Source organism: Raphanus sativus, chromosome 4 (genome assembly GCF_000801105.2).
Source record: "Raphanus sativus cultivar WK10039 chromosome 4, ASM80110v3, whole genome shotgun sequence".
Taxonomy (NCBI): domain Eukaryota; kingdom Viridiplantae; phylum Streptophyta; class Magnoliopsida; order Brassicales; family Brassicaceae; genus Raphanus; species Raphanus sativus.
The window spans coordinates 29,768,034-29,840,122 of record NC_079514.1 but is presented as its reverse complement, the minus strand read 5'-3'; the positions used below and the strand labels follow the sequence as shown (position 1 = coordinate 29,840,122).

The window sequence follows — 72,089 nt, the reverse complement described above, 5'->3', positions numbered from 1 at the left end:
AGCAGAAGATCAGATGTTTCTTCACGAGCCAGCATTCTCAGGAACTGCTCTGGAAACAGCGTAGATAAGTTCTCCGAGAAGCTTCAGGCGCTTAAGAGTCTTCTTCCTCCGTCAGAGACGAACAAAACGGACCACAATCATCACGTGGAGAAGAAACCAAATAGTGGAGATACGGAACAGCTGTTTCAAGAAACGGCGGATTACATCGTCAGGCTTAGGAACCAAGTCGTCGTGTTGCAAAAGCTAATCGAGATATATGGATCATCACCAGCCTCTGATCAGACGGAAGACTTTGTTTTATAATGTTCATATTTTTAAATTATGATTTTGTTTTTTGAAACTTTAAGCTTTTTACTTTTATGTATTACGTACTTTAAACCTATATGGGTTTACGTAGTTTTATGTATAATGGTCTTATATATATTTGTTATTCGACATACTAATCAAAGCGAGTTGTTTGGCATGAGCGACACGATATGTAGTTTGTTTGATTGTTAATGTTAGATACCACCTACCAGCAACAACAATCAAAGTATGTTTGTTTTGTTGTTCCTGAAACGATTACTTTTTGCCGAAAGATTTCCGCAATTAACGATAAATTTTTGATGTTATAAATTAACTGCTTGGTCTATTTTTGAAAGTCTCGATCGGTTGAAGCAAATTACCAAAAGTTGCATAACGAACATGTTTTAATTACTGATTACTAGCAACAAAAAATCGAACATGATTTTAGGGAAAAAACAATTATAAAAGTGAGAAAAGGATATTAGCTAGATTGTGTTTGATAATGTGACAGAAATTGCAAATTACTAAATGTTAAAATAAATAAATGTCGATGACATGTGTAATGAGTTTCCTCATAAGACTAATTAGGAATCAGATTTTCTTGTTCTGTAAGCTTTTAGCTTATTAAGCTATAAATTTTATAACATGCTTCTAGCACATTATTCCTCGTCTGTCCTTTTCTGTTCTTAAATTTGATTTTTGTAAAGCCTTTCTTTTATAGATTATGTTTAGCAAAAAAAAAACTAGAAGTAAAAAATAACAAAATATACTCCATAGAAGTATTATTGAACTATAGAACTAAAGATAGAAAGTGAACATAAAAGTGAAGGAGGAAGAGAGATAGGAAGATCGGTCTATATGTATATATGTGCTGTCAGTTGTCCCATTCGGACGTCACAAACAATTACAAATAATTAAAACACATCCAATGTTTTTAAACCAGACCCGAACAGGCAAACCATCGTAAGAACTTCTCAAGATATCGGAGAGAGAAAGTAGAGGTAGAATATCCTCTCAAGCGTCCTCTCGTGGGCTATAGGTTTTATCCAGCGGTCTAAAGGGTGTTAAGCATCGAGCAGTGAACTTTGTTAGTTAAAACACGTTTTTAGAAGCAAATTGTCAACCTTTCTTTGGTATTAGCGTCTACTTTGCTTCTTTTTTTCAAAACTCTTAGCTGTTTATCCAACTGTTCTTCATTTATTAAGAACAAGTTGGTGAAGGTGGGTAAGAAGTTATTGAGAAAGTGAGAAGCTTTAAGCATTAAATCATGTCGTTGGCCATGGATAAAGCACTGATGGCTTTGTCATTGGAGGAAGAAGACACTCCATTCGCAATGCCAGAGTTACCAGAGTTCAGTTCAGCAGAGGAAAACAAGCTCAGTCTGATTGGTAGGATTCTCAACCCTCATTGTCAAAAGATGCCGGGTCTGATAATGAGAATGCCGAGGAAGTGGGAGAAGGAAGGGCGAGTGAGAGGAATAGCCTTATCTCAGGAAAGGTTTCAGTTCATTTTTCAGAATGAACACGACCTGTTAGATGTGTTAGAAAGGGGTGCACACATTCAATGAGTGGGTGATAGTAGTGGAAAGGTGGGTGGAAAACCCACCAGGAGACTATCTGCATTATGTACTGATTTGGGTTCAAATAAGCAACATTCCGGTCAACTGCTACACTACTGAAGCACTTACAGCTCTTGGAGACCTTGTGGGGAAGACGGTGGTGGTAGCTTATGACCCATCCAAGCCGATAACACAAGACTTCATCAGAGTTCAGGTGAAGTTCAACGTAGCAAATCCTCTCAGAAGGTCAAAGACGATCACAATCAAAGGAAAGCCAACAGATATTTTCTTTCATTATGAGAGAGTTCAAAAACGGTGTTTTCACTGTCAAAGGCTCAATCATGAGAAGGACTACTGTCCTTTGGTGATTAAACAGAGACAAGAGGATTCTAGGCTGAGAAGAGAAAAGATGACAGAAAGCTTGAAGAAGAAGCAAACTACCATACCAGAAGAAGACATACTGTTTGGTATCATTGATGAGTCTTTGATGGGGACAGACCCGGTGACTGGAAGAAGCAAGATTGCAAATGATGTACTTGAGGAGATGAGGAAGTACTTGAAGGCTGATACTGGAGGTAGTCATGCGACTAAAGTGGATAGAATTCAACAATCTCTAAGGGAGGTGTCGAAAAACCCTATGTCTCAAAGATCAATCCTGAGATTGGAAGCTCCTCCGGTGATCACGACTGATCTTAACATGGGTAAAGGACTGGTTTTCGACTACATTGACAACTCCGAAGGTGCAAGAGCTTTGAGTACACACATCACCTCTGGGAAACTCCTAGCGGACTCCTCTAAAGCGTACTCCATTGCATCGTTGCGTTCTGATCCTGTGCAGAGATGTTTGCTTGAGGAGAAAGGCTCTGCTGAAAGCTTTAATGATCGTCTCTCTGACTTTCCTACGGTATTCAGGGCTGGCTCTTTTGCTCCCTGTTCTTCCGGGATAGTAAAGAGAAGGCCAGTTATCAGAAGAAGACCTCCTAAAGCAGTGAGAGAACAAAGGAAAAGAGAAGCTACAAGGAGAGATGAAGGCGTTGAGAAAGGCAGAAGGGAAGGAAAACATATAGTTGGAAGTAAGAAGAGGAAGTGTTCAGATGAGAAGGAAGAAAAGTCATCCACATCAACTAAGGCAGTGTGCCTAAAGGTGGTCCCAAAAGAGGGACTGCCGAATGTCCAATGAGCTTTATGAGTTGGAATTGTCAAAGCTTGGGGCGGCCTCAAGGTTTGACAATTCAGAGACTGCGGGAGATGCGTCAACACCATTTCCCGGAGATTTTATTTTTAATGGAAACAAAAAAATGTAGGAATGTAGTAGTGGATCTTCAAGTTTGGTTGGGCTATGAGCAAGTTCACACTGTGAATCCAGTTGGATACAGTGGGGGACTAGCTGTTTTGTGGAAGAATAATGTACAAGTTTGCGTTAAGAGTTCAGACAAGAATATTATTGATCTTTTTGTGAAGTTTGGTGATCATGCCTTTTACTTAACCTGCATCTATGGTGAATCAGCAACAGACGGGAAAAGTGTGGTTTAGGAGAGGTTAAGTAGACTTGGCATAGGAAGAATGGAACCTTGGTGCATTGTTGGAGATTTCAATGAAATTTTAAGCAATGAGGAGAAGTCAGGAGGACCAATGAGACCGGAAGGATCCTTCAAATGCTTTGCGGACATGTTAGCAGTGTGTAACATGAAAGAACTACCTAGCAAAGGAGATAGGTTCACATGGGGAGGGATGAGGTGGAAGAAATGGGTTCAATGCTGTCTTGACAGATGCTTTGGTAACAAAGCTTGGCATGATACCTTTCCAGGATCTAATCAATCCTTTTTGGCGAAGAGAGGCTCCGACCACAGACTAGTATGGGTGAATCTTTGTGCTAATCCTGAGATACATAAGGGTCAGTTCAGATTTGATAAGAGATTGCTACACCACCCTGATGCGAAACGAGAAGTAGAAGGAGCTTGGCAAAGTCTAAAGCAAAACTCATCTGTGGCAGTCAGAATAAGGAAATGCAGGGAAATTATGAGTGCTTGGAAGCGCAAGAGGAGGTTTAATGCGAAGGACAAAATCAATAAACTTCATGAGCGTCTAGAGTGGTTTCAGTCTAGATCGTACCCTTGTTGGTTCATCATCAACTCAATTAAAAAAGAATTGATGCAAGCATACAAAGAGGAGGAGATGTTTTGGAGACAAAAAAGCAGGGAGAAATGGTTAAGACTAGGTGATAGGAACTCTAAGTTCTTTCATCTCTCTGTCAAAGCCAACAGAAACCGATTATACCTACTGAGACTCAAAGATAAAATGGGACAAGATCAGTGGTCGGATGCAGCAAAGGCAGAGGTGGCGGTTGAATACTTCACTGAGTTATTCACTACTTCTAATCCTGCTTTGTATCAACCAGTCTTTCAGAGTATGATTGTGAAGGTGACTCCTTCTATGAACAAATGCTTGACAGCGAAGATCACTAGAGAAGAAGTGAAAGAGGCAATCTTCTCTATCAAAGCAGACAGTGCTCCAGGACCTGACGGTATGACCGGGGAATTTTTCCAAAAGTTTTGGCCAACAATTGGAGACGAGGTTACAAAGGAAGTGCAGGAAGTTTTTGTGACAGGAAAACTCCTGGCTGACTGGAATTTCACATATTTGTGTTTGCTTCCTAAAATCCCAAATCCTGAAAACATGACAGATCTTAGACCCATAAGTCTATGCTCTGTTTTGTATAAAACAGTATCCACGATTTTAGTGAAGCGGCTACAGCCTTTTCTCAGCCAAATTGTCTCAGTCAACCAATCTGCATTCATATCGGACAGACTAATACAAGACAACGTCATCATCGCACAGGAAGCTGTACATGCTCTCAAAACTCATAAGGTGATCGCTACTGACAGTATGGTGATCAAGACCGACATGTCGAAGGCCTATGATCGAGTGGAGTGGAGCTATTTGGAGGAGTTACTCAGAGCTCTAGGATTCGATGAGCAATGGGTTCGCTGGATCATGATGTGTGTCTCCTCTGTCTTTCGCAGTACTAATGAATGATCAACCGTATGGTCTCATTTCACCTAGCAAAGGTATAAGACAAGGGGATCCATTATCACCCTTTCTCTTTGTACTCTGCACGGAAGGCTTGTCACATCTTCTGAACGTTGCAGAGAGAAATGGGTTATTGAAAGGCATGAGTTTCGATGTTTCCGGTCCATCCATACATCACTTGTTCTTCGCAGACGACAGTCTGTTCCTCTGTCAAGCTACAGCAGATCAGTGTCGAAATCTAAAACGGATTTTGGACTTCTATAGTCAAGCGACGGGACAGTGTATCAACTATCAAAAATCGGCGATCACTTTTGGAAACTTGGTCCTAAATGAGGCTAAAAAAGAAATACAGAGCATAATGGGCATCTTCAATGAGGGAGGAACAAGTAGATATTTGGGATTACCGGAGAGCTTTGCCGGTTCGAAAATTAGTAAGTTCTCTTATCTCAAAGAGAAAACGCAAGCCAGACTCGAGAGTTGGTATCTTCGAAAACTGTCTCAAGGTGGGAAAGAGATACTTCTGAAAACTACGGCCTCTGCTCTTCCGGTTTTCCCTATGTCATGTTTTAGATTTCCAAAGGCTGTACTCAAGAGTCTTTCTAGTATGATGGCTAATTCCTGGTGGAGTTCTCAGTCGCATGTGAAGAAGATCCACTGGGTCTCGTGGGACAAGATGTGCCTTCCAAAGGTGCTTGGAGGAATGGGTTTTAAGGACCTTGGGTGCTTTAATCAGGCGTTGTTAGCAAAGCAAGGGTGGAAACTCATTAATCAACCTGAGAGTTTGATGGCTAGGTTCATTAAAAGTAGGTACTATCCTCACTCAGACTTCTTGCAAGCTTCGATGGGGAATCGTCCTTCCTATGTGTGGAGAAGCATCTTATTTGGTAGAGAGATCTTACAAAAAGGATTGAAATGGCAGATTGGAAATGGACTCAATACAAGGGTATGGATTGATAAGTGGCTTCACGATCCTGAGGTTGGAATGAGAACTCCTTGGATAAAAAACAATACGTTTGATGTCAACTTGAAAGTGAGTGATCTCATTGACGGCACCACATGTAAATGGAATGTACAAGCTTTACAGGAAATCTTTGTGCCTGGAGATGTGTTGTTGATCAAGGAAACACAACCGGTAGTGTCAAGGAATGATTCCTTCACTTGGAGGCTGAACAGAAATGGTCTTATATCGGTTCAGTCAGCCTATTGTTTGGCCAGAGAAAGGAAGATAGAGGAACATCACAAAGAAGACATTGCACTACCGTCAGTCAACCCGGTGAAAGACAGAGTTTGGAAGATACAGACGATCCCTAAGATCAGAGTATTCTTATGGAAGGTTCTAAGCGAAGCGATCCCTGTCGCTGATCTGTTAGAAAGAAGAGGAATGAAAGTGGATGGTAGATGTCAACTATGTGGATTAGATGGGGAGACAACGCAACATGTACTCTTCCAATGCGCTGCGGCCAGACATGTTTGGGCTTTGTCAGGCATCCTCCAAGCAGAGTTTGATCTCCAGGAAGGTCATCTATTTTCTAACATTAATTATCTGCTGAATGTTAAGTCTCATCCAAGAGGTGACTGGAAGGAGAACAGAGCTTGGCCTTGGATTATCTGGTTTCTGTGGAAGAGTAGGAATGACTTCATATTTAATGGAGTGAGATGGACTCCAAAAGAAATCTTGGCAAATGCAAAAGAGGAAGCCGATGACTGGTTCTTAGCGCATGAGGTAGACAGAGAAGTGGCACTAGAAGTAACAGACAATCAAGTGCAAAGGAAAAAACGTTGGGTGCCTCCGGCTGAAGGGTGGTTGATTTGTAACATTTCCTTCGAATGGGACAAAAATATGAAGCTTCTGGGAGGAGCATGGGTGGTTCGGAATCATCGGGGAGTTGTACTTACCCATAGTAAGAGAGCTTTTTCAGAGGTTGACTCTTTGGAAGATGCGAGACTTACGACGTTGTTATGGGCTTTGGAGAGCATGACGAGTATGAGATATGAACGGATTATTTTTGCGGGGGATTTTAAAGAGCTGTTCCTTGCATTCCAAAAACCTCATCAATGGCCAGCGCTCAGGTTTCAGGCGGACGAAATGAGGAACTTTCTCTCAAGGATGAATGACTTTCAGCTAAAGCAAGTATCAATGAAGGAAAACAGAGGAGCGGCGTTCATTGCGCAAAGTGTGACGAGACAAAACAGAAGCCAATCCTATGTGGCGTGTGGTCACCCTTCTTGGCTATTTGAGCTCTTTGTAAATGAAAGCCGGTTCCTCTAAGCTTTCTCCATTTTAAAGGTGTAGTCCCTTAGTTTTCTTGTGTTTTTTAGGTGCTTGATCATTTGTGAGATCAAGGGTAGGAGTAGTTGAATGGTGGGAGCTTGTATGTTTTAGTTTGTACTCTTTCTTGTTTAACAAGTCAATGAAATCCTTTAGATGGAAAAAAAAAAAACCAGACCCGAACAGTGAACCAAACTATTTCTTAGAGTACTGAATTACTATGTCGACAGCAGCAAACCATGTGTTGATGATTTGATATATATGGAACTGTAAAAATTAGAAATTTGATATATAATAAAATATATACAAAATTAAAATTCTAGATATTTAAATAAATAAACCAAAAACAAAAAATCAAAAGGATTCTAATAATACGTCAATAAAAAAGCAAACTGAAAAATAAACAAATGATTATATTTTCTCGCAAAGATTGACGTATACAAATCGTTGATGCTTAATTTTTTTTATTCTTTTGTATGCATCTTTTTAATTATTAATCTAGATCAAAAATTAGTTTGATTTAAAATTTGTATTGCTAAATTAAACAAAATTGGAACATCACATCCAATATATCTTCTATTATTCATCTATACATTCATGAATATATGCTAAGATACTCAAAATATAACAATTTAAGTCAAATATATTAAATATCGGGTTAGCAATCGGTTCAACCAATAGGCGAATCCCAAGTTTTAACGGTTTTGGTTATTGGATTTTAAATAATGAGTTTTTTAAAACTCAAATCAAATTATATATTGGGTAATTAAGTTTGTCGGTTCGACCGCGGATCCGAGTCGGATTTTAAAACACTGCATACATGTGTGATTGTAAAACACTTTTAGGCTTTCAATGTTTACAAGGCACACTGGACTGCAGTTAAGAATAACAAAATCACTACATATTCATATGTATTTATATGTTTTGTTATTGTTAGAATAGCAATGCATGTGATCCGGATGTTACTAATCAAACCTTTAAAGTAAAATAATGGAGTGGGAAAAATATTTCTCTGGGTTGCGCTAGAATAAAACCAATAAAAATATACATAAGTTGAGACAAAGTAATTGTTTTTGTATTTTTGTGAATTTATAGAATACAAACCTTTTCTCCATCTTTATAGAGTAAAAATTTACTCCAATTTATTTATTCTCTTAATTTCTATTCAAATCATTTACTTCAAATTTTATTAGAACCTAATTGCCAAGTAACCAGAAAATGGAAATTAGATCTGTTGAAAAAAGTAGAGAGAGAGCTATGAAGAAAGTAGGAAAATGAGATGGTTTGGATAGTTAATGAATTTTTTTTTTGTTACAGCTTTTAAGGCCTTGATTGGTACAGCCGATGAAGAAGCAGTACTAGTATGCTGTACAAGCAGTATGCTGTAGAAGCTGTATGCTCTTATTAAAACTTTTAATAAAATGATTGGTAGAGCAGTAGCAGTATACAATTTTAAGTTTTTTATAAAAGTTAGTTTATAATATAATTATTTTGAAATTATATATATTAAATTATATATATATATACATATATATATTAATAATATATATATTAATAATATATTTGTTATTAAAAATAATGAATCTTAATTAATAACATAAATTAAATTTTAAATGTGAAATATTATTATTTTAGAATGTATTTTTTTAAAAATAAATAAATTTATTTTTGGATATAAAATAATTTTCAATATTATTAAATAAAATAAATAAAACATAAATTTATTTTTGGATATAAAATAATTTGAATATATTAAAAGAATAAATAAATTATCATTATATATATATATCTTTTTATTTATATATTAATATATAAAAGAGATAGAAATTTTATCGAAATTTTATTTTTAAAAAAATAAAATTTACAATTAAAATATTTATTTTAAAAATAATATTTTGCATTTAAAATATAATATAATTTATATAATTAAATTATATTTTTAATGTGAAATACTATTTAAAAAAATATTTATATTGTAAATTTATTTTAGAAATCAAATTTTTATTTTCTGGATATAAAAATAATTTTATGAAATATTAAATCAAATAAATGAACTAATTATATTTATTTCTTTAATTTATAAATTGTAAATTTCAAATGCTCTTCCAAAAGTTTCATATGAGAACATTTGCTAGAGAGCATTTAGAGAACATTAGCATTTAGTAAATGCTTTTCTAAATGCTTTTCAAACAAATGTTGATTGGATAATGTGTAGCATAATGCTAATGCTAATGCTCTACCAATCAAGGCCTAAGCCTAATTTCTCATTTTATTACACTTACTTATTACTCTACTTTTACAAATTATACTCTTTGACACATCCATGTATATATCTGTATTGTATTTGTATATATATATATTTATACATATTATGTATTTTTATAATACATATTTAACTCATGGTCGTTGACAAAAAAATATGTAACACATTAACTCTACTATGTGATCTCTCCCTTTAAAGCTTTCTCTAAATTTAAAGGGTAATTTCTCATACATAGGTGATGAATGTATCGGGCGTTCCACGTACACCGCTATGTGCTATGCAGAACCATATAATTGCATCCATTCACTTAACTCTCTAGCATGCAGTGCCGGCTTTGGGCTAAACTTGGTAAAGCACCAGTTTTAGGCGCCACAAATTATATATACAATTAAGGGTAGATAATTTTCCGAAAGTAGTTGTGGTTTAGTTGTTTTGAGAGACTTCATAAATCTTTCTCACCCTGAGTTCGAAGCTTTCACCATACACTTTATTAATATGTTTTGTGTATGTGGACCAAGTTACTTTTAGGCTTTAGGCGCCCCAACGGGCCGGTCCTGCTAGCATGTTTATTTTTTTTAACGTCTGAATCGATTATTATCGATTTATTAAACTATTACAACGATGAGAATATTACAAAAACGATTTTACAGCCGACAATTCTACCATCCTGTGAGAAACTAGCATGTTTATTTAATTTAACTTTTTATAAACATAAATAAAAGATTCTAAGTGCGGTACGATCGCTATAGGTAAACGCACATGAGAAGATAACACATGTAAACTAGTGTGTTTTGTTTTACTATTCAAGATAAACTTTAAAAACAAATTCTCTCTTTTGGTTAACTAATACATTTGAAGATATCGACTATATAAATTTTAGTAATAGCACACTGAACTTTATATTATATTCACAATATATGCATAACCAATAAATATTATCTTTTTGTCAAATAATAAAATTCTCTTATAAGTGAAAAATACTTTTAATTAGTTTAACTTATTAAGTAAAATAGCTTTGTATATATTTATTTACTAGACTTTTACAGATTAAATATTTTAGTAAATTTTATTTTTTTATATAAATATATTAACTCAATTTCATCTGTAATACTTAAGAATACACCATTTTGATAGATTAGAAAGATTTTCTTTAAAAGAATTATTATATTTAATTAATAGAATTCTTTAATATAAATAAATGGTAAGATTTTACAAAAATAAATTAGTATAGGCTATCTTTTGATTAATCCTTACAATTTACATAAATTAATTTAAAACTTCATAAATAATTTTTAAAATATATTGTATATGTCTCGTAATGATATTATTAATTATATGATCCACTAGTATAATTGACAGGATTAAAATCCGAACCGAACCTCGTTTTTCGATTTAGTTTGGTTTGGTTCCGAATAAATGTGTCTAGACCTAGCTACAGTTTAAAATTTGACAATACATTATTATAGATGAGAAAATATGTGAACATGATTTGTAAAGTTTTTTAGATATATAAATTATTTTATAAATAAAATAAAATAATTGTTTAAATTAAATTAGTATAACTGATATCTTAATTTATTTTTGTTCAAAAACAACTAGTGCAACTATAATTTCTTAAAGTAAAATAAGTGGCTATATAAACCTCAGTAATTCCTTATATGTTAAAGCACAAGTCACATAACGAATCAAAATTTGACACATGAAAAAAAGAACAAAAAAAAAATATATATATATATATATATATATTAAGGTATCTCATACCCATAGAGAGATTCAGACTAATTATGATGGAGAGATTCAGACTAATTCTCAAAGAGAGGTAAAGCCCACATATAGACTCTTCCTCGAAATTTCAAATGGATCCTAAAGCATGGTTCTATATCCATGTAAGGTAACTAGGAATAATTGTGATTTAGTTTCGCGCAGCAGGTGAGTCGACCTGAAACGTGTTAGCGTCCCAGCTCTACCTCTTTACCACTCGACCATAATCACCCGGTCAAAGATCCTTGATTTCCAGCATGTATAACCTAAATTTTCTCATAATATCTGATCCATGTACAAAGTTAACCGGTCACGTTCTTAAACTGTTTTCTTCTGCTATATAATTTTTTGATCTACTAATTTACGTATGCTTTGTTTTTTCTTATTTTGTTTTCATCTCTCCTCAATTTTCAGTTTTGATTTGGAAGAGTTTCATCTCGATGAAATTCATTGTATCTTCTTTCTTTTTTTGTCTGCATCAATTCGAAACTTTTCTTATTTATGGCCAGGATTAGTACTTCAAATATCAAATCGACAAGCTCTAGATGAAAGTGGTACGTAGGCAGTCTTTGAAGTTTGGACCTCTTTCAAAGCCTCATTTGGATTGTGGAGATCGAGTTTGAATCTCTTTAGAAGAGATTGATATTGCTATAGTGAGTTAGTGAGTTTGGAGAGAGAGGATTTTGTTGCAGGGCTTCCAGGTTTGCAGGTATTCATTTGGTGAGTGGTCAATTCATATAAAACTTATCCTGCAAAATCAGAGTTAAAAAATACATATATCATAAATATTTGGAGAATTCGGCCAAAAAAACACTGAATATGCCAAGAATGGCCAAAAGAAACATGGACTTGAGGCTGGCCAAAAAAAGCCTGAACTTTTGTTGACTTTTATCAGTTTATTAAGAAACTTTGATTGACCGACCAGATTAAGACACCGTTAACTAACAGTTAAGACGGTGGTTAATCAACGTTAAATACGATCGTTAAGTAAAACGACGTCGTTTTGAGATGGAATGAAACGACGTCGTTTTACCTATTTTTATTATCAAAAAATTGTTGTTCGCATGGATCGAACATGAGAACTCATGGCCAAATGACAAGGTCTCTTGCCACTAGACTACTGTCACTTTTAAGAATATCCATAACATATTTTCTTTTATTGAGTATCAAACAAATCTCGAAAAATCTAAATTCTTTTTTAAAAAATTCCAAAAAACTTAAAAATTCAAGAAAATTCTGAAAATTAAAATTAAAATTAAAATTGAAATTATAAATATTTAGAAAAAAAATCATAACATTAAATTTTTTTATAAAAATTAATGTATCTAAGATCATTTGAGTTTTTTTTATCTTAAATACATTAATCATACTTTTTTTTATAAATTAATATATTTGAGATAAAATAGAAAATTGATATTTATCACACTACAAACGTTTTTCATTTAATTATTATCATATTTTAGAAAACAAATTGTGATAATATCATTTGTTTATTGTATCTTAATTATCATTTGTGTATTTTATCTTAAATACATTATTCATACTAAAATCTACAGTGATAAACATCATTTTTATTTTATATTACATATGTTAATTTATTTAAAAATATGTTTCAAGTTTTTAATCATTAAATTTAATTCGTTGCATTTTTTTAATTATTTTAGATTTTTTGAAATTTTTAATGTATTGATTTTTTTAAAAAAAAACTTATTTGTAATTTCAATTTTAATTTTACTTTTCAGAATTTTCTTGAATTTTTAAGATTTTGTGGAATTTTTAAAAAAGAATTTAGATTTTTGAGATTTGTTTGATACTCAATAAAAAAACATGTTATGGATATTCTTAAAAGTGACAGTAGTCTAGTGGCAAGAAACCTCGTCATTTGGCCATGAGTTCTCAGGTTTGATCCACGCGAACAACATATTTTTGTTGATAAAAATAGGTAAAACGACGTCGTTTCATTCCATCTCAAAACGACGTCGTTATACTTAACAATCTTTGCAAACGTCGTTTAATCATTTTGTAACGGTGTATTTAATTTGGCGAGTCAGCGATAACTTACTGATTAAAGTTTAAAGTCAAATATAGTTCGGTGTTTTTTTGGCCAGCCAATATGTTCGTATTTATTATGGCAATTCGTGCAAAGTTCATGATTTTTTTGGCCGAATTCTCTAAATATTTGTATTGTTCAGTTTTTAAATTATTTTAGTTTGATGCAGACATATGAGAAATCAAAGCTGGTTGAAGAGTAAACTTGGCGAAGGTTGAAAACGTGGATTAGGTAAGTAAGATACAAAACGTTTGACATTCACAAGTTAAATTGAAAATTTGCTTTATAGTCCTCACAAACTAGAGCATTAATCTTTAATGCTGTAAATTATTTTGTGACCATTTAAGTTGTGAAAGTGTGTTAGTCAAAATCATGTATTAACTCAAAAGAAAATTGCTAAACATTTTTTGTAATTAATTTTGTAATTGCTGAAGTTTTTAACATGATATCTTTAACAATGATGTGAAAAATAATTAAAATAATATAATATAATAAATTTGGTGTTTATAACAATAACCAAATTTGTTAAACAATGATCAAATTTTTAAACTTTTAATGACCAGTGCATAGCACTGGGGTAATACTAATATTATATCAAATTTCATATTTCAGATATATAAACTAATTTTTAAAATCAAAATTATATTAGTATCACTTATTTTTTTAGTTTGTAAAATATGAATATATTATATATATCACATAGTTATACTATTCATTATATGTCACTATTAATACTTTGTTTTGAACCGCAATTGATATGTATCATGCATTTCTCTTCTACAAAATGCAGTTAAATTCTACCACAATATCCAATCCGCTTGTTCCGCATTGCTCAATCCGCTTGTTCCGCATTGCTCAATCCGCTGTTACCATTTGAAACCATAAACTTCATATACCCGTTATACTCAATGCACATGTTGCTTTTTCCTCTTTTATGTGTCTAGTGATATTTTTATTTCTTTATACAAACGACTATGTTTTGAACATAATATATCTTTTTCTCGTATTTTCCACAAAATTGTATATCTAAAAAATCAATTATTGTTATTATTTTTTGGGAGGCAAACCTGCTATTTTATTTACTTACTTCAGATATTGGCTTAAAATTTAACTTCTGTAGAAGGATTGCTATATGTCATGATTTTCTTAGTAATAGATATATTTAAAATACATGTCAAAGTTTTCTTAATTGAATTTTTTTTTAGAACTTCGTGAAAAATATGTGTTAGAAATTGATTTTAAAAAAATCATGAACTATTTTTTTTTTTTGAAAGAATGTTAAATTTATCCAAACAATAAATATGTTTTTACAATAGATGTTGCATTGTTGCTGAGATCATATTCTACTTATACAATGTTTCTCTATTAACCTAATTTGTAGCAAACCACTTTGACAGTCCTCCTTCATGGGCATATCCTATAAATCCACAGAAAGATGAGAGTCGATTTAGAATACACTTATCAACTACTTGAAACGTGCAGCTGGTGTCAGGGCTTTTCTGTGCTTCCTTTGATTGCGTTCCCGCCAGACAGCATACAGTGTAGCTTGGAACTGTCCCCAAACTGGTGAAGAAGTTGCAAGATATTAGTACATTGCTTTGTGTAGTGAGCGTGAAGCAGTCTCTGGGGCAACCCCTTCCATGCTTCGGGGTACTTACACTGAAAAAAAGATAATCTCTGGTTTCAACTTGAGCATCACAGAGCACACATAAGGTAGACATTTGTATGTTCCATTTTCTGACTTTGTCACCTGTTGCAAGCCTATCTAGAGTGGCAAGCCAATCCATGAAAGCGTATTTTGAAGTGTTGCAGGCAAACCATATATATTCCTTTACTCAAAGTTACTGTATGTCCAGTCGCATGCAGGAGATTCCAAGTTATCTTTGAGCTGAAACATGGTTTATATATGTTCTCTCCTTTTCGCCATAATTTTACATCATCTGTATCCTTTATCCCTCTCTCGTTAACTTACTGAATCTGTAGCTCAACGTTATTGAGTTTCTTCATTCTGTGCCGTCGGAATCTGTGCTTCGTGATTACATTCTCCACCTATCATGTGGCTGAATACCGAGGTCTATGCATCTCCTACTTCCTGGGACATCATTACATCAATCAACCTTCCATAAGGCGTCCATACGTCAAATCAAAAGAAGTTGTAGACCCATCATGAACCTCAACTTTAGAAAATCCTGCTGTTATATCTTGACACTTTAATAGCGTCTTAATAGTCCTAAGAAGACATGATCCCAAAACAGATACTTGAAACCCAGCGATGTTCTCCCTTTCACCATCCAGAAAGAGCCTTTCCTAATCAAGTATATGTTTACCCGTTGAAACCACAAAAATGAGTTGGAGGATGTGAGTTTCCAGACATGTTTTAAGCCTACGACTGTAGTAGCTTTTGCAAGTGAACACATTCCTTTGGCCTACAACAATCTTTTAGCGCCACTTTGGATTCTTTGAGCTCAGTTCCGAGCCTGACCAAGTAAATGCTGCACACAGAATAGCTATCTCGTGAATACATTTCTTTACTAATCGAAAAGCTGAAATCTAAAAGTTTATCAAACTATGAATAACTGAGCATATCAATTGAATCCTCCCGAAAAAGATAAAACTGTTGCATGGATCCATGAAATGATATGTGAACGAATTTTCTCAACCAAAAGTGTATAATCCCTCACTGACATTTTGTTTTTCATTAATGGCAGACCGAGATATAACACCGGAAGAGATCCAGATGTGAATTAGAATTGCTCTACGATTGACTGACTCATTGTCTCCCTAAATCCAGCGATATAATAAGTAGATCTTCTATGCTTTTACGAAGGCCTGAGAAACTTAAGAATCAATACAAACAACAAGAATGCCTTCCACGGATCATTTCTGCCCATCCGAGAAGACAAATACATCGTCAGCAAACATAGGTAAGTGAGTTTCAGACCTTGAAAATAATGATGATATCTAAAGTGTCCTTCAACTGCCTGCTTTATCGAGTGACCGAGATAGCACATGTATACATATATGAAAAAAATAAAGAGAAAGGGAGCAATCTTGTCAAAGCCCTCTCTTTCTGTTAAGATAACCAGCTAGCTCTCCATTTATTAGGACCAAAAAGATTTCAATGAGATACAATTTTCAATCTAAATTATATATTTAATCGGGAACCCCAAAGATATTAACATAGCCAACAAGGACCACTAAACTGTACCGAAAACTTTACACATTAATCTTTAAAGTGCATCTTACTGAGACATAAGTTTTGTAGTATATTAATTTTATTATTGACTTCCTAATTATTTTGCTTTGGTTTATTTTGAATTTTAAAATTAATTTGATTATTTATATTACATATTTAGATACTTATACTTACTTATCTAACTCTACTTTTTTTTTACATGTCGTAACTTACAGCTATTACAAAAAAAATGAATTGAAGTATTATTTTTGGTATTTTGTATGTGAAATAAAATTAAAATATTTATTTTATGTTTTGAAATGTGAATATTTTATTTTATTTTCAATAGTTGGTACATATGATTACAAGTTAATTAATGTATTAATACATTGTTTGCCTATCTCACTACAAGAAAATAGCTCAATTGCAACAGAAAAATTGCAACATTTATTTTCGTTATTAATTTGCTATGATTATTGCAACATTTTTGCAATAATGAATATTTGTTACAATTTCATTACAATTTTATTGCAAAATAACAACTATAACAGACGTTGCATGTTTTTGTTACTAAACTGCAACCTATTGCAACATAAACAAATATCGAAACTTTAACACTTTTAAATCATTGCTAATTAGCAAAAAAGAATATATTAAAAAACATGTGGCAAAAAATGTGACTGATTATATTTTTTTATTATATGTTTTTTATAGAAAAAGTAAAAAAAAATTGTATGTTGAATACAAAATTTTCCACTGGATTGCCACGCAAGGCATAATGGCTGAAGCACTGTAAGCTGTCTTTGCCACTCAACCTCAGAACCTCATATATGTCATCAACTTTCCCTTCGATTACCGACCTGTCACTCGTTGTGATGATGATGATGCTACCTTCCTTAAGCCAGTCGCCTTCGCCAATCAGAAACTCTAACTGTTCCTTGCGGCTCACATTAACAAGAATAATGAGATATTTCTTACGGAGTCGGAGTTATATTTTATTTAATAAAGTTGGTGATTTGGCTTTTAAATTTAATATTGTGTTATTATATAATATATTTACTGTAGAAACAAATAATGGATCTAATATTATTATAACAGAAAAAACTGCAACAATATATTTGCACCAAATATCACTACAAAAAAAGAGTTGAATTGTATCACTTAAATTGTATCACAAGACTAAATGATTCTATTTTAAATTACTTTTTTATAAATGAAAAAAAAATATAATCTAACATCAATTGTGATAAGTGATGTTTTAATAAAATTATTGACATCAGTTTATTTAAATGATATATTTTTGGGTAATTTGTATCACTTTAACAAAAAATGATACTATCACATAAAGTCATATCAATTAAATAAATGATGTATATATTAACTAGTTGACGTCGATTATTAGAATGATACAAAATTACCATCAATAAAAAATCGAAGCTAATAAATAATAATTAATCTGTTAAACTGATGATAAATGAAACAACACATTTAAACTAATCAGTTACACAGAATATTCCAAGCTTCAAAAAATAGAGATCACATTAAGCAAAAAAAAAAAAAAAAATAGAGATCACAACTTACAAAGAAGTTACGATTCTTATGGCTTTGATTTATTTTCTTTTAATGTGACTTAAATTTAATTGGATCTTCTTCCTATAGTTATAACTGTTTCACCTCAATAAATCCATCATCTCTTCTATCGTGGTTCTCTCTCTCTCTCTCTCTCTCTCTCTCTCTCTCTCTCTCTCTCTCTCTCTCTCTCTCTCTCTCTCTCTCTCTCTCTGATTTCTTATTAATCTGTCCTTTTATGAGTTTAAAAGTTATTTGATTCAAAGCAAAATTCCATTAACGATTTAACATGTTTTTTTCTTATATGAATCTTAATAATGGGTTCTGTTTCTTCTTATGCATGATTTAAAAGGAAACTATGATTTACTAAACACACAAATCTGATAGAATTTTTCTGAAAAGGTATTATTTGTTTCTCTTCTTCTTGTTCTCAACTTTGAACTTAACTATATTTATAACCTCCGTATTTGACTAAATAATCTTTCGCTGTCCGGATCAGGAACATCCGGAAGTATAAGAGACAAAGTCTACTAATATTTTGGAAAGTAGAAGTCTTAAGGAAAAGCCTGGAGAATTCATGCCATCAATAAAGATTGATGATTGAAATAAACATGAAGAGAAGAGAAGAAAAGGAATAAGATCACAACTCAAGAAACTTCATAGTCAAGTCTGTTTATTTGTTTGTCTTTTTCTTATTACTGTTGTTAGAAGTTTGGATCTATATTTCTTTCATCGTCATATTGTATTTTAATGTAAAGAGTTAATAAGAAAATATTTTAATTTATTTATTTATTGATATAAATTCATCTACTGATTTTTTTAATTAACTTCAGTTACATACAAATAATAACAGTATTTTTAAATTTAATAAATGATAAATGATTTGCCACTACAAAATCTATAATCTATACTATACTAAAAGGAGAATAAGATCCACAGCTAGAGTGTCCACGTCCTTTAATTAAATTGACCAATGACAGTGAATCTTTTGGCCACATCATAACAAATAACTCGACACATCATACGACACATCATCGCGTTCATAGGAAACGACGCAACTCTTCCACTCCACCACCATCGTTTCCGATTTCTTTGATCTCCGTTTCAGAATTGTGATACACATTTAATTCACTTCTTCACTCTTATCTTCATGAAACATCTTTTCCTTTCACCTCCATTTGTTTTCCATCTTATATTGAAACATAGATCAAACCACATCGTAAAACTTCAATACGAGAATATCAAGCTATAGCCATGGAATCGATTCATCCCTCCGGCAAGTCTCCTGTAGCCTTATAAGTTAACGACATACCACCGGTGCCATCAGACTCGGAATTACCTTTATCTTGCAATTATGTATCATCTGAAACTGAGAAGACGATGTGCGGGAAATATGACGACGACCTTGATGGCGACATAACTAACGGCGGAAACGGGATAATGGCGATGGAGGCAGAAGAGACGACAGCTATGATAGACATTACCCAGTTTCCTCAAATATTTCCAAACAGACGACCACTCCTAAAGGTTAAAGCTTTATTTTTCCTTAATAGAATTTTAGATCCTGATGGTAAATTGAATTAAGTCTCTTCGATTCCAACCTTCACACTATATATTTCACACGCTCATTCCCTTTACCCATCTAAAAGACGCTGAAAAAATCCGACGGCTCCTAGCAAACAGAATGGCCAATTCCAAGACGGCTCATTATCGACGGCTCCGGCTGATCTCTTTCCTCAACTACGTTTTTCCTAAACATGAAGATGACGAAGACCTAAACATTGTGACAGGAGGCCTCCTAATTGGCCTTGAGATGCTGTTGAAAAGAAGCAAAAGAGAGAATTTGCTGCTGGTGACTCATTTAATGAAGAGCGATCAGCTATTGTGCTTTAGGCTTATCTCTCAGGTGGGATCCTCTCTCAGGTACCGTTTTATCCCCTATTACGTTCAGCTTAAATAAACTACTCTTTTTTTGGGCAAAAAAATTAACGAGTCTGTGTTGTGAAATTTCCCTGATGAGTGGTTTGATTGATGAAATCAGCTTGCTCTGATCAATACAAGTTGTTTGGTCGTCTGTCAATTACTACAATTCTCTTAACAAAACAAAGTTCCAATTCATTGTGGGGTTGGATGTTTAAGAAAAAGTAGACGCCGATGATTCAGTTAATGTGTTTGTTACAAAGTAGTTGCAGGATGTTAATTTAGAGAAGAACACCCTTTTGATTTGGTTTCTATATAGTGATGGAAAATATTTGATGCAGCAGAATACTTTGTGTCTCACAGTAAAGCGAGCTACAAGATATAGCTTTTATCATAGTTTGCTTTGATTATGGAAAAAAAAAACCGTATTTTCATTTTTCAATCCTAAATTAAGAGTACACTGCTCATGCTTTTCGGTGATATCAGGCAGCAGATAAAAGCATTCAGAAGTTGGTGGAGCCTGTTCCATTACTTCTCACCTTCCAACACTTTGAAAGAGACAACAGTGGGTAAGTACAGTAATTTGCAGATAACAATTTATTATAGTTAAAACAAGTTCAACAATCATGGTCTCCCTTTCCAGATAATTCACAATGGAAGCGCTGGAGCAATAAGGGACATTAATGGTGGAAGAGACATTAATAAAATTGTTTCTAAAGTTGATAGAGAAAATGTAAGTCCTTCTACTATCTTTTATAACTTTGATAAGCACATAAAACAAAATTATAATCACACGCCGGTTAATTTAAGCTGATTAGATTGTGTTTTTTTGTTCAGAGATGTATGTTTGTGTACCTGGGTTTGGAAAACTTGCTGTCCATAAATAAAGAACTAAAAACTTGATTAAATTGACAACCAAACAGTTTTGTGCTTTACATTTTAATCATTCTTACATTGCTTCTCTTATGGCTGGAAATTTGGTTTGGATTCGGACTTTCAGAGCAGTGGAGCTTCGTCGCTTCTTCCTCTTTGTGTCACATATATAGAAACGTCTGTTTTGTTCCATCTTCAGGTTCCTCTACGCTTCTCGGTGGAATGTCCAACTTCATACATTTTACACATGGATGCTAGCAACATGCTATAGTAAATAAGGATGACAAGAGACATGAATCTTCTAACGGACACGAGAGACACAACAAGTCTGCACGTCAGATTGTCTCTACATTGGGCTGCATCCATAAGATTCTTTTTCAAGTAAGTGTTTCCTGGTTTTAAGAATTTCGTGGTCTACATGTTAGGTGTTTCACTTCTCATGTTTCCCGCTGTCTCTAAACATGCTTTTAAATGGCAGACTTGTGCAGGAGCTGAGTTGCTTTATCTACCCTTTTATCAAATCCAATGAATTCAGTTTCCAGTTTTGAAGTTTTAAACCAAGAAACTGTCACACAATTTGTAAGTTCTCTCTGAAATGCTTAAATCTGACCAAACATATATATATTGTAGTTCATTGTGATTAAGCACTCAGTCAACACTGTTTTCCTCCTGCGTAAAACTTTCTTGGTTAGTTTGTATGCTTAGACAACAGTAAAATATGATGATGATGATTACAGTGATGATGACTTTGATGATGCTATCTTTATATCCAGTGATTCTTATTGTTCAGACTTCATGCTTGAGTCCCCTTCCGGTAACACTCATGGTTCTATCTATCCTTATTTACATGATTCTAAGAAACTATTATTATAATAGGTGTGGTATATGTTTGTGCATGTGGCCATACCAAGTCTTTGATTTGTCATCACCTTATGCCTCTTTATGGTATGCTACACAAAAAATTAAACTTCTGGTAGTCCAAAAGTTTGCATTCGGTTCAGTAAGTATATACAAGGGGAATGATTAATGATCTTGGATGGACTTGAGAATACATCGTAGTATGTAGTCTTAATTAACGACTCAGGTATTCTGCTGTTGCGTTGATGATGCATGTACATTTCTTTGGAATTTTTGCATTGATCGTTGAAGTCTATGTTACTCTCTAAATGTTCCTCAGAAGAACCATAGTTATAAATAACAATATACTCAGAATGTTTTTAGTACACAGTAAAAAGAAAAATGTTACAAATCTTTTCCTTGATATGTTAAAAATAGCAAAACCATTCTGAAAGAAGAAGTACGAAGTAACCCAACTTCCAGCTCATCAATCAGCCTGAGTCACCCAATATATCAGGCTAATCGTCTCATTACTTATTGTTATTATACGATATTTTTACAGTGCTCACATGCTCTTTAATGAAAATTATGACGAGAAATCGGCGATTATAGCTGCTAAGTGCGAGGTAGAAAGATGGTTTTCACAAGATTACTACATTTTCAAGTGAAGCCTAACAAACCAAAGTTATTAAAAGTTAGGACTACAGTTATGTCAAAACATACAAAATCATATATATATATATATATATATATATATAAATAAATTGATGATTAATATTTAATGTATCGACCCTCATATAATATTAAAATAAATTTGAAAAGTTTTGTGTAGAAATTTTCTTTAAATAAAAATATTGGTAGTAACCATAAATAATTTTATACATTTAGAACATTTCCAATCCTACTATATTTATTACTATAAAATGGTAAAATAACAAGCAAAACAGTAAAAATTAGTTAAAATACATAATAAAGCCCATAAACAAGCTATTTAAGATATTATTTTCAGTTTACAAGAAAACAAAGTAAAAACAATTAATAAAAATATATCAAATGGATTTTTCTTTTTTTTTGTCACAGAATTCATGTTAAGAAAAAGTAATATACATTGTGTAAAGTATTCAAATATCTCTCTCCGTTTCTAAAAGATGGTTATCCTGGAAAAAAAATTAACTTTGTCAAAAAAAAATACATTGTGTAAAATATCGACATAAATATGGGAAAATACACTTTGTTTTATGAGAGAACTGCATTAGTTTAAAATATTGTAATCGTAGAATGGGGGAACGGAATACTGAACTAATTTATACACTGTATTAGCCGCTCTTAACCATTAACATAAGCTATCTCAAAAAAAATAAGTGCTTAAGAAAGAAAGTTCAAATATATGTTTGGATCAAATTGAATATGCAGCCATGAAAAAATATTGTGGCTTCACCTCAAATTGGTTGCAAATATTTCTCCTAATTTTATGCTAGATTAAAGTGCTTTTTCAAAGTTTATTTCTATAAAATCTATGTGTTCTTGCATGAAAGATAGTGGGAATGCCAGCTTCAGCATTCTACAAATCGATGGTTGATTATATGAAGACTGATTCACATGACTATAATACATAAAACTCTAAAAAGCATTGACGAACAAAAGGGAAAAGGGAGGATTAGAGAAATGAAAGCTGAGAGATTTGACATCAAAAGACTAAAGAGAAGATAAATGTGTAGGATGTGTAACCACAAGAAAACTTCAAATGACACCCCCAGAATGAAATAAGAAACATAAAAGTATGGTCTTATATATCTAGCTTACTACATTCAGATGGGTTTTTTTTTTTTGAAATGCTACACACACTTAATGTTACAGATTATATTTTACATGGATATAAGTTTTATGTTAGCTTATGAGGCATAGAATTGTAGAGCGCATAAAAAAATTGTTTTGGTAGTTGGCAAAATTCTTGATAGGAAGCGTAGAAATGGGACTACGAGTTTCTGACAATATGTTGTTATAGTTTAGAAAGCCATACTCAATCGGAACTTTACAATTTCCCATCATTTTAAACAAAATAGATAATGTATCTCAAGCTTTTTCTTTCGGTTGACTGTCTCATACGATTTCTGCAGTTAACTTTTATCTCTTTAAATGACCGATCTAATATTACAAAAGATCAATTGTAATAAAGTGAATATTTTTCTCGAAAAAAAAAAGTGAATATTAAATTGATTATCAAATTCAGTCATGATAATTACAACAGCTGTATCTAAAATTTTACAAAGCGAAAGTTAATTTTCACAAATTGATCCAAATTCCAAATTCTCAAAAGTCAGTTGACAAAATTCCAAAATTTGAAACTTTCTTTGTTGTCTACGAAAATTCAACTGCTTTTGGTGTTACAATAAAAAGGTATTACAAAGAAAAGTTCTAACTGCTTTTGGTAAAAATAGCCAAATTGTTTGCTTTTGACTATTCATCAAACATACTCTAATAATTACTTGCAAACTTTACATCCCAAATCATATAAAACTATATAACAGATCGACAATGGTGAAGCTTACATTATGGGACAACCCAACATCCCTCTTCAAATAGTTCCAAAGATAAATAATCGAAAATATGTAGTTGTCATGGTGTCAAACATTATCCCAAAATATATAAAGGTACTAAAATCAAATACAAATTTAAAAATCTAATTTACTTATTAACAACTCTTATTTACAGTGTATCAAATACAAATTTAAAAATCAAACTTTTACTTGATTTCTGTTTTTGAAAAACTTTATACTTTGATAAGACAATAAAAATCATCAATGACTTCAAAGTAAGGATAAGAGTCATGTCGAATACATGAGTTATACTAAAAGAACACAACTAAAAACAACTTCTCCACATCATCCAGACTATCTATGTATTCTGAATTCAGTTTTGGTTTTCTAGCAAACTAAACAACTTTTCTACATCAACACTTAAATAACAAAAACATAGCATGTCTTCCCTCTTATACTACACACTATATAATTTTTTATGTATGAAAATTATATAGTATTTTTATTTACACAACAAAATTCATAGTAAATTTTAAAAAGCAATTATCCGCGCGTAGCGCGGAGATCGAATCTAGTAACACTACTAAAAGGAGAATACCAAGCTCCTTTAGAGTGTCCACGTCGATTTTTAATTCAACCAATAAGAAGCCAGATTTTTTGCCACGTCAGAAAGCTCTAAGTAATGGGCCGCGTGTGGTAAGCCCATCTATTTTTTTTTTATGTTGAAAGCCCGTGACATCTATAGATCGTCTTCTTAAGCTGAGATGCAGTCCCTAATTTTGCGATCTCGATTGTGAGACTTTTCCTCTTCCTTACCTTTGTTTGCTTTCGTTCTTACGGATATTCAATTCTCTCCCCACTCCTGATTGCTCTTTAATCATGGAGTTAATGGGATCTCTTCGCTTTCTCCCTCTGAGTTCTACGGATCTTTTCGGTTTGTTTACTCTGAGATCCTATATAAATATCCCCCTAGGTTTTTTATTTCGTGGATCCACCTGGGCTGGGTGCAGTGGCCTTGACTGCTCCTCTGCTGATTATATCGGGTATCAAATCCATTCTTGACTTTCTGGTGCCTCACGAATGTGTTTTATTTTTTCCTGAACTTTCTATTACTCCAAACGAAAACTTGACAGGATGCTGGCAACTGTGATGAATGCAGTATTTCTTCAAGCGACAATGGAGAGCATCGGCATCCCGACACGTGTTCAAACCAATTTCCGCATGTCTGAAAGTCGCAGAGCCTTACATTAGAAGACGAGCTATTCGACATCTAGAAAAGGGCAGAGTTGTGATATTTGCAGCTGGAACAGGCAATCCGTTTTTCACTTCCGATACTTCAGCAGCTCTTCGATGTGCTGAGAGTAAGTAAAAAACAAAAAGACAGTTTCTGTTTCTAACTGTTCTCCAAGGATTTCATTAACACACTCTTTTTGACACAGTTAACACAGAAGTAGTACTGAAAGCAACAAATGTAGATGGAGTCTTTGACGATGATCGCAAGAGAAACCCAAACGCTCGCCTCCACGAGTCACTAATTTACCAAGAAGTAACCTCAAAGGATCTCTCCGTGATGGATATGACTGCTATCACTTTATGCCAAGAAAACAACATCCCAGGTTTGCTCTTTACAACATCATTCACAAGAACCTTAAACCACCTAAAGAAACTTACACATCAAGGATATTTACTTTGGTTTGTGATTCTTGATGAATGGTCTAAAAAGTACAGACTTTGGAAACCATCACCAACTGTCTTAATAAACCATATGCAGAGTAATAATGTCATTTGTCTGCTGCAGATAATTTTGAGTATCTTCGGAGTAGTTTACTGAATTTGAACCACCTTTCTTGGTCTTGATTTTCTTCGGCAGGAGGAAGGAGCGATCAGATATGCACCAGTTTACTGGTAACCTTGCTACAGGAGACTAAACTGCAGCAGCAGTGAAAATCGCAGAGGCTCATTCAGATTTCGTGATGGGATTCATCTCGATTACGTCTTGGAAATTGGAGGTGTGTATCCGTCTATGATTCATGATACACCTGATGTTCAAATGTTAAAAGATGGTGATGCCTTTGGTCAACAGTACAACACTCCACACTCTATGAGTCTCTCGCTCCTAGCCATAATATTCATAGTTGGTATCTTGTGTGGTGTCTCAGGAAAGTGTCAGTTTTATGTATGCTTTTTGAGCTTCTCTAGAAAATTTTGATTTGAGGTGTGGTGTTCCAGTTTTCGTAAATAAAAAGTTTTCACAATACGGTGTACCCTGAACGGAAGACATTACAACCCTCCTCCCATCTTCCTCTCCGAAGGTGGACACTATATTATCTTTCAATTATAAGGAGTTTACTGATCTCAAATGCTAATAAATCATAACACCACTTACCACAGTGTGGTTGAAGACATTACATCAGAAAGCCTCATTCAATGATCCAATGGGAATAAAAGATTCTGATCAGTTTTATTTTTTGTGTTTATGTCTGCTATAAAAGAATTGTTATTCATTTGTCATCTAACACTGATGGTGAACATGCTTATATTACTATTACAAGCAGACTATATAGTTTCTGAAAAATCTATTCTTATTGTTCTAAAGCTTGCTTATAATAACAAGATTACAAATATACGTGTTGTAGTAAAATTTACACATCTTAAAGATTAGTTGTATATAAGTTTATTCATGTTTTATGTAATCTTATTTATATTATTGTCTGATTTATATATCTTATAAGATATAGTCAAATTTAATCACATACGCAGGTGTGCATACTTTTAAATAATACATACACTAACACATATATTCAAGTATATAAGGATATCATCTGAAATTTATGTTATCATAAAATATTTTTCTTTAGAAACTTTAAATGAATAATATTACTCTCTCCATTTATTGATAGTGTTTGAAATAAATAAAAGTATTTATAAGATAATGCATTTGCAGTTAATATACTTTCATGAACTACATCGGATTTTAAAGTGATTTTTATAGTTATAAAACAGAGGGGTAATATTTTACAGTCAGTTTTTTAAGTAAAATAATTAGTTTTAATCTATATAATTCAAACAGTATCATATTATATTCGTCATATAATAATAAGAACTAAAGTTATATACTTATTAGAAATATTATAAAAAATAAGGGAAAATTAATACACAAAATAATACTACAACACCCCACTTAAGAAGTAAGCAAAAATTCAACACAAATAAAAAGAATAACAATTCCAACCTACTTATATTATCTTTAATTTTTGGTTTTATAGATGCATCACGATTCCAAAGTATAAAAACTTTTATTGAAACACAATAAATACCATTAAATTAAAATTGGGTAAAGAATAATATTCACGCAATTTAAAATAAAAGTTTGACGAACTAAAAGTAGAAAATCCGCGCGTAGCGCGGAAAAAGATCTAGTAGCAATAAAAAGGTATTGCAAATTTGCTATGTTCTTTGCTATATATTTTTCGTAGCAATGATTTGCCACTATTAATGTTGCAACAATATGTTGTAAATGTACAACAAAATTGTTACAAAGAAATTGTTGCAATAATATGACGGATATAGCAACAACTCAATTTGTTGCTAATTTTGCTACACATATGCAACAAACATGAATTTGCAACATCCAAACAGCAAGAAGTTAAAATTTGTTGCATTTTTATTGCAATTTTGGATTAGCAACAAAATAATAATATAATGCAACAAAATATCATTATTGCAATAGAGCTATTTTCTTGTAGTGTCTGAGAATTCGGTTTGAAAATATTGCTCCAGGGTAATACATGATACTTCTGATTTTCAATTGTCATGTGTAATCAAAAGTACTATTCTTAACTTTAAAACAACTTAGGAGGTGTTATTGGTTTGTACATTTTAATGGATTTGAAAATCCAAATCAAATCTAGTGTTATTGGTTATATGATTTTGAAATATATATTCAAATCAGCTATTATTAGTTCTGTGATTTTAAAATAGATTTTAAAATCAAGTGTTATTCAATAGTAAAGATTTCTTTAAACATTTGATTTAGATTTGGATTTGGTTAGATTTAGAAGTGATTTTAAAAGTAAAATACAAAGGAGCAAATACTATGTTGTACCTTGTTATTTTGAGTGGATTTGTTTTATTGGTTTTCTCCGAGTTTTTCTATTTTTTTATTATGTTTTTTGTTTTGATAGACGTGGGTTGACACTTTGCCAGTGTACTAGAACTTTTTTTTGTCTACCAGTGTACTAGATCAAATGGTTACCAATAGAACATAATAATATAACTAGGATCTGAATAGCTAGTTATTGCAAGAAAATTCCAGATTATAGTTACTAGCTAGTCATTCCAGTTTGAAGCATTTTTCGTCCTCCTCAATGGGAAAGCATATGTTTTGGCTTTTAATATTTTTTTATTTTATTATAAGGCTAAACTTATCACACATCCACTTGTTTTGATTTTTAAATCTATATCACTTTGATTTTAGAATCTATATTATTGATTCTGAAATATACTTGTTTGATTTTAAAATCAGTGAATTTATTGAAAATTTCTAAATTCCCCATGGATTTCTAAATCTATTTAAAATACTAGAACCAATAACCCTCACTTAGGCTTTAAAGATTTCGATATCCTTCTACAATCTTAAAAAAAAAAAATTAATACTCTGTTCAATAGCTTACAAAAATAACAAACACAGATGTTTCTATAGACATCCCAAGCCCAAACTAGACTAACTTTTGTATTATGTTTCATAAAAAATAACGTTACAACTCTGCTCTGTGTAGCCACAAGATGAGCTTAAAGAAAATCGTTACAGTAAACAGAATCAGTTGATCTTTCCACTAGCGAAATCCGATATCAGCTTCACAAACTGTTTAGGGTTCTCAACATGTGGAAGATGACCGGAATCTGGTACTTCCCGGAAAACCGCATTTGGTAGCTCACACAACAGTTTCTGCATTTTGAAAACGGGAATGTGTAAACCAAGCCAAACTATTCGATGCTTCAGTTTAAAGTAAACTTACAACTGAGAGTTGGTTGCTAACAATCTGATCATTTTCACTGCATACGACGAGCGTCTTGTGGTTGATCTGCACAGTTACACATCCAAAACATGAACAAAAATCAGAAATATATATAAATTGATCGTTTTTTTTTCATAGTAAGTATTTGCTATTACGTGTTTGATATGTGACGCAACGTTATAGCCACCGCTAATCATAAAATCGACCATTGCATCTTCCCACCACGGCATTTGACAATGCAACCGGCCAATCTAAAGCAAAAATAGATTCATTTCCCAAAATCAATTTGACATATGGAATAATAAAACCGAAAATGAAGGGAGTTTTGATGTTACATTAGTCCAATCTATGTTCTCTGACAAGGGAGATGAAAAGGCTAATACGTTCGCCGAAAGGCGAAGAGGGAATGACTTCAACAACTTAACCTGAGACAACAGTGACAATATTAACTAATACTATACTCAACATTGCGAACTTATTTATTGAGTATAACAAGAGCATATTGTGAAATACCTATTGAAACTTTTATAACACATGTTTTATTTCAATTATACAAAAAAAAATAAACATTTAAATCGTATCAAAACTATTCGTAAGACATTGTTAAAATTCACCAAAGGAAATGCTGCAAGAGTTTTCAGACAAACCCCAGCGTAAGCAAGTGACTTTGGTAAGTCTTTAAGCGCACCGGTTCCTTCCGAGTACGCATTGGCATTAATGAGAACCAATTTATCAACCTAAAAGTTTTAAAGAAGAGAATTATAGTAAGTAAGCTAGTAAGATGAGTTTAACAGAAAGAGTTTGATTATGATGAAGAAAAAGGAAAGTTACTGCTTCAGGGTACGTAGCAGTGAAATCAACTGCTACTGTTGCTCCTAAGCTTGGTCCAACTAAAATCATTGGTCGTTTGATATATGTTTTCCAAAGCTGCAATTCAAATCAAATAATTAAACCGTCACTATTCCTCTGTTTTCTTATAATGTATAGTAAGTACTGACCTCGAATAGATGATGCCGCTTGGATGCTGCATCACATGGTGGAAGTTTCTCTACAATATTCATTAAATACGTGAGTTCTTGAAATTTAAAATAAAATAGTGAGTTCTTGAAATGTAAAATAAATTAAATAAAATAGTGAGTTATTGTAATTGTAAAAGAATTAATCATACATTCATATCTTCTACTATATATTATGTGTAAATTTTACCAAGATCGGAGAAGCCCCAACCAAGAACATCAATAGCCCAAGTCTCAAGAGAAGCTTGTTCAAGCAGAGGATAAGTACGTCTCCATTCAAGACATGAACTAAGCCAACAAAAGAAAAAATCTCTGTAAAATTGAGACACAGTGAGTGAGTTCTTGGAAATGTCTTGTCAGTAAAACAAACCTGTCGAAACAATGCAGAAGAACAACGGGACTTTTGTCGTGTTGTTGAACAATTGGTTTGATACAGCTGCTCATTACGCAGCCTTTGAAGTTTCCCATCTGCAACACATTTTCATTTTCTATTTCACACATATCGAGAAACTTAGTACTTGAATAGGAGAGAGAAGATGAAGAACCTGAAGAGGAACAGGAATCCGTACTATCCTTTGAGCCAGAGCTCTTGCGAATGGATCTTTTATGTTCTTTACCTCCTTTGGAAGAAACACCGGAAACCCATCTCCGTTCGTCATTATCCGACGTTGACGTCGGGATATTTTCGCCGGCGGCGACGCCGGTGGAGTTACCATCTTCGGGAAACCCATCATTTCTCTCTATTTTGAGCTCTGGTTGTAATGAGTGTTCAAATCTACTTCTTGAAGCTCTTCTCGAAGAAAATTGTGAATTGATTTTGCTATTTCTAGAGGAATATTGATTACTTGATTACTTGTGTGACATTGAAGAGACTAGCCAGAAATAGAAAGGAGAGTTATGTTTGGAGTCAGACTATTTGCATGGAGTTTTAAATTGAAATGCAACTACCAAGTCTCGTCTTGTATACTGTTATTGTACTTTCCTAGTTTTTTTTAAATGTAATTGTTAATTACTTTCTTGATTTGTTATTTTTTTTTTCTGTACTTTTCCTTGGAAATGACCACACATGTTCTTCTGACATTCTACACGCTTTTCTGTTTTGAAACCTTGAAGACAAAAGCAAAACCCAATATTACATTTCAAACTCAAAATCAAATGCTACCACCCACCAACTGATTAAAAGAATATGAATTTTTTGAATTTATATACAAAAATTTTCCATTTCATAGTACAACAATTTGATTAAGTGCTTCTAACGTTATGTGTGCGGTTTGAGAATTTTGCAACTGTTATGTAGTAAGTAAAATATATTTAATCTTTTACAAAAAAAGTAAAATATATTTAAGTAATATTTGTTAGTTGATATGTTTATATAAGTAAAAGTGTATATTAATATCTAAAGTATTTTTACTGAACCAGACATTAATTAAATAGGTACATACAATATAAATTATATGCTAAATCTTTTAGTTATATTTAATTAAGTAAAATATTAAAAGATATTTAAAATATTTTTTAGTTTGTACATTTATTTCAAAATAAATTTAGTAGTTAAATTTACACTAACAAGAATATATATATATATATTAGAATTTTATTTCAAATTAATTTAATATATAAAATTACAAAATCCTGCAATAAGAAAATAAATTTAATCTCTAATCATATTAAAATATTTATTTTACATTTTTTTATCAAAACCGCATTACTTATAATCAAAACCACACTATTTTTTTCTATAAAATATGCATTTCTACACAAACAGCATGAAATACAGTTGGACTGTATCGTAATTTAGTTTCACAGCCCTTAATTATGTTACTGAAATGGTGATTACCATTAGGAGTCTAAAATATTTATTTTTTGAAAGAATGAAAACAATTGATTCATATAAGTACATTAAAAATTCTATAAATTAATAATAAATAAATTAATAAATATCATAAATTAATAAATTTCTCCGGTCCAAGTGGGACCGCTGTAGAATTAGATAGAATTCGATAAAATAATAAGATAATAATATTTAAAAAAATCTTAAGTAAATATGGTCCTGCTAAGATCATAAATTAACAATTATCATACATATAAAGTTTATATAAACATATACTGAACTTTTTATCATGTATCTTTTTTAAAATGAATTTCATCTTAAATTTTATTTTTAGTTTTATTGAATTATATATAAAATTAAATTTGTATTTTATGGTATTATTCATCAATGATCAAATAAAAATAGTTAAAATTTAAATATATGAACTCTACCCAATCTATAATATTATGAATCAGACATTTTTTTTTTCCATTTTCTAGACAATTTTTTTAAATATATATAAATCCAAAAAAGAAATTCTCTTAAGTTAATAATTCTATAAACTAATAAATAGAGTTTTTACTATAGTGAAGCAAAAAAATAAGTTGGTATTATTAGCAGTGGAAACCACTAGGGGTAGGCGTTCCAGTATCTATTCGGCTTCGTTTGGTCCATTCGCGATGCAAACTGTCGGTACACTTTCTGGCTTGGGTTTCGGATTTTCGGGATCAAAGATTTCAGCCCGTTCGGATATTTCTAAATTCTGGGGTGGATTTGGTTCAGATCTTTGCGGATTCGGTTCGGCTTTGGATAGTCCGCTTAAATTATTTTTAAAATTTTAAAATTCATTATATACTTTAAATTTCTCAAAATATATGAACAAAATAATATATTACATAAAATTTTGAATAATATATGTCAAAACACCTAAAATTGACATATAAATTAATTTGGTTTGAATATTTGGATAGAAAATCAATGAATATTTGAGCTTTTTTTCAAATATGACCCAAAACAAAAAGTAAAACACAAAACTAACCTTAGATTTTTTGAAACTTTCATTTGCCTTATTCATCCTAGAAGTTCTGATTATTCACGGAAATGTCATTACTTTTTTTTTCGAAATTGATTATTTTATTTTATCATCCTCATCTTCCTCAAGTAATTACACTATTGCCATTGTCGCCAATACACCAACCATTATGAACAACCAATTTGAAGCTTTTAATGCACCGAAAAATCGATTTTGAAACCTCATATCTCATTTATTTTTCTCAATAAACTTCATCTCTTTCACTTTCTTTCTATATTCATCCAAAAATCCCAAGATTTTGATTCTAAACATTGTAAGGTTGATGCTCATGATTCTTGGTCATTAACAAGTGGGTCTGTTTCGTGATAAAGTTCTAGGTGTTAGGAGAAGGTAATCAAGTTATCTCACTGGTTGAAAGTATGAATTTTTTTTTCCAGAACTATTCATCAGAAGACTTCCGTGTAAGTCTTCTCGACTTAGAAGACTTACATTGAAGTCTTCTGGTCAATGAATATGTTAGTTTTGTAACTGACTTTTTCTAACTTTTAGTTAGACGACTTCCCTGGAAGTCTTCCTAGTTTTCTTTGTTAACAAAAAGACCTAGAAGATTTTCAGGAAAGTCTTATGGATAAACATGTTAGTTTTTCAATTGACCGGATTGTGTCAGCAATTTTACTTTTTCTAGAAGACTTACCCGGAAGTCTTCCGGCAGAAAACTTCTCTGAAAATCTTCCCATTTGTGGTAGAAGTCTTCTAACTGTCGGTAAAAATCGTCCCAGATTATTTTCGCAATTGAATTTTTTTTTAAATAGTTAGTTTTATCTAAACGACTTCCATCTAAGTCTTCCGACACACGACTTACACGTAAGTCTTCCAAAATTTTATTCCAAAATTCTGGTCAAACCTTGGTTTTTCCCAGAATACTTTTGTGTAAGTCGTCTTCTAGAAGACTTACATGTAAGTCTTCTAGTTAAAACTTAATATTTAAGTTTTTTTTTTCAATTGCAAATGTAACATGAGATGATTTACATGGAAGTCATTACTTTTATTTTTCGTGTGGAAGACTTCCATGTAAGTCTTCTAGAAAAAGTCAAATTTCTGACGTAATTCGGTCAATTGCAAAACTAACTTATTTATCCTTGAAAAGTAAACCAATATTTACAAAGGAAGACTTCCATAAAAGTTTTTTATAGAGTAGACTTTCCAGAAAGTCTTCCTTTTATAAATTTGCAATTTCAAAAATGATTCAAACGGAAGACTTCCATGTAAGTTTTCCACGAGAAAACTTACACGAAATTCGTCTCTACAGAAGACTTCCGTGTAAATATTATACGTCATGTTTAATAAACATTCATTTTAATATAGACTTTTTAACATTTTCTTTTTTTATTCATGTATATTAGTAAATATTGGGACAATTGAATGAAATTTATAACTTAGTTGGTGATATTTATGAGGTTACCAACATTCATGTTTATTAAAGTTTCTAACTGATCCGAGAAGATTTCCGTGGAAGTCCACATAAGTCTTCTACGTTAATTTTTTTAAAACTTGTTAATTAAATTTAAGATATGTTTTTTAACTTTCAAATGTGTTAAGTAACTTAAAGAATATCAACTGATATGGTTTAATGTGTCTTCTTAGATCATAGGATATATTTTTTAATTTTCATGAAATTTCAAATTTCAATTTTCACTTAAAATTTGAGTTTCCCGCTTAAAATTTTCCACTTTCATTTCAATTTTCCTCCTTAAATTTAAGTCTTCTGAGAATTCTTCCGGAAGACTTCCCAGAAGTTTTCTAGTGAAACTGTTACATTTTTGAATTTATGTAATGTTTGATATTTTGTGAATTTGGCTAATTTTTCTTGAGAAGTATTCTCTCTTAGTTGTAGTAAATTTGACTATTGTTTTGTGTTATTATGTTTTGATAATGAAGTTGTATCAATAATTTCAATAACTTCAAGTAATTTTGGCAAGATAATATTGTAGAAATGAACATATTTTACCAAAAAAAATCATTAATATCTCTTTAAATTTACAAAAAAGTTCACAGCTAAAAGAGTACACATACAAATCACAAAACAGACAACAAACAAAATAATTATAGACCATTACTCCACAAAGACAAGTTTGGACTCCACTTGATATGGTAAAAAATTCTTCATAAGACTTCCTGGAAGTCTTCTAGCGCAGTATATGTTAGAAGACTTCCGAGAAGACTTTCCATAATTCTTCCAAAGTTTAGAAGTCTTCTATCGCAGTATATGTTAGAAGACTCAGACTTTGGAAGAAATCTGACTCAGTCTGACTCAGATTTCTTCCAAAGTCTTTTAGCGCAGTATATGTTAGAAGACTTCCAAACTCTTCATAAGACTTCCTGGAAGTCTTCTAGCTTCAAGTATTTTTGGCAAGATAATATTGTAGAAATGAACATATTTTACCAAAAAAATTCATTAATATCTCTTTAAATTTACAAAAAAGTTCACAGCTAAAAGAGTACACATACAAATCACAAAACAGACAACAAACAAAATAATTATAGACCATTACTCCACAAAGACAAGTTTGGACTCCACTTGATATGGTAGAAAACTCTTCATAAGATTTCCTGGAAGTCTCCTAGCACAGTATATGTTAGAAGACTTCCGAGAAGACTTTCCATAATTCTTCCAAAGTCTGACTCAGATTTGAAAAACCTGCAAATTTAAAAATGTTCAAATGGCTTCAAAAATAGAAAATAAGTGGAAAATGAAATAGATTTACCTTAAAAACACACAAAATACATATCCAAAAAAATTAGATTTACTATTATTCTTCTAATCGAACTTACAAGTATCTCTTTAATCAAAACTTCAACAAGATCAAAACCCTCTTAACTTGGGGTGGCTGCACTCTTGGGAAGAACTTCCTTCGTACTCTGTTAAGGGATCAAGCCTAGATATAGTTCGATTTTAGAAATCATAGTCAGTCGTGATAGAGTGAGGTTGAAAGATTCAAGGACCTCTTGACTGGTACATTTAGTTTCTCGTCAAAAAGTTCGTAGGCGCTGGGGTGAACACTTTCGGGCCTCGTTACAGACCTTCCCAGTCGATCCCTAGTTTTCTGATATCTATCTCCATTTTTCTTCGACTGTTTTTGAAGTATTAGTTCACCTACTACAAATTTTTTACTCTGAAATTGTAGTAGCGAGCAAATTCTCTTTTCTTAAATATATTTTTGAATCTGGATCAGAGCTTAGTTGATCTTGACGTGTCTATGAAGTCGAGGTGATCTGCAGCATTTCTTTGTTTAGTTTGGTTCATAGTGCATACACTATACCTTAAGCTTTGTATATTTGTTGCGGCGGGTAGGACATCTTCCATCCCATATGCTAAAGAAAATGGATTTTATTGTTTTGATTTATGGGGGGTTGTGCTACATGCCAATATGACTCTTGAAAATTCTGATGACCAGAGTTCTTTTTGGAACTGACGTGTTTCTTAAAGGTACTTAAGATCTTCTCGTTTGCTGCCTCGGCACGTCCATTCCCTTGTTGGTTATACAAGGTCGAGGTGGTCATTTTAATTTTTCAGAGTTCACAGAACACTGTAAAATGATTAGAGATAAATTGAGATCCGTTATCGGTAACTATCTCGTAAGGAACTCTTTGTCGCCAAATGATTCTCTAACATACGAAGTCGCAAACTTTGAGATTTTCTTTTTATGGTAGGCTTTGAACTCGATCCATTTTGTGAACTAATCGGCCAGAACATTCAAGTATTTGTGTTGCCACGTTCTGAAGATACCATTGGGTCTATTATTTCAATTGACCACGTCAAGAATGTAGAAGGGGTAGAAAAGATTGACAAAACTCTGTTAGCATTCAGATTATTGGTGTGTGGGGCTGACATTGGATTACTCTCATCCTTAGCCGTCCTCTATATTTCACAGGTTTCCCTGTGATGTGATCATGGGAAGAATCCAATTCAAGTAAACAATAAACATGTTATGGTCATGTAATATATCAATCTGGCGGTAATTCAGAGACCGTCGACCATGTGAAAGCACAAGACCAGTCGAAGAGTTCTGCAACCACAATCCTTTTATTTCGGTCAAGTCAAGACATTTATGATTTTTGGTCAATTCAAAGTCTTTGGTTAAGTCTTCCTTGTTTTTATAAGTTGATAATTTCTGTGTTTGACTAGTATTTTTGTATGCAATTGCCTATTATATAAAGGCGCCTCTGATCATTGAAATAAAATAAGAGTTGAGTAATTATTTTTGGAAACATGTGAGAAAGATCCCCATGTTTGTTCCTTCGTGAACTTTTCAATCTTTGGTGGATTCCAAGATCAAACCGGCTTATCAAGTGATTTGCATCCTCATTTGTGGCGCCATTCTACCAACCAAATGGTGTTCGTTTGATGTTTAAACAGTTCATGTGTTAGTTTCATAGACTCCTCCTCACTGGTTCTTCACCAAACTTCATCCGGAGGTGCTATAAATTTTAATATCAACCCTTCATTATCCTGATCATCTTCAGATTCTGAATCAGTGAAGCAGAAGAATGATTTGTCTTTTCCCTTTTGTAGTTTAGGAAACCCTATCTTGACGTGACAAACACCTATTCATAACATTTTAGTTCCCTTCCTATGTTCAGAAGACATTCAGACTTGAGATGACCAAATCTTTCGCTCTCATAAGATTGCATATCTTTCTTCCATGAGAATTTTCACTATCTCGATTTATGTTACATGGTTGCTCTCCTTTCTGGAAGCAACTATTTGTTATGTTTTCCCCTTCTCAAAACGTTCCAGTATTTTATTGAAGTGCACAGCCATTAACCCATCATTTCGTTCTAATTTCTGAACTCTCAAATCTCCTTCGAAATAGTTTTATAAATTCGTCCAAAGCGGCTTTAGCAGATTCACATCCTTGTATAATCTTGAACTGATCAGTATCTACTGCAGAGAAGATAGTGGATATTGCCTTTAAATTGAACGTCGATGCATTCTTTTCTTCGGGTGTCCATTAATTTAGTGGTTAATAACCATCTTCTTTTCCTCATCGAACATAGTTGGTTCAGTTCAACCATTAATAACAGCTGACCAAGATTCTTCGTCTATTGTTTGAATGGTATGTTTCATTTGACCTTCCAGTGACCAAAATATTCTTCATCCATCATGATAGGCTTTTGAACCGCAATTAGTTCCTTTATATTTTCTATGTTTTAATCAAGATCTCAACCTGTAAACTTTAATATTGTAGCAGTTGTCTACTCCGATACCAAATAAAAAACCTAGAACATGGATAATACTAAAGTTTTTAAGATACAAGTTTCTTCTTCAACAAATAAATTTAGGGAAAATTAGAAAAATGATCACTCTGAAATTTTGTTTGTCCCTTTAGGACTATTGATATTTTTGGTCATTTTGGACATGTTTTACCCTTATGTAATGGCAAAAATAATAAACTAAATCTTAAAAATTTAAAAATATGAAAACTATTGTAAACATAAGTATAATTATTTATATGTTTAAAATTCTTTTTTTTTTAAATTGTAGAATCATATTTTATTTCATGTTCTAGCTAGCGATAGAATAAACATTATGGTCATCTACTTAGTCTACGAATCGGATACTAAATTCTATACATATATCTATTATGGGTATATAACGCAAACAATTTTTTTTTATATATTCTATCTAAGATAGAATTCGTTAGGTTATATTCTAGCAAGATGTCGTTAGTCTAGCTTAAGCTTAACTACAACTTATAGCCACAACTCTACGATTTATTTTTTCCTGTTTATGTGTCATAAGCTGTTCTGACTTTTAATTTAGGTTACACTTACGGAAAATTCAACTACTCAATACTGTTCTGCACAACGTAAGATACATAGTTTAAACTTAATGAAATAAATAGTTTTTCTCTATTTTACCTTTTCCATTTTTTAAACTTAATGAAATAAATAGTTTTGTGAATAAAAAATGAAAAATAGAAACAATTGATCAAATACCCATATACACAAACTGTTATTTTTATTGGTTGAAAAACTTGTTAAATTAATTTTTTAAACTATATTCTACGGAAAGTAGATTTCATCTTCAGCGACAAATTGTTTGGTAGAAATCGAATTCTAGGCTAAAACAGTTAATCTACTTTCTCTAGAACCAATATTATACTTTTAAGTAAGAACGCGAAGTCTACGCATTGTAAGGTAACTACATTTTTCTGAATGCAGTTTCTACTTTATAAGCAATTATAAAACTATAGGAATATGGAATCTAGACAGAATTCAAAAGGCTTATAGTAGAATCTGCTTATTGAATTGTTGTATCGTTTCTATGTAGTGTAGAAGGTACATTCTACTGCTAAAAAACCTAATTTCTGAAAATTTTGGAAGTTTAGTTCTGAAAATATTCTTAAAATATTAGTAATATTCTAATTTTCCTAAAACGTATAGAGACCCATTTTTTTCAAAAAAAAAAACGATTTAACATTTTCTTCTTCATCAAACCATGATTTCTTCATAGTTTTCATGTGATTCTAACAACAATATCATTGCTATCGGAATGGAGTACAGTACTATTCAGATTTATAACGTCCGTGTTGATGAGGTAACGAATGGTGATATCTTGATAAGACTTTAGGGAAGAAGTAAGAAGCAGTGTTTATGAAGTCAACATGTTCCATGATTGATCGTGCCTTCTCCAATGTTAGAGGTCATTCAAAGAGAATAACTGGTCTTGCCTTCTCCAATGTGTTAAATGTGCATGTTTCGTCTGGAGCAGATGCTCAGGTTCCTTCCTGCCATAAAACTATCCATTTTTTGTTGAGAACCAATGAGATAAAATTGAAAGGTTTGTTTAAACGATTTGGTTGGTCTTTTTTTTGGTTGCAGCTTTGTGTTTGGAACACAGATTGATGGGAGAAGCAAAGAAGTTTTAAAAGAAGTTTTTTTCCTTTATATTTCTTTCTAAATATTAAAAGACGTTTTAAATTGTATTTTAATTATTAATTTGATTAATCAAAGATTAATTTTGAGATTATGAAAAAGTTATACTGTGAGGATAACGTCAAATTGATTTTATACTAAAAGGACAAAGAAGCTGTTTTTCATTCTATTTTGGTAACTTTTCCTATAATTTTTTCTCCAAAATTAAAGTTATGTTCTCTAAATTTACAAATCCTCCTATATATTAAAAGAGAAGTACAAACGCCACGTGGCACTCACAGATTTCTTCTCACGAAAATTCTCGCGTTTCTATTGGTCGAATTTTTCTAATTATTCTTTTTGATTTATTTTTTTCATCGACCTTTTAATTGGAAAGTGACATTAATTGGCAAACGCACTAATTATTTCTTGCGCAAGAATCGTAATCAATGGTGACCATTAATCATAGCTTGCAGAAGAATTTTAATAAATGTCGACTAATCATTAAATGTCTTAATGGGAAATACATTTTATATTTTATTAGGAAACTAATTATTATCAACATACCTTAATTATATTGAAAACTTGCGCAAGTTTCGCATCGTATAAAATGCATATTCGTGATTAATTTTACAAATTTATTATGTTTCCTTTAATCATTAGTCATTTAATTTACATACCTTATTATACCCAATTACTTGCGCAAGTCTCGCAAGTCTCGCATCATATAATATGCATAATCGTTTTTAACACTACAAATTTAATATGTTTCTTTTAATCAAACGTAATTTAATTTACATACCTTAGTATAACCAATTACTTTCACAAATCTAGCAAGTAATATTCTTGGCGTCATTAATATTTTTCACCATCACTTTATATATATAGAGTTCAATGTCGAGTTCAAGCAACACAACTATTCTTTAGTCTCACGCATCTACTGTTTAAGCTTTTTTATGTTTTTGATCGTTCTAATTTAAATTATATTTTGTGATCCTGAGCAGGTTTATGATCCAAGGGATGATAATCAATACTTAGCTCACAGACGAACATCATTACTGGTAATTTATTCGAGACTTTTCTTCTCCAATTATTTTGTTCTCTTGCTCTCCACATTGTCTCTCTATCAATCTTTGAGACGAGAAAGTTTTTTTTGTCACCAAAAAGACCACAAAACTTCCTCCATCCATTCATGATGCATCTCATCGGGTTTGTTCTATCAACTATACAATTTTGTTTTTGTTTCGGGATTGTATACATCTTCAATCTTTTTGTTATAATCAATGTCACTAAATTTGGTGAAACTGATCTTGCAGAGCTGGAGCCTTGGATTTAAGTCTAAGTTTTGAGGTTGAATCTATATGTATTTTATAATATATTTCTTCTTTGTTTTCTTATATGCAGAATTACAATAAACACAATCCTTGACGTTTCGTCACAATTCATTGTTGGAACCTCATGAATGTAATTTTTTTTGTTGATTTTTGTAGTTTCTTTTTTTTGATTTATTGGTTCTATTGGTTGATTTTTTGGTTGATTTCTCTTTGAGACAAGAAAGTTTTTTTTGTCACCAAAAAGACCACAAAACTTCCTCCATCCATTCATGATGCATCTCATCGGGTTTGTTCTATCAACTATACAATTTTGTTTTTGTTTCGGGATTGTATACATCTTCAATCTTTTTGTTATAATCAATGTCACTAAATTTGGTGAAACTGATCTTGCAGAGTTGGAGCCTTGGATTTAAGTCTAAGTTTTGAGGTTGAATCTATATGTATTTTATAATATATTTCTTCTTTGTTTTCTTATATGCAGAATTACAATAAACACAATCCTTGACGTTTCGTCACAATTCATTGTTGGAACCTCATGAATGTAATTTTTTTTGTTGATTTTTGTAGTTTCTTTTTTCTGATTTATTGGTTCTATTGGTTGATTTTTTGGTTGATTTTTTGTAATAACCTCATCAACCAATTTCATGAATGTAATAACCTCATTAACCAAGCGATTCTATTGGCTGATTTTTTGTAATTTCTTTTTTTTTTATTTATTTTTCTAATCAAGCTACTAATCGGAAAGTTACATTAATTGTTAATCGCAATAATCATAACTTGCGTAAGAATCTTAATAAATGTCGACCATTTAAATTAATTCATAATCTCATTAATCATAACTTGCGCAAGAATATTAATAAATGTCGACCATTTATTAAATGTATTAATGGCATAATACGTGTAATATTATAACTTGCGCAAGAATCTTAATAAATGTCGACCATTTAAATTAATTCTTAATCTCATTAATCATAACTTGCACAAGAATATTAATAAATGTCGACCATTTATTAAATGTATTAATGGCATAATACGTGTAATATTATAACTTTCTCCCAAAAATGTTTTTATTATGTTTATATTATTAATATAAACTTGATAATATTAATTAAATTCACTCATTCACTATACATATATATAGTATAAAAATGAGTCAAATGAAGGCAAAACAATCAAATATATAATTTTAAAAATACCAATCATTTTCCAATGAAAATGTGATATCATATATGTGTTATTACTTTTAGAAATTATTATATTTTATTTTTAAGCATAATTCTCTTAATCTTATTAGTTGATTTTTTTAATCATCGACTTAGTATAAAAAGGAAAGTAACAAATGTATTAATTAGTTTCCTTATTACAAATACGGTATCAAAGTTTTTATGAGAATACAAATATAATAATTATCTTATTATGTATTACTTGCGCATGAATATTAATTAATTGCCTGAATCAAAGAAATGTGATAAGTTTCCTTATTACAAATACGGTAAACCATACATTCTTAAAATCATATTGATTACATTGCTTATTGCACAAGTTAATATGAGAACATATTAGGTAGTTTGTTTTTATTAACTTATCTCCTAATATTAATTACTTGCACAAATTAAAATCATCTCATATGTATATCAATTTATGACAATAAAAATATAAAATCTTTCCTTAAAAGATATCAATATTTATTATATGAATATTATCTTGGTGTCATTAATATGAGAACATTCACTTTGTATCTATGGCCCTTCAAACGTTTAGTAAAAATAGATGATGCTGAGTGTGGAAATTAATTTTAATTTAACTTCAGAATTTCTAGAGAAAATAAATGTTTATAGCTCTTTGAATTATTTTAGAATTTAAACTGGATCAACAGAGAAAACTGATCTTTATATATTAAAATTTAAAGTTTTAAATTTGATCATAGAAAATAGTGATATCATTGTTAAGAGACATTGATGATCCTAGGCTCGATGAACTCTTGGTAGAAATAGATGAGGCTGAGTGTGAAAATTAATTTTAATTTAATATCATATTTTTTATACAAAATTAATTTTTACAGCTCCTTGAATGATCTCAGATTTTGATATGGGTGGCGGAGAAAATGATCTTTTTATAAGAAAATTCAAAGCTTAAAATTTGATAGGAGAAAATAGTGATATAATTATGAAAAGATGTTTATGATCCGAGGCTCAATGGACTCTTATAAAAAAACTGCAAACATGATGTGACCATCCTCATGCGAGAGAGACATTGAAAAACAAATTTAGTTTTCAGATCTCTTAAACTAATTGAGCATAGTTTTGAGTATATACACGATAAAGGAAAAATATTTCTCTGATGATTTTGTGGCATTTTTTAAAGCATCATATTTATATATTTTTCTCTAAATTTATTTTTTCTAAAATATGTCAACATTTTTGACTTGGGGGGAGGGGGGGGAGGGAGAGTGGGAGAGAAATTAGATATTGAAGAACAAATTTGGTTTTATATCTTTGGTTTGAGTGATTTTAAAAACTAATGAATGTAGTTTATGTATATGTTCACAAATGTATTATTTAACGATTTTGTGTTATTTTATTGAGAGAGAGAGAGAGAGAGAGAGAGAGATTAGATTTTTTATTACTTAAAGAGTTGGGTCAAGTGTGCTTCTAATAATGGGCTGATATCGACTTGGTCTGAGCTGATTCGGGGATTTTGGGTATACCCAAAGGTTTACAGTTTAGTGTTTAGGATTTATCCAATGGTTTATAGTATATCCAAGAAATTAGAGTTTAGTGTTTAGATTTTTTACCCAAGGGTTTAAGCTTTGTCCAAGGGTTTAGGGTATAGTGTTTAGTGTTTATGATTTACTCTTTTGTGACGGTTTTAAAATTTTTTTTAAAAATTCATCTTTTGGCAGCTACTAATTATTTTCATTTATTTTAAAAACTTAACACAAATTATTATTATTTTTTTATTTATTATCTTTAAAAAAAACTGTACATTAATTGGCAAACTATGATTAGTTGGTAATTCACCCAAGAAAAATTCATGATAAAATATTAAGCTAGGAAACATTCTCATATAGATCAAATTGTGGTAGTTAAAAGATAATCAGTGAATTAAAAGAATTACATTTTTATATTTTTCAAAAAAAAAGGTTTATATTTTGGGGGAAGAGAGAGAAGGAGAGAGAGAGAAGAGAGAGAGAGAGAAGGAGAGAGAGAGAGAGAAGAGAGAGAGAGAGAGATTTTGTGTATTGGGTATACCCAAGGGTTTACAGTTTAGTGTTTATGATTTATCCAAGGGTTTAGGGTATATCCAAGAATTTAGAGTTTAGTGTTTGGATTTTTACCCAAGGGTTTAAGCTTTGTCCAAGGATTTAGGGTATAGTGTTTAGTGTTTATGATTTACTCTTTTGTGACGGTTTTAAAATTGTTAAAATTTTCATCTTTTGGGAGGTACTAATATTTTTCATTTGTTTTAAATAATTTAACACAAATTATTATTATTTTATTTATTATCTTTAAAAAAAGTTATACATTAATTGGCAAACTATGATTAATTGGTAATTCACCCAAGAAAAATTCATGATAAAATATTAAACTAGGAAACATTCCTATATAAATCAAAATTGTGATAGTTAAAAGATAATCAGTGAATTAAAAAAATGTTTACATTTTTATATTTTCAAAAAAAAAAAGGTTTACGATGAGGGTGAGAGAGAGAGAGAGATTTAGTGTTTTGGGTATACCCAAGGATTTACAGTTTAGTGTTTAGGATTTACCCAACGGTTTAGGGTATATTCAAGAATTTAGGGTTTAGTGTTTGGATTTTTACCCAAGGGTTTAAGCTTTGTCCAAGGGTTTAGGGTTTAGTGTTTAGTGTTTATGATTTACTTTTGAGATTCAAATTATGCAACCAGTGTAATTTATTATAAAAAACTAATTAATTGAAAATATTTTAAAGATGGGCTATATGGGCTAATAATAGTGATCTTACAACATTAAGATACCTATTATATTTGAATAAATTGGTCTGTAGTAAATATAATATCAACTTGCCCAAGTAATCTGTGTTCAATATAAGGTAAATTATTAAAACCAAATTAACTAAAGACAAATTATTTAAACAAATTAATAAATATGATACCAAGTTGCGTAAGTAATCCGCAATGAAAATAAGGTAAGTTATAAATTAAAAAATTAACAAATTACAAACATGGTAAATTACATTTAAAATCGTGAAGTAAATACTCTTGGGATTCAAATTATGCAACCAATGTAATTTATTATAAAAAATTAACTAATTGAAAATATTTAAAAGATTGGCTATATGGGCTAATAATAGTGATCTATAAACATTAATATACCTATTATATTGTCATAAATTGTTCTGAAGTAAATATGATATCAACTTGCCCAAGTAATCCGTATTCAATATAAGGTAAGTTATTAAAAATGAATTAACTAAATGTAAATTATTTAAACACAGCAATAAATATGATACCAAGTTGCGCAAGTAATCCGCATTGAAAATAAAGTAATCGGTTATTAATAAAAAAAATAAACAATTTACAAACATGGTAAATTACATTTAAAATCGTGAAGTAAATATTCTTGGGATTCAAATTACTGTTAAAAGAATGTTTACATTTTTATATTTTTCAAAAAAAAAGGTTTACGATGAGGGGGGGGAGAGAGAGAGAGAGAGAGAGAGAGAGAGAGAGAGAGAGAGAGAGAGAGAGAGAGAGAGAGAAAAGATATTTAGTGTTTTGGGTATACCCAAAGATTTACAGTTTAGTGTTTTGGATTTACCCAAGGGTTTAGGGTATATCCAAGAATTTAGGGTTTAGTGTTTGGATTTTTACCCAATGGTTTAGATTTGTCCAAGGGTTTAGGGTATAGTGTTTAGTGTTTATGATTTACTCTTTTGTGACGGTTTTAAAATTGTTAAAAAAAAATCATTTTTTGGTAGCTGCTAATATTTTTCATTTATTTTAAAACTTAACACAAATTATTATTATTTTATTTATTTTCTTTAAAAAAGGTTGTACATTAATTGGCAAACTATGAGTAGTAATTAATTCACTCAAGAAAAATTCATGATAAAATATTAAACTAGGAAACATTCCCATATAAATCAAAATTGTGGTAGTTAAAATATAATCGGTGAATTAAAAGAATGTTTACATTTTATACTTTTAAAAAAATGGTTTACGATGAGGGGGAGAGAGAGAGAGAGAGAGAGAGAGAGAGAGAGAGAGAGAGAGAGAGAGAGAGAGAGAGTGTGTGAAAGATAACTACGATCCACTTATGCACTTATAATAATAACGTAACATGTAGTATATGAATTAGACATAATGATACATAGAGATTGAGAAATAATTATAATCTACTTATATATTTATACTAATAGCTAGACGGGTAATATATGAATCATATGAATGCCCGCACACCCGATATGATCGTATTACCTTTTTATCTTTTTGAAAAAAATACAAGATTTATGATGAGAGAGAGAGAGAGGGACTTATATGTGGAGAAACCTAAATGAGTAAAATACAAAGATACAACGAGAGTGAAATATAATTACGATCTACTTATGCACTAATAATAATAGCTATACATGCAATATATAAATCATATCGATGCCCGCACATGCGTGATTTATTTATTTCATATTTCAAAGTATATGATAATAATTTAAACATCAAAGTAGATTGAATTAAATAATGTCTAAAAGGCTTATAGTTTTGAAACACAAAGACTGAATGAAGAACAAATTTAGTTTTAATAATACATTAAACATATGAATTGTATTTGAATAATACATATTTTTATGAATAATACATAAAACATATGAAGAACAAATTTAGTTTTAATAATACATAAAACATTTGATTAGATATTAATAATATTTCTACCTAGGCCAGTGTTCTCTCATGGTCAGTTCTATGTTGCACTTTCAAGAGTTAAATCGAGATCTGAATTAAAAATCCTAATAACTGGTATAGAAAGGAAACCGGAGACAAAAACATTGAATGTTGTCTACAAACAAGTTTTTCAAAATATTCCGTAGGCAGGATACTTAATTGTTATCTATTTTTTCTGTGTCTGATGCTTTATCCCAAAGACGGTTATCTTATGATATAAAATCCGTTACTTCTAAAACTTTGTACTATTCAGTCCATAATTTGAATATGTACAATGCCCGCACAGGGTGCGGGCCGGCCAGCTAGTTAGACTTTAAACAATATGCTTTTAAAAAAACTAGAACTCTCATTTCCTTTTCAAAATCCCAAAAAGAAAGGATCATGTGCACATTGGACATTTCCAAAAGCAGGCACTAAATATTCCATATGCAAAAGTTATTATATTTATTTATATAAATAAATAAAATCCTCAAATTAATCTTCGATTACTTCCATTTAGCATACCCGGCATAAGCTGTAACAGGAGTTCGAGATGCCCAGTTGGATCACTAATTCGTAGACCTTTTTATACTACTGCCTGACTCACGCCTAGCGCAATCATGAACAAGGATATAAATTGTTGATTTCTGGAGACTTGTACGCATTGTACGCATTCCTGGTGCAATGGTAAATTGCTTGAACACTTCAACATCACCTTCTATCAAATTCTTTTGCACATCTGCTAAAACAAACTAGTTAATAGATAAAATGCAATGTTTTGAAAATCGATCTGGATACTGAACCGGACGAATTACTTGATCATTGGGTCTACTGCGGATGAACCTCGGGTTAATAAATGAATTAATTTTATTATATAATAATATATTAGTTATGAAAATAAAAATATAAAAATTAAAGTTAATATTTTCTAAATAATTTTTAAAACATAAAATAATAGTTTGGATATATATGTATTATGTTTAAAAAAATTTAGAATATACTTAAGTTTACTTTTTATATTTTGATTTTCATTTGATATACAAAATATCAAAAAATAGTTTAGACTATTAAAAAAAACTTGTAATTAGTTAAGAGTTATGACATCTAAAAATCAAAAATAAAACTCATAAATATTTATGTATAACGTGAATAATGAATTAAACTTCAAATCCAAAATAAATCAAAAGTAAAACATCATTGTAATAAATTATCAATAACAAAAATAAACTAATACCAAATTACATCAACTAAGTTTGGCAAAAAAAAACTGGAAGAAACCTAATTTATTAATTGGAAATTTAGAATATAAAATATAATCTAAAAATATAATTTAAAGCTTTGAAATGTAAAATTTATATATTGGTTCAACCGGTACCGGATTTCAGTTTTTGGTGGGTTTTTGTGGTTTTTACGGGTTTTAAAATTTTGGATTTTTCACATAAGCCAAATCGGATTTATATTAGATTACTGGATTTACCGGTTCAACTGTGGGTCCTGATCAGATTTCAAAACACTGATAAAAACTCTGTCTTGTGTAATGAAATCATGGTTTTGGTTAGTAATTTGTCTCGCTCTTTGTAACGTAACTGCCAACTATGGTTGTTTTATTCGCATTCTTATTTCCAAAACTAGTTGCAAAAAAATTATACAACAGACAATTATTTTGACAAAGGGAATAATGGACAATTCTCTTTATATATAAATCGTTATATCTTTTCCGGAGATTCTTGAACTATTAGGAACTAAGTTCTAAATTTGATGGAGAGATGAAAGATTTTTAGTGAATTGTGGTAAGATTGCGTGTTTTAGCTTTCTGTGTCTTCTACTCCAATAAACAAGAGAAAAAAGTTCACATCTTTCTAAACTTCAGATCTCATAATTCACTTTATGCAACAGATGGACCTAAGTATCTATATAATTATATGCAAAATATGGTTTAGTGAAGTATGTTGGAGCTACTTACTATTATAATCGCAAAAGAGGAATCAAATAATTATCCATTTAACCAGTATATTATAAACGCCTGCAATCGACATGACATTATTTTGGGAAATGCCAAAACAATTGTCAAAACTAAAGAAAAATTATTTGTCAAAACGAAAAAGTTAAATTACTGAAAAACAGAACGAATCACGTACCAAACCGGGGATCAATGTAATCTTAGAGAGTTACTTTGTGGTTATTGCGCAAAAAAAAAAAGAGTTACTTTTTGTGTAAGGTGCGGTGCACTCATGACTAGTGGTTTAGACCACATATTCTTCTTTTCTCTCACAAGACAGTTTCGAACCCATATGTGGGCTAGGATAACATGGAGGACATCGACCATTGTGCTATTCGACTTCCTCGAATTAAACATGATATTTTAGTAATAGATTTACTCTCTAGATCATTTTTACATTTACTATTTACCTTCTAGAACATTTACTCTCCAGGTGATTTTATTTTGAAAAAAAAATTGAATGTTTACTACGTCTAAACTTATTTTTTTACATATAATATGATCCGATAATTTTTTGAGATTGTTAACCCCTAAACTATTATAGTTTGAAGACTTTAATTTTTCTTGCATCCGATTCCCTATGGATCCCCGACACAAGTAAGTTTTTTTTTCAGGTTTCTGTTAAGAATCTGTTGGGAATTCCCCACGGATTTCCAACGGTAGTCAATTATTTTTGCTCCCATCGATACTATGTTACAGTTTTCCTACGAAATTCAAATTTTTTTATTTTTGTAGAGATTTCTTCGAGAATTTGTGACGAAATTCGGGAGTTGGTTTTCTTGTAGTGTATGTAGAAAAGCTTGGACATGCGGGGTTCCCTGACTATTGCGATCAATTATTTGCATTTTGTCCAAAATTCTGGAAAGTTAAATGATATAGCATACTTTCCATTGTCCATCCAAGCGCTTCTAGTTAAATGATAGTGCAGAGATGTCTCTGTTCTTATTTGGTTATGTTCACCCATAAGTTTAGTTTGACCAGACTTATCTTTCCAAGCCCATCTACAATCACTAAGTTGTGATATAAAAATCTATGAACCATCCACCAAGCATAGGTTAAGTCAATAATTAGTGCTTGTGTCTTTATATTAGCTGTAGCATTTGCCAAATACTAAATTTGACATTCTCCTTCAGTATATTTGATCAGTTCTATAAGATCTTTATTAATTCTCTAAATAATTCATAATATCGAGTTTTCTAAAATTATTAAATTATTCACTGGATAAAGATTTCTCTTCAATTTTAGATCTTCAATATTATTTTTCTGTTAGAGAAGTATATTCTGTATATATGCGTATTCATAATGTATTTTGCAAAATATTTCGTCAAGTCTATCATAAGTAGGCTCTCGTCATAACAGACTGGCATGGTGGAACGCATGGTGGAACATGTATCTATTGATCAACCGAGCCTCTTTCAATAGGCCATATTGATTTCTGTTCGGTTGGGCAAAGTTTGTTCGGGCAAAGATACCATATTGAATTCGTGCTTGCTATGAATTTCCAATTTAAACAAATTGTTAGTAGATAAATTGGTTATAACCCTTTATATATTATTCATGTTCTAGTTAAACTCCTGATTGTAAGAGCTTTATATTCTCACAAACAAATGGTAAAAATAGTGATATTGAAAAAACAGGAATGAATCGGAATAATGTATTTTCGGTTTGTATCCACCTCTACCCCTAGATGGGATAAATAATTTTGAGTTTATGAGTGGGAGGGTTTTTAAGCATTCAACCCAAAACAAACAACGAATTGGTCATTGTTCGTTGTTTTGTCGTTGTTGCGGTAGTTCAAAAACTAGAAGACTAACAATTGATTTATTTGTACGTAACTACATATTTAAACATAAGTCATAACTTTACTTTTTCTAGTATTGATTTAGTCACAGTTTTCTACCTACAATTAAAGCTCTAAGGATAGCGGATACCTAATCAAATCTTTAGTATTTGTTACGTGGACCAAGAAGATAATTACCAACTGCCCTGAATAAGGTTAGCATAGTAACCCATCAGATAGAAATACGTAATTAATAAGTTCGGGAACTTTTATAGAGTCACACTAAACAAGTTAATAATACAACGTGGTTTCCGTTGTTGTAATATCACATTTCATCGATTCTTTTACCGAGATAGAAAAGTTCTGTACGATATTGCGATTTATTTTCAGCAAAACACTTTGATCCTCACAGTTATAAAGTGTATACTTACTCTACTTCTGCTATCCAAAGTTCCAACACGCGGGCTTTTGTCCACATACAGACATGCAGATAGTTTGTTAATTAATATATAATTGTTGTAAAGCAATAATATACAATTAAAGATAGACTTGTTAAACGTTTTAACTGCTACTTTTTATATTAATTACTTGACCTGACCATGTCAAACATGCCATACTCTCTTGCCCTATAAATAGTAAGCATTAATCCTTCACAAACAACACACAAAATAACAAATCTTTAAGCACATTGACTTAACCTTCTGTCTGAAATGAAGGTTTCTCAGTCTATCATCACTATTATCACCTTAGCATTGATCATGCCCTTTAGCAATGCTTATGATCCCAGTCCTCTCCAAGACTTCTGTGTGGCCGTTAATAACCTCAACGGTGGTGGTACGAATATAATCTGATTTAATTTCCTTAGTTTACTCTTTTCATTTATTATTATTGAATCAAATATTTTGATATATATATATATACTTTTGACTTGATGTGTCTATTTGTAGTTTTCGTGAATGGTAAATTCTGTAAGGATCCGAAGCAAGTGAAGGCAGAAGACTTTTTCTACTCAGGCCTCAACATGGCTGGAAACACCGATAACAAAGTCAAATCCAATGTAACAACAGTGAATGTTGATCAGATTCCAGGGCTAAACACTATGGGAATATCCTTAGTTCGCATAGACTACGCGCCATACGGCCAAAACCCACCTCATACGCACCCACGTGGCACTGAGATCCTTGTCCTAATCGAGGGAACATTATATGTCGGTTTTGTTTCTTCCAATCAAGACAATAACCGTTTATTCACCAAAATTTTGCATCCCGGGGATGTGTTCGTGTTCCCAATAGGAATGATCCATTTTCAAGTGAACGTCGGAAAAACTCCTGCGGTGGCCTTTGCAGGATTAAGTAGCCAGAACGCTGGTGTCATCACTATCGCAGATACTGTGTTTGGATCAAACCCTCCGATTAATCCAGAAGTTCTGGCTCAAGCGTTCCAGTTGGATGTCAATGTTGTCAAAGACCTTGAGGTCAAGTTTAAGAACTGAAGTCATTAAGAGTGTACCGTTGTAACACTCAAAATAATAATGTAATACGAATTAAAAGTTATACTACCTAATAAAATAAAATATGGTGTTGTATTCACCTAATTGATACAGTATTTTAATATTAATTTACTTTTCCTATGTTATTTAAGAATAACATCATTTACATATACGCATAGTAAATTGGTGAGTTAATCAAATCTTGCGAGAGCAGAGATTAACTTCGATTACCATAGTTCCAAAAGAACATAGTAAAATCTTGCAGAACTGCATATTAGGCATGAGCATTTTAACCTGGATCTGAAATTCCGACCCGAAACCGATCCGAAAATATTCGAAGCGGAACCGACCCGAATGTTTAGAACCTGAACCCGAAAAACCGATCTGAATAAATCCAGACCAGAAAAGAACCGACCAGAATAGACCCGATCCGACAAGAACCGATTCATACCCGACTTAAAAACATGAATATCCAAAACTATGTTTTGTTATGTTCTATTTTCTATATTTTATTTTATGATTTAGTTGAAATATATTTTTGTTAACAATCTTTGTTATTATTTTTGTAATATTTTTAAGTAATATGAAGTTTTAAATGTAAAATTCATATATTTTTATTTAAATTTATTTTAAGTTATTTTGTAAGATTTTAGATATACATAACATATCTATCTTATTAAAATAGAAGTACACTTTAAAATTAACCCTAAAACTTTTAAAATATTTACAACCTAATGCCACTGAAGTAATTAATAAACCTAATTTTGAGGATTTTGTCTTTTCCTAATTTAATGCATAATTTCTTAAATTGATTCTACAACAAATTTATGATAAATCTTAAATTTAATGTACATTAATACTATAAACAAGTAGATAACCTCTTTCCATAATTATGTAAATATTTCAATTTAATATATATATATATATAGAACAAATTTAAAGTGAAAGCAAATATTTATATGGAAAAAATATTTATGCGGTCACGGGTCAAACTATAGAAATAAACAACACATCGCAAAATTATTTTTTTAACAAATTTATTTTAATAGAAATTATATTTCAAAATATTTTTATATATTTTATGTATTTATAAATTTATTTTAATTGTTTTAAGCGATATTAAGATTTTGTAATTGGAAAAAATTAAGACCCATCCCTATATTATTTTAGTTACAATATTTAACATTTATATCAGAATATTTTATTAAACCTATAATTACAAATACATATAACTAAATATTACAAATATATATAATTTAATATAAACAAAAACCTAAAAAGTAAAAACATAAAATAAATACCCGTCCGGTCGGACGGGTCAGGGTCTAGTTTTGATTAAATTTGATGAAATTTTTGTATTTTTGTGTGTTTTAGATCTTAAATATCCGAACCCGGCCCGGATCCGATATGGACCCGAAAAATTATTGGGTATTTTACAAGTATTTTAATTATAGATCATAATCGACCCGGATCCGAGAAGAACCGACCCGAATCTAGACCGAAAATTTATAAATACTTGTAGGGTCCAAATATTTAGGAACCAAAAGAACCCGGACCAAAAAGGAACCGACCCGAACCCGATCCAAAGATCCGAACGCCTAGGCCTAGCTCCATTTCCAGGCCTACCTGAATTACTCGGTCGAGGAAAACGAGTACATAAACTGTATGTTATCCTTAAAAACTACACTGTTAATTCTACTTAAGTAACTACACCCTCTTGTTATCCTTAAAAAGTACACTGTTAATTCTACTTAAGTAACTACACCCTCTCTCTTTTCAAAAAAAAAAAAAAACTACACCCTCTCTCAGTACGCTGTTAATTGAATGGACATTTGTGGAGTTAAATAAATTGATCAAAATTGAAGAGTTTCGAAGCATTGAAATAGATGTATTTTAAATGATATTTGGGAGAATTGGATAAATATATTGTCAAACTGTTTACTGGATCATTTTAATCGAAAAAGAAAATGAAGTAACTGTACTATCCAGTGTCGTGTGCCTCAGGCAAACACATGATTGTATATATTCAAAATAATATTTACTATAATGTAACTTTATGTATTATAAAATACTAAAGCAAAAATAGTAGTATAACATTTAAAAGCAATAAGGATTTAAAAGATTTTCATTTTCATTTTTATAAACAATTTTCATATCTATTTTAAAGATATTTTTAATTTTTTTTTTAAAATCAGAAAATAAGAATAGTTATGTTTATATAAGAGAAAACTAAAAAGGCATCAGAATGACTATATGTTAAAATAAATTTATTTGACCCTTGAAATTCACACCACTAGATATGACAAAAAATAATTTTAAAATAGAAATACAAACATTTTTATGAAAAGAAAATAATTAAAATCTTTAGAAGTTGTATAAATAAAAGATTTATTTTCTTCTATAATATATCAACAAAAGCCTATTTTTCTATTGATGTTTGGTTTTGCATTCAAGTAGAAAACATAAACATAAACATAAACATTCAAGGGAGTATTTCTAAAGATTTTTCTTAAAGATTTAGAGCCCCAATTTCATAAATTATATGGAGGTCTAAGAGGTTAATGTTTTTTCCCTAACACTATAGACACGCCCTTGGTACTATCAAACAAATTTTATGATGAAAATTTAATGTATTTTTGTATATTTCCGCTTGAATAAATCATTAGCTATTTTTATTGTCCATTTATTACATTAAAATAATATGAGAAGTTTTAAAAAAGTTCATCAAGTTCTCCTATATAGAATTTCAGTATGTTTTTGTTGGCTATGAAGATTTTGCTACAATTAAAATTTGCATCCATGCACTTCCAAACAATTTTTTAATTGGATTTAAATTCATATGCCAAAATTTATATTACAACAATTACAGCCGGTATTGGTTTGTACTTTGTAACAAGCTCAAACCCTGAAAATCACAGCACAGCAAAAGTTCAATAGTCGTTCAAATACATGCGCGTTTTAAGGCGAACACAACTGTTTTTTTAATCTGTGATTTACTGCTTGGATTAAGATGCTACTTGGATTCCATCGTGTTCGAGATAAAAATACAATTTGCTATATTTTCCTTCACGTATTTGAGAAGATGATTTCATTGAAGAAATGCGAAATGAATAGATTATCTTATCAGCTTTTGGTAGATTTACATATTCTAATGTCGGTTATTATTAACTATTATTAATGAGAGAGAGAGGTTTCAAGAATGGAGAAGATGAATTTACAAACACCGGTAATACCACATCGCTTTACGGTAACAACTTTATGCTCCTGCATAGTCTCCATTTAAATGGAAAAGTGGTATTTTTGAAAATTCCCCAATAAAGTTTTTCCACATATACGTTTGCGATCTTCTCATTTTTTTCAAAAGCATTTGGGTTTTTAATCCGGGCATTAGCATTTTAGATCGTAGAGTTCATATTGATTTTCATTTGACGAACTTGTAAATGACTTATTCAACAAGACTATGGGATGCAAATGACTGATTCAACAAGACTACATTTAAAATTGATGTGTCTAGTTTGGAATGTCTCTACATGGAACAAGATTTAGAGTCAGTTTTAATCATATCAACAATCTAGGTTTTGTATACAACCAAAGAAGAATCACAAGATCAAGGCAAAGGTTGCCTTATCATCAAATATGTTAATACAGACTAATTGTATCAAGGTTTTTTCACAAAACCAAATTAAGAGCATGGGCATGAGCTGCGATTCGGATTTTCAAAAAATATATGGAACATATGCATACCCATCGTATGTAGTGAACTGGTTTTTGAATCGGTCTCAGTTAATAGGGCGTAATATCAGTTTATGTAAAAATTTGTATATTATTGTTTTATTATAACTTCGTAAACTTGGTTTGAATTAATGAAACATTAGTCGATAAAAACAAATCAGAAAATCAATGTAATCTTACCAGTTGATCACAACTGTTATTACTGAAACAAAAACTAAGTTTCAGATTAGTTTATTGTTCAAATCCTTTGAATAGAAAAAAAAAAGAAGCAAAATTGATTTTAACTTTTTAATCCGTCATGAAGCAAATCAATCAAAGTGTCCATTTCATGTTTCTTGAGCGAGAAGCCAATCTCCACACCACCATTCCCATCTCTACCCTCCGCCATTGAAATCGCTTCCCCTTGATCGATCGACACAACCACAACTCTCTGCGGTTTGCCCCACCCGAAATCCAACCCGTACACTCCAAACCGAGTCGAACCGGCAACAGATAAAAGCTGCGCTCCTGGTGGAACAGTCGCAAACGCTGCCAAAATCTCGGGAAGCTTAAACGCCACCGTTTCATCCAATCCCTCAACCGAGTCACTAACCATCCTGGCAGCACTCAAGAACCCTTCTTCACCCATAAACGTCTCCGCCGTTAACGGCACTCTAAACGCCGCCGAAACGCAGTTCCCGAAATAATTCGACGGAACCGGCGGGTCAAGAAGACTTCGACAGTCCACCGCGAACGCGTACCCGACTGGTCTGTTCGGATCTCCCCCACGAGCTCTGATCACACAGGTCAACACGTACGAGTACGTTACCACGAACGTCGACAAACGAAGCTCCTTAGGTGACGACGAGGAAGCAGAAGATTCTTCTCTCTTGAGTCGCTCTCGAAGCGTTTGGATATCTTCACGAGTGAGATCGAGCGTGAACCGGACGACGTCGGGACTAAGCTCCTGCGGCGGAAGAATCTTTAAGCTCTTCGGGTTGTCTGGTTCTTTGCCGCCGGAGACCATTTTGAGGAAGGAGTTCCACTGATCCATAATCTTCGTTTCGATATCGCCTGGTGCTTTTATTACCGTACGATTGTAATTCGGGATTAGATCCTGCGGTAAGGAAGCGTTCACCGTTGGATTTTTTTGACGTTTGCATGTGTTGGCCCAGAATTTGAGAAACATGGTTGTCGTTTTCCCATCTAAGACGGCATGGTGTGCGGTTATGCCAATGCAAAACCCTTGGTTTGGGAAGAGCGTGACTTGAAACGACACGGCGGAGGCTGACTCGTCGGAGACTTGTAACTCGGGAACCAGTGGGTACAACTCGGTGGTGGGGAACGGTTTGTTACCGGTTAACAGTGAGAATTCTGCGTTGGACTCGGCCACGGTGAATGAAACGGCGTCGTTTGGGGAGTAGACAAGGCTAGGTTTTTTGTCGAGTGAGTCCCAGACGAGTTTTCCGGCGAGTGGGAGGTAGTGAGAGAGGGATGAGGAAAGAGAGGACTTGAGATTGGGGACGATGACTGTCTCGAAGAAAGGGCGAGTTGCGTCAGCGAGTGGGTAGAAGATGACTCGTTGGACAGGGTGGAGTTTGTACCAGAGAAGGTCGAAGAAAGTGAGGGAGAGAGTGAAAGACTCGGATGAGTCAGAAGGGGTGACCCGTGACACGTCGATGACGTTAAGCGGAGAAACCATTTTCGATGTGGTGAGAGATAAATGGTGATAGTTATCACTTATCATATATATATAAAAATATAAGAGATGTTCTGTACAAGGTAGAGAAATTCAATTTTGCGTAAACAAGAGAAAAAGATTTTAAATAACTGTAAAGGATAAGAAAAGAGAGCCATAAGAAATTTCAAAGATTATTTTTACCAAAAGAAGGAATTCAAATCTGGTCAATGAATAGTGATTTTCAAACGTAGTATAAGTTTCTTTCTATTTTACGATGGTGGCGCAATTCAATAATCGGGAGATGAAATCCTTTTAAAACGTAACTAAAATGATAAACTAATTTTTCACTAAACAATAAAGTTGGGTTGAAGATTACTAAGATGGAGACTTGAGATTGAAAGTTCTGGTATAACTTAGAATCGTCGCATGTTTGGCAAATAATATGTTGTATTTTTGCGTTTTATAGCTATCGGCCTAACATAAATCATTTTCGTCGTCGTTTTGCTTGCTTTGTCGAATAACAGCAAAACATATGCATTTATCAATAGCCACCTCCTTTTGTCTGTACTACGTATGTGTTTGTTTTTATGGACCTTATCGAGTTTCCATACTCATTTCGAATTACCTTTTTCTACTAGAAACTATATATCAAACGTAGGATGTCTGGAAAATGGTTGAACAAAAGAAATAGGATGTCTGGAAAAATTGATGTCAAAATGGACAAACTGGCATCTCTTAATATTAGACTTGGAACAATTCAAACTTACTTTTACCAAAAAAACAATTCAACCTTACGTAGACTTTGAATATTATAATCTTGGAATGATGAATCTCTATTTTGCCTCTCTTTGGCAAGATTATGAACTCCCATTTTTATTACTTAATATGATTTAGAATTGATTTATAATATGCTTGTATGTTTTCTTCGTATGTATTTATGGTCTAAATAGTTTTAGAGTTTCAGTGGACTTGGTAGATTGTTAATTAGGATTTATAAGAAAAATAATTGGTTTAATCATCTAGTCTCCTATATTTGTAATGTGATTTTGACACATATTCTTTTTACAATCAATTTTATTAAATAAATTTAAAATAGTATCCTAAAAATGAAGACATGGTTTATAGCTAAATAGGAAATAGATATTTACATTTAATGCTTATTTATATTTTGGTAAACATTTTAAATATGATAGTAAATTATACAGGTAAATCTATTTAAATATGAATTAGATGATAAAATATTAGAAATAATAATATTTTTTTTTGTTAAATTATTGCTGTACATGACGCACAAAAACACCTAGTATTTGAATATACTGCTAATGGTTAATTAGCGACCTAGTTTCGTATAATAGTTTATGTGATGCATCAAAATGTTTGATTGAATCAAAATATGGATAAACAAAAGAATATGGATAAACAATTTGTTTTTAACCAAGGAAAACTGATCTTAAAACGTTTCTGCACTTATCAAACTTGGACACATCAAACTCGACTGTGTCCAGAATCCAAACGAGTGCACAAACACAACGCCACAAACACGCGACACCAAAAACGAGACTATAGGGAAGAGAGGAAGGGTAGTTGCTAGGAACCAACGTGTAAACGCTATTCGGGCGGATTATTTTGATGTATTTTATAGGGACAACGAGGGAAATATCCCAAATAGAAATTAAAATTGGCAGATTGTGTTGATATAATGTAACTGAACTTTGTGATGTTTTTTTGTTGTTAAATTGTCGAAAATACCCTTTTGAGTCTAATACATGCTTGCTGCAGAACTGACATAGAACTAACACAGCAGTTCAGGATTGACACAGCAGTTTAAAAAGCATTATGCATTATGTTTTTTTTTTACAGTTTTCAGAATTTTTTTTAAGTTTCTTTTTTTTTCTATTATTTTCTTTAGTGTCGATTATAGTTTTTTCTAACCACTTTTAAATAATCATAATCTTAATCAATATGCTTACATGATTGTTATCCATCGATAACATCGCTAATATGGGTTTTTAATGTAGATTAAACTTGGAATGTACTCGTTATCATTAGTATGTAAACATTATTCATATTGGTTCATAAGTTTTTTTTAGTGGTTAACATCATAGTTATACGCTATAGATAAAAAGAGACGTTAAATTCTAAGTTAACCGTTAACATAGACAATAACACCGTACTGATATTTTGACAATAACACCGTTAACCGTTAACAGAGACGTTAAATTCTAAGTTAACCATTAACATAGACAATAATACCGTACTGAAATCGAGGTTTTTTACTATCATTAAATGTAAATTGAAGTCATTTCTCGACAAACAACATGAACTGATGTTTTGACGGTTAACATAATTTGTTAGATGCTACATATAAATATAACGCTAACATGAGAGTAACATAACTGTAGTAGTCGACTGACTTCTCCAACGGCCTCTCCATCACTTTATGGACCTCCTTCATAACATTGTCGGTTTCAGTTTATTTTTCTATTTTTGCTTTTGCTTAATCCTCATAAAAAATCAAATTTGCGCTTTTGAATCTACCTTAAAACATCTTCTTTCCAAAAACATTAAGAGAACCATGTTACCCACTAAACCATCTTCCTCTTCATCAAACCACCCAAATTATGTACTCCCTCCATCAACCTTCTTATGTATCATCCAAAATAGACTTTATATCTATCTATGTGAACATCTAACCGTCGTTATCATATTTTGACAATAATCTAACAAGAAAATATTAATATTATTGGTTAATAGACTAGCTACACTGCTACTGCGATTATTATCTGATAACACAATATCTAACGAGTAAATATATTATGGTGGCGCTAAATAATGATATGAGCAGTTAAACAAAGAACCTTTTGAAACGTCCAGTGGAATCTTCAAGTCTCCACATCACTTTTACTCATAGAAAGATGAGAAGCTATACAAATCCTAGGTCTCTAACCACTAAGAAGTTTATAGCTACAAAGAGAACAACACTGGATAAGCGGAGGCAGTGAGGCAACACCTCTTCAACGGACTCTTAGATAAAGCTGACCTCACCCCAGCTCCAAAGAAACCACATACAGCCATTGATTTCAGGTAGACTCGTCGTATAAAACCGAACAAAATTCAGATGCGCATAGAAAAATGAGAAGAGGGAACGAAGCGGCTAGGAGTTAAGGTAATCGATCCCATCTTGGATCCTTAATTATGGCGATCAAATATTTACAATCCATCCCAAAGCTTTGACATATCGAATGCTGGAGCATATTCTCCATCGCTCATTGTAGTTCTTCCACTTCCCTCATAATATGATCTTGTGGAGTAGGTGATACCATCTCATTTGCATTAAACCATGTTTGACATTCACTCTCTTCATAGCGAATTAGCTCCAACAGATTCATGTCTATCCTTCTAAAAACCTTGTTATTTCTATTAGATGCGATAACTATCTTTATATAGTTGAGATATTCTTTAGAATACTCTCATACATTCTTGTTAGTCAAGTAGATATCCGTGAGATCTCTCAGCCATATTGTAGTATATAATGTCAAGAGTATACACATATAATTTCAAGGGAAACTTCTCCACTGTCATGGTATCAGAGGGCTCTTGTTCCTGAACCTACTAAAATGCATTATCTCTTTGTCTTCTCTCTTTCTTCTCTCTCTCTCTCTCTGGCATAAGACTTTAGAGATAATCTTATAGCTGACATTGCATAGGCTAATGGGCTGGAACTGAAACATCTCATTTGGTTTAGTTATCTTCGGGATGAGGCAGATATTTATATTATTTAATCCACTCCCCATCAACCCTTTAGAGAGCAATTGATTAATCATATGAGTTAAATATTCCTTTACAATGTCCCAAAACTTCTGATAAAAGAGAGATGTTATTCTATCTTGCCCTGGAACTTTTTCTAGATGCATACCAAAAAGTACTAATTTGACTTCCCACTAATTGACTTCGTAATCGTTGTGGATATCTCAGATAGTGATTCCTCTATTTCTTGTGGGTTAAAGGACTCAAAGATTTGCCTAAAATAATTAGTAGCAATGGCTACCAGTCCTTCCTCATCCTTAACAACATTTTCATTTACGTCCAAAAGCTAAGTGATCTTATTCCTAACTCTCCTCTGCTTTTTTAAAGCATGGAAATTTTTTGTGTTTCTCGCCTTCTCTTAGGCAGAGAACTCGACTTTTGTTTCCAAATATCTCATTTGCATTAAGAACATCAGATAGTTCCTTCAAAGCTTCTGTTATTTTCTCAGTCGTCGCATCATCAGCTAAGTACAGACCCTTCACTTTCTCTTTAAGTTCCTCAACAAGTTATGACAAATGCTTTTATTACAAGCAAATGACCAAATTCGTTTTTTATTAATTTTAACCACACTGTGTATTTTCATGGTCTAGATTTTCTATTTCAGCCTTCATAATAAATAAAACTAAGCTTTTTTTTTTGAAAATTACAAAGACAAAAACTAAGTTATAAAAACGTGAGTCGGTAACTTTGAACTATGGCAAACAAACTAAATCAACATGAGACACCAAAAAAATCTTTCAACATTACTACATACGCTAGAATTCAACTTTCTAGATCTTTAACAGCATCACACAGACTTTTTCAAGTTTGAATTTGTTCATTTGGAATCTGGATTCTTCATTTTGATTTACTTATTATTATTTTATTTTCCCTATCTTTTTAATACTAATTCGTAATGACCCAAACAAACAAGAAGTCAGCACCAATACACACAAGACTAAAAATATTAAAAGATTGAATTACTTCTTTTGGCTTTAGTCTTTGAAAAGAAAAACAAAATTCATAAAACATTTGTATGCAGTTTGGTTCATCTTAATTTCTAGATTATTAATCGTTACACTACATTTAAGTTATTTCAGTTAGATTACGGATTGGTTCACTCTGACTTATTGGAAGTAAATTATTTGATATGATTTGGTAAAACTCAGGTAAAATTCTGCTAGAAATGAAATATTTTATTAATTTATAAAACTAATTTATAAAAATATTTTCAAACAGGATAAGCAAAATTCCCCAAAAAATAATTTGTTATAAAACAAAGTTCAACAAATCCTAAAATAATCTACAAAACATAATTACTAAAACACTAAAAGGTTAATCAAATTTCATTATAAATTGAAAATATAATACTCTCTCTGTTTCATATAAATGTCATTCTAACATTTTTTTTGTCACACAAAAAGTATCACTTTATAATTTCAATGCAAATTATATTTACTTTCAGCTAAAAATTAATTGCAAACTGCTTTGACTTTATAAATAATTTAATTATCTCAAATAATGTTGGTTAAAGAGGTATAATTAATCACAACTTACATATATTTCCGTCATTTTCTTAATATGTGTGAAAATATCAAAATGACACTTATTCAGAAACGAATGGAGTATAAACTGAAACAAAGGTAAATTATAAAACATCATTATTAAAATAAAATATATTAATTGTTATCTATGACATTATTGAAAATATATAGTACTTTAAATATACTTTTATAATTTTATCACATTACATTATATTTTCAACTTATTTATCTTGGAGATGGATTAATCTATTATCGTGAGAAAATTAATTAGTGTAATAATACTATAGTAAAATAAAAATCAAAAGAAGAAATATAAACCATTCATTTTTCTTAATTTTTATTTAAAATTTTGTGTTCTTTTGAAAAAGAAGAACATTAGTGGTTTTTTTAACTCAAAACCAAAAAAAGTTAGTAATTGTATAATACAATCTTAGAAAAAGATTATATTTATAATGATAAATTTAATGCAATTTTCAAAAAAAAAATTATAAAACTAAAATATGTTTTAATATAAAATAAGTTTATGTAAATCCATCCGTCCATAGGGCGGCCAATCCCTAGTAGTATCTAAAGTTCAATAGAATGAACTTAAAACAGTAACGTTCAAGTTTAAGAAAAAAAAAACAAACAGTAACGTTCAAGTTAGTGTGTTTGAAGTTTTTGAATTTTGTTCAAAAATAAAAGAGTTTTGGATTTTGGAGTTCCGTGTTGTTTCGGACGTCACGTAAGAAATTGACGTAACTGAACATGTCATCGAAGAAAAAAAAAAGAACATGTCGTCGAAGAAAGTGGTGTCCGTGAATCGTGATAGATTTGGATTCTTTGGATGCCTTAACTTTTGGATCTTTCCATTAATGTCTTTTTTTTCTTGCTCACGACAAAATTTCCACTATTTGCAGATATGATAATTTGAACCAATATGATATCTGACACCAAATCTAAGAAGCTATCATTTTATTTGTAAATAACTAAAAACTTTAACTTTTTTTTTTACAAAAAAAACTTATAACTTTTTAGTAATTTTGTTGAAAATAAAAATAAGCATACGTATTCATAGGTCGGTTTTCCGCTCTTCATTTGGACTTTTAAATTCGGCGAACATTCAATTGTGTATTTTTTCTTCCTTTTTATTTTATATTTATAATATAAACAATATACATTACTAGTACATATAGATATTGGAGTCCTAGGAGATAGGGGTGGGCTTACCCGATACCCGAAGTGATACCCGAACCCGATCCGGAAAACCCGAACCGAAATCCGAACCAAAGTAGCAAAATACCCGAATGGGTATTGAATTATGAGAAATCGGATATCCGAACCCGAACGGGTAATACCCGAACCCGAATGGATATCCGAAGATAACCAAATTTATGTACCATTAACCATATATTCATAGTTTACTTCTCTAATTTTATTCAAAATATTTATATTAATTATACACATGGTTTAAAATTAGATAATATACATATAATTGCAAGAAAAATGATTTTTTACTCACTTAAAATGCTTAAAATGCATGTCTAAATTTTTGTTTCATTCACTAATAAAAGCTACAGTTAAATTTTTTTTAAAATAATCAAATTAGTATCTTTTATTTTAAAGATTTTATCTTCAAATCATTCAATGTATTAAAAATAAAATATCAGTTAAGTAAAATTATATTATTAAATAGAAAAAATCTTGAGAAATGAAGAAGTTAATTTTTTTTTGCAAAATCTAAATATCCAAAAACCCGACCCGAAATAACCGAACCCGAATTAAAAATACCCGAACCTGACCCGAAGTATAGAAATACCCGAACGGGTTTTATACTCCTATACCGAAATACCCGAAAATCCGAAATACTCGATCCGAACCCGAACGGGTATCCGAACGTCCACCCCTACTGGGAGAAGAATGTGGTATGTAGAAATATAAAATCAAATTAGTTAAATAAAAAACTAAATAAAATAAAAAGAATGGAATATGAAGAAAAGAGAAAGTTCTCGAGAAAAATTGACTAAAATATTTTAGGTTAGCTGTGTTTCAAAAAAAAAAAAAAAATTTTAGGTTAGCTACCATTTTTTAAAAAATACACTGACTTAAAGATATCATAACATTTGTGTTTACAGTTTAGTGATTATTGTTTAAGATTTAGTATTTATAGGATGGGGTTGAATTTTAACCTCTATAAATGCTTTATAAATTATTTTAGTTTTTTATAAATGATTTAGGAGAACTAATTTAATAGTTTATAATAAATTTGAAATATTTATGAAAATGATTATCATGCAAGAGCAAAATTTAAAAGTGATATCAAATTTGTGGTAAAATTAAAACTCTCTTACTCTATTGTATTGAATATTATACTTTTTCAATAATATTTTCCTAAATATGCATACAATTCAAATTTATGAAGATATTATACACATTCAAAAATATATTTAAAAAGAAAATTTAAAGAAAAAAACTATTTCCTGAAAAGATTACGAAAAAATAGAAATTCTTTTGCTGAGAGAAACCAGTTTAAAAATTGTTCATAGAAAAAGGATAATGCTACTTTAATAAAACAGCTTAATTTGGTCATTGTAGGATAGTTTCGACGCAACATGTTTTGAGGCTATTTGAAATCATTTATTGTTAAATCTTTTTCAACATTCTTTATTTTCATGACCCCTATTTTAGGGTTGCATATCTTCATGATATTGTACAAGACAGATAGTTATTTAATGTCGCCAACCCTCTAGTTCATAGAGAAAGATCTACGATCACTTCTTCTGTTATTGTAAGAAGAAAGTATACTATCATCTCACACGTTGGTTACAGAGGAAGAACTTTGAAGCTGCCTCTTGACAAGATTAGTGTAGATTCCATTCAAGCTTAGAAGCTCATCATGAGTCCCTTTCTCAGCCACTTGACCATCTGATATAACCGCCACACAGTCTGCTGTCTTAACCGTCGACAACCTATGAGCTATCACCAAAACCGTTCTTCCCGCCATCAACGAGTCCATAGCATCCTGCAAAGCCGATTCAGGACACGAGTTAACGTTTTGAAGCCTTTTATCTTTTGAGTTTTTTGATTCCAAACTTATGTTTTTGTTTACCTGAACAAGATATTCGCTTTCAGCATCGAGTGCACTTGTTGCTTCGTCAAGGAGCAAGACTCTCGGGTTTGTAAGAAGCGCCCTCGCGATCGCAATCCTTTGTTTCTGTCCTCCTGAGAGACGTACCCCACGTTCTCCAACAACCGTTTTGTACTTATCTGGGAATGTTTCTACGAACTCGTGTGCATTCGCCATTTTCTACAACAAAATTTCCCGTTTAATTTTTTTATTACTTAACAAACAACAAAGAGGTACGAGAGGTGCTTTACCGCTGCATTTTCTATATCTGAAAGACTAGCTTCACCGTCAAACCCATAAGCGATGTTCTCTTCCACTGAACAGTTGAAAAGAATCGGTTCTTGGCTGACAATGCTGATCTGTAATGAATGTGGAGATTACATTCAAGATTCAGGAACTACCAAATATTCAAAGAAACAGAGAAACTTTTTTTACCTGTTTGTGAAGGTACTGATGAGATATTTCCATCAAAGAAACTCCATTAAGCAAAATCTTTCCCTTGACAGGATCATAGAATCTCTCTATCAAATTGGCTATGGTTGTCTGCAAATATGGCAAATATGAAACTCACATTCCCTCAAAACCCAAACCGAAAACTGTATGTGTGATCAGAACTTACTTTGCCTCCACCACTTGGTCCTACAAGTGCAACTTTTGAACCTGGTGTCAACCTCAACGTTATCCCCTGCACAAATACGGTTCACATAGAGTTTAAATAGTTCAAGAATAAAATTTTCATAATAAAAAACGTCTACAAGTTGAAGGATTTAGTGTTACCTTCAGGATCATGTGACTAGGGCGAGAAGGATAAGCAAACCAGACATCATTTATTTCCACATCTCCATCAGGATTACTGCAACAACAATATGAAAAATGAAGCAGATCTTTTATGATATATAGAAAATTGCTTTTAAGAATATGGGAGGAAGAAGTCTCACCCGACAGGACATTTATCCCCTGAACTTGGCATGCTAGAAACACGGTCCAAGATCTGAAAAACCCGTCTACTAGCGCCTGCTGCTTTCATTGCAGTTGTGTACAAACTTGATAAAGAAGATACCGACGAACCAACTACATAAGATTAAAAAATATATCTTAGTTTATAACACAATCATTCTTTTTATAGAAAAGTTCCATATAACCAAAGAAACATGATGCAAATGTAACCTGTGAGACTATAAAGAATGAAGGAAGTGAGTGCTCCCACAGTCATGGAACCAGTTATTGTCAAGTATGCTCCATAACTAACAACAGTGATCACAGATAATGTGAAAGCTGCGTTTAGTCCTCCAAAGAACAACCCAACAAGTACCTAAATCAACCAAAATACAGACTTTATCCTCTCAAAGACTGCATCAAAAAGTTTAATCTCATGCCACAAATACTCACAGCTTGTTTGAGTCCTAGCTTCAGTGTCTCATCAACTTTCTTGGAGTATTGGGAGACCATATAACTTTCTTTCGCAAACGATCTAACTGTCCGGATTGCGCCAAAAGATTCCTAAACATGATCCAACCAAAGCCGGTTTAAAATACTAACATATAAATTTTATATGAGTAGCAAGAAAAAAGAATAAACCTCAGCAATTGATGCAGCAACAGCAGCTGCTGCTTGAGTTTTGTGTGAAAGTTCACGGAGATATCGTCCGAATTGCTTCACAGAAACGGAAATTAGTGGAACTACTACTAATGCCAACACTATAAAGCATGATTAATGAACCAAAAGTCAGATTCTTACATGTTAGTTTATTAAATTTGTTACAAATCAAACAAATTAAAAAGGAAAAGAGAAGCTTTCTTACATGTTAGTTTCCAAGAAGATGTAAACATGAAACCAACTCCAATAAGCGCCGTTGTTACATTACGAAGAGCTTCAGAAAGATTCGTAGTAGCAGCGTTTTTGATGATTTGGGTGTCTTCAGAGAGTCTACTCAACAGCTCTCCAGTTTTTGTCACATCATAAAATGCTATTTCCTGATGCATTAGGTGTTTGAACAGATCCTTTCTCAGTCTAGCCACAACTCTTTCACTGGCAGAGTTAAACAGCCACGACCGCAAAGCCGTGCACAAAGACCTAAAAGAAACCAATAAGTATTTAACTCCAAAAGATCAAGATAGGACTAATTAAGGAAGAAGATTTTTAAAAATGTTAATCACCCGAGTACAACGATAAGCAGAATGATTACGACAGCGTTTCTAACAGCAAGAATGGATTCAGATTGCTGTTCAGGCGTCTTGGCATCTCTGGATACAATGTCTATAATCATTCCACCAAATTTTGGCTGTAACACAGAACAAATCACACTTCAAGAAATCAACAACATCATGTGAAAAATAGGAAGATGATTGAAGATGGAGAGATGAGACATACAACGAGGAGATTAGTTGTTGAAGCTATTAACAAAGCAATGGTACCAATCACTAGCTTCCCTGCATCAGGCTTTGCCTGCAAACCATAACATTTTATTTTTGAGTATTTTACAGAATCTTTAAAATCCGAGAATGCTAATAAAGAATCACTTACCAACGAAAAGACTCTGCCAAACCCGACATTTGCTGCCTTAAAAAGAAAAAAAGAAAAACAGTATTAACTTTTTTTTTTTTTGTCATCTAAACAGTATTAACTTCACTTCTCTGTATATGAAAAGTTTGTGTGTCAGAAACAGCACATACCTCACCTACACCGTGCTCGAGATCAGTTGTACCATTCTCGCTCGTCTCTTCTCCATTTGCTTTCGTTCTATCCTGAATAAAGTAAAGTAGAATGATCAAAATTTGGCAAATCAAATCGAATGACCTTATGCTTCGAAAACTAATCAGACGCTTCGAATAGTAAATTCAAGTAACACTTGACACTTGTAAAAATGCGATTTCGGTGTACAAATCTTGACGAAAACATGGTAGTGAGGAAAGAAGATAAGGTTTGACTGGGAAACCTGGTTCTGCAATAGAGGATCCCGATGGCCTCTGCTTGAAGTCCCACCAGTCATCAGTCTCTTGTAGCCCATCTCAGAGATTAAACCCTTTTTTTTTTTTCTTATTTCTGAGAGAAGAAGTTGAGGAATCTATGTGTTGTGTCGGAGGAGAGGATCTTATTTTGTAGCCATGGAAAATCCAATTGGTGTTTGTTGTTTCTTTTCCTCCACGATTTGATTAATTTATATTTTCTTGAGGGAAAATAATCAATATTATTAATTCAGTATTATTGCTTTTTTTTTTGCCCCAGCTATACCTTCTTGCATTATTATTTCTTTGTGCCACTGGACCTATTAAAAAATTGATTATTTTGTAATTGTATTTTAATTTTAGTAAAACACTAACCACGTTCTATTTAGGGGCTGACTGGTTTTCCCGCTACCACCCGCAAACGCAGCTTTTGCGGTTCATAGCGGTTGTTGGCGTTTCGAAACAATCACAGAAAACGCTACAAATCGCTTCAAACCGCTCCGAACCTCTTAAAATCAAAAGCTGGTTCCAGCTAGCGTTTGCGGTTACGGGCGGTTGCGGGCGGTTGCGGGAGGGTAAATTTTTTTTCTTTGAAAACAGAATAAATAAAATAATACTAAAATATCCAATAAAAATTTTCAATTGAAATAATACTAAAATGTATTCATATTATATTTCAATTTATATTATAAATTCAAAACTAAAATATTTTCTATAAATTTTTAAAATTGAATAATATGATTTTATAAATATGAATTTTATATTTATCATATTATTATGATTTTTAATATTTTTATAATATCTAAAATGTAAATATTGTTAAATTATTATTTAACAGATGTTGCGTTTGGTAGTTTACCAGTCATAAAAATCCCGCAAACGCAACAATTTCTAACAGCTGTACCAGTCGTACAAATCTCTAGAAAACGCTTAAAACCGCAACTATCCGCACCCGCAAACTCCCGCAACCGCAACCGCAACCGCTGCGGTTACACCAGTCAGGCCATTAGTCTCTAACAAAAACAATTACATTTTTTCTAACAGAAGAAAACAGTTACGTTTCCTTCACAATCAAATTGAGTCATTGGTTTACAATCAGAAACAAAGTACCATTTTTAAACAGAGAGGTTGTAGTCAACAATAATTAGAATTTATAAAGGAAAGTCAACTAAAAGAAGTGGAGTCGATTCAAGGGTTGTGTTCCTCGCAGTCAAAAACTCTCCGAACTACAAAACTCTTAAGACATTTTTTTTCACTCTGCATAATTATGCTATTACAAACTATGAGAATGTTACAGACGATTTTCGATAACTTTACCCGTCACTGACTGCATCATCTCACATGAACCACCCTATCGGATCCATGCTTGACGGTACTCCTTGACCATGCTGCAGAATATCTTATAAGTCTTATCTCCCTTAATTCGCATAATTTCAGATCTTCACTGAAATTCGAAATCCAGATTTTCTGGTGTAAAAGCATTAATGAACCCTTAGTCAAACCACTGGACCAAAAAACTTCCACCTTAAGACATTACTAGATTTTAATCCGCGCTTTGAAAGCGCGGAATATTATTTCGCAGCTAAATTTATTAACCCGTTTGTTTGTTTATTAATATGTTTAGGCTTGGGTTCATTTTCAGGTTCGGTTTCAATTTCTTTTTTTTGGTTTTCGGTTCGGTGATGTTGTGGTTTTCTGTTTATTTTTGGGTCCTGAGATATAGAAACCGCTCGGTTAGTTATGAATTGAGTTTGATTTTAGTTTGATTATTATGGTTTCCAGTTTGGTTCGGATAACAATGTTAAGACCTGATAAAATTTGGAATTCAGTTATGTTATGGTTTGGTTTCTGTTTTTGGAAAATCTCAGATAATTTGGATAAAACTCAGAGCTTTGGATTAAATATTGGATAACTCAAATAAATTTTAAATATACGAAAAAAATATTCGGATGATTCAGTTCTATTGAAAATAGTAAATTTAAATATTTCGGATAAAAAGTAATAGGATAATCATGTTTTGGATCATTTAGTCTATAAATAGGATTTTTAGAAAATTTGATATATTTATAACTAAATATAATTAATATTTTAAGGTATAATTGGATCTTTGACTATACATTCAGTTCTCGATTTGACTCCGATTTGATTTCAGGTTTTTTTTATTTTAGAGATATATGAACTATTCATATATTTGTGAATATTGATTTTTTTTTTTCCTTTTGTTCCGTCTGATAAATAACTGATTTAAAATTATTAATGATAGATTTATAATTATAGAATATTTTGAATGTTTTGAAGTTTATAACTATACATTTTTATTAGATTTTCTTGATAATATACAAATTTGATTGTGTTTTGGTAATCTCCATAACTCTTTGAACTACTTCTCTAGACTCATTTTTCATTTATTTATGTCTACCAATTAGAGAAGAAAAGAACGTACTCATTTGATTTTTAGTTAGAGCTTTTTATATCGTGCAACAGAGTAGATTGGAATACAAATATATAATAATAAAATGATATTATGCAAAAACATAAAATAAATAATAAAATTATATTATGCAGTAAAAATGATATTTTATGTTTTTAATAACTGAAGCATTTATGGAGCAATTTAGTTTCCTAATAATTAGGAACAAAATATCTAAAATAAATCTGTCCCGATTTTTTTTTAGTTAGGTGATAACTGATAAATAACAATATGTCTATCATTAATTTAGGAGTGGCAGTCCTGTAAATAATTTGATTATGGATACCTAAAAAAAAGGCTACTGTTTTAGTTGTATTGATTCAAAGCAACCATTTTCCCCAACTGGCTATAAAACTTATATTCTCTAGGAATCATTCTTTTATAGTAATATACTATAGTAGTGTAGGGCAATCATATTATATGTGT

The 72,089-nt window shown here is 31.7% G+C and overlaps 6 protein-coding genes and 1 pseudogene across 8 annotated transcripts in view; 4 read left to right on the top strand and 3 right to left on the bottom strand.

The window, feature by feature from the left end:
- The window catches only part of LOC130510687 (uncharacterized), a 563-nt gene extending 100 nt beyond the window's left edge, over nt 1–463 (top strand). Inside the window, exon 1 of the mRNA XM_057007252.1 lies at nt 1–463. This exon is cut by the window's left edge and continues 100 nt beyond it. Within this exon, the coding sequence (XP_056863232.1) occupies nt 1–303 (303 nt within the window). The 3' untranslated portion in view covers nt 304–463.
- A 1,089-nt stretch (nt 464–1,552) lies between these two features.
- Nucleotides 1,553–3,023, top strand: LOC108850621 (uncharacterized). The gene is made up of 2 exons (XM_057008188.1): nt 1,553–1,753; nt 1,830–3,023. Exons 1-2 carry the CDS (start codon nt 1,553–1,555, stop codon nt 3,021–3,023), a joined length of 1,395 nt encoding a protein of 464 aa, XP_056864168.1.
- A 21,876-nt stretch (nt 3,024–24,899) lies between these two features.
- LOC108837795 (uridylate kinase PUMPKIN, chloroplastic-like) lies at nt 24,900–26,349 on the top strand (annotated as a pseudogene).
- Nucleotides 26,350–28,837: 2,488 nt separating this feature from the next.
- LOC108852188 (alpha/beta hydrolase domain-containing protein VTE7) lies at nt 28,838–31,073 on the bottom strand. Of its 2 annotated transcripts, none has more exons than XM_057006766.1 (10): nt 30,707–31,073; nt 30,532–30,629; nt 30,352–30,449; nt 30,144–30,193; nt 29,977–30,072; nt 29,760–29,882; nt 29,481–29,570; nt 29,301–29,396; nt 29,146–29,211; nt 28,838–29,075 (listed from the first exon to the last, which is right to left on the bottom strand). In XM_057006766.1, exons 1-10 carry the CDS (start codon nt 30,893–30,895, stop codon nt 28,947–28,949), a joined length of 1,035 nt encoding a protein of 344 aa, XP_056862746.1. In that variant the 5' UTR covers nt 30,896–31,073; the 3' UTR covers nt 28,838–28,946. The 2 variants fall into 2 exon arrangements, with proteins under 2 accessions (XP_056862746.1, XP_018481193.1); XM_018625691.1 differs by having other exon boundaries at nt 29,793–29,882.
- A 20,523-nt stretch (nt 31,074–51,596) lies between these two features.
- LOC108851687 (germin-like protein subfamily 1 member 13) lies at nt 51,597–52,536 on the top strand. Its single transcript, XM_018625150.2, has 2 exons — nt 51,597–51,765; nt 51,879–52,536. The coding sequence occupies exons 1-2, from the start codon at nt 51,642–51,644 to the stop codon at nt 52,421–52,423; spliced, it is 669 nt and encodes a 222-aa protein (XP_018480652.1). The 5' UTR covers nt 51,597–51,641; the 3' UTR covers nt 52,424–52,536.
- Nucleotides 52,537–56,255: 3,719 nt separating this feature from the next.
- LOC108851516 (phenolic glucoside malonyltransferase 1) lies at nt 56,256–57,845 on the bottom strand. Its single transcript, XM_018624955.2, has one exon. It carries the CDS (start codon nt 57,831–57,833, stop codon nt 56,433–56,435), a length of 1,401 nt encoding a protein of 466 aa, XP_018480457.2. The 5' UTR covers nt 57,834–57,845; the 3' UTR covers nt 56,256–56,432.
- A 7,893-nt stretch (nt 57,846–65,738) lies between these two features.
- Nucleotides 65,739–69,387, bottom strand: LOC108848258 (ABC transporter B family member 27). 2 transcript variants are annotated; one of them, XM_057009555.1, is made up of 16 exons: nt 69,184–69,385; nt 68,921–68,992; nt 68,772–68,807; nt 68,619–68,693; nt 68,405–68,529; nt 68,050–68,321; nt 67,827–67,945; nt 67,638–67,748; nt 67,416–67,560; nt 67,187–67,319; nt 67,026–67,101; nt 66,868–66,933; nt 66,684–66,791; nt 66,500–66,607; nt 66,231–66,428; nt 65,739–66,143 (listed from the first exon to the last, which is right to left on the bottom strand). In XM_057009555.1, exons 1-16 carry the CDS (start codon nt 69,253–69,255, stop codon nt 65,934–65,936), a joined length of 1,926 nt encoding a protein of 641 aa, XP_056865535.1. In that variant the 5' UTR covers nt 69,256–69,385; the 3' UTR covers nt 65,739–65,933. The 2 variants fall into 2 exon arrangements, with proteins under 2 accessions (XP_056865535.1, XP_056865534.1); XM_057009554.1 differs by having other exon boundaries at nt 68,619–68,807; nt 69,184–69,387.
- Nucleotides 69,388–72,089: the final 2,702 nt, after the last annotated feature.

Coding starts and splice junctions, on each gene's coding strand:
- LOC108852188 (XM_057006766.1), bottom strand. CDS start 30,895: ATGATGGGTTTCCCGAAGATGGTAACTCCACCGGCGTCGCCGCCGGCG. Junction 29,397..29,480: donor AGAACATAGATTGGACTAAT/GTAACATCAAAA, acceptor TTTTTGCTTTAG/ATTGGCCGGTTGCATTGTCA. Junction 29,076..29,145: donor TTAGCAACCAACTCTCAGTT/GTAAGTTTACTT, acceptor TTCAAAATGCAG/AAACTGTTGTGTGAGCTACC.
- LOC108850621 (XM_057008188.1), top strand. CDS start 1,553: ATGTCGTTGGCCATGGATAAAGCACTGATGGCTTTGTCATTGGAGGAA. Junction 1,754..1,829: donor AGTGGGAGAAGGAAGGGCGA/GTGAGAGGAATA, acceptor TAGATGTGTTAG/AAAGGGGTGCACACATTCAA.
- LOC108851687 (XM_018625150.2), top strand. CDS start 51,642: ATGAAGGTTTCTCAGTCTATCATCACTATTATCACCTTAGCATTGATC. Junction 51,766..51,878: donor TAATAACCTCAACGGTGGTG/GTACGAATATAA, acceptor GTCTATTTGTAG/TTTTCGTGAATGGTAAATTC.
- LOC108851516 (XM_018624955.2), bottom strand. CDS start 57,833: ATGGTTTCTCCGCTTAACGTCATCGACGTGTCACGGGTCACCCCTTCT.
- LOC108848258 (XM_057009554.1), bottom strand. CDS start 69,255: ATGGGCTACAAGAGACTGATGACTGGTGGGACTTCAAGCAGAGGCCAT. Junction 68,322..68,404: donor CTGCTTATCGTTGTACTCGG/GTGATTAACATT, acceptor GGTTTCTTTTAG/GTCTTTGTGCACGGCTTTGC. Junction 66,608..66,683: donor ATCAGTACCTTCACAAACAG/GTAAAAAAAGTT, acceptor CATTCATTACAG/ATCAGCATTGTCAGCCAAGA.